This window comes from Bufo bufo, chromosome 5 (assembly GCF_905171765.1).
Source record: "Bufo bufo chromosome 5, aBufBuf1.1, whole genome shotgun sequence".
Taxonomy (NCBI): Eukaryota; Metazoa; Chordata; class Amphibia; order Anura; family Bufonidae; genus Bufo; species Bufo bufo.
Window position 1 is genome coordinate 426,705,967 of NC_053393.1, and position 72,089 is coordinate 426,778,055.

General features: G+C 44.1%; 1 protein-coding gene and 1 long non-coding RNA gene across 2 annotated transcripts; one reads left to right on the forward strand and one right to left on the reverse strand.

Annotated features, from left to right (window-relative positions):
• Positions 1-7,448: 7,448 nt before the first annotated feature.
• Positions 7,449-22,852, forward strand: LOC121002548. Its single transcript, XM_040433991.1, has 6 exons — positions 7,449-7,538; positions 7,809-8,142; positions 11,562-11,702; positions 19,655-19,666; positions 19,784-19,800; positions 22,757-22,852. The coding sequence occupies exons 1-6, from the start codon at positions 7,449-7,451 to the stop codon at positions 22,850-22,852; spliced, it is 690 nt and encodes a 229-aa protein (XP_040289925.1).
• A 3,151-nt stretch (positions 22,853-26,003) lies between these two features.
• Positions 26,004-47,109, reverse strand: LOC121001192. The gene is made up of 3 exons (XR_005779000.1): positions 46,989-47,109; positions 26,530-26,661; positions 26,004-26,073 (listed from the first exon to the last, which is right to left on the reverse strand). It is a non-coding gene; the product is annotated as an uncharacterized LOC121001192 (long non-coding RNA).
• Between the last annotated feature and the right edge of the window lie 24,980 nt (positions 47,110-72,089).

Below are 72,089 nucleotides of genomic sequence, written 5' to 3' on the forward strand. Positions count from 1 at the left end.
GCAAAGCGCAAATCGCCCAAAGATGTGGCGAAGTACGTTATGCACTTTATCCCAGGTGAAAGGAGAGGTTTGCAGCAGCTGAGAGTAAAAGGGCCCTAATAGCCCTGTGTGCCTGTCCTGTGAGATGCAATCCCTATGCTAGGTGTACCTGTGTGTGGTACTTCCGGAAACACTCTCCATAGCATAGGGCAGGGTGGTCAGCACAGTCAGGACAGAAATAGCGGGTGTCACGACTTATTCCACTCCTGCTACAGACACGACATCTTTTTCGGGGTGACGGTTGGGTTGAGGTACCAGGAACGACACTGGGGAAATGTCGCTCGTGTAGACGGCTAACTACACTGGGGGATGGGGCCACGGAACCTCCTGGGTAAAGGAGGTTCTCGATGATCTCTTCCTGGAATTTGAGGAAAGATCGTGTTCTCCCAGCCTTACTGTAGAGAACAAAACTATTGTACAGCGCCAATTGAATTAAATATACAGACACCTTCTTATACCAGCGTCTGGTTCTGCGGGAAACTAAATACGGAGACAACATCTGGTCATTGAAGTCCACCCCTCCCATGAGCGCATTATAGTCGTGGACACAGAGGGGCTTTTCAATGACACGGGTTGCTCGCTCAATTTGGATTGTCGTGTCTGCGTGAATGGAGGAGAGCATGTAAACGTCACGCTTGTCTCTCCATTTCACCGCGAGCAGTTCTTCGTTACACAAGGCAGCCCTCTCCCCCCTTGCAAGACGGGTGGTTACAAGCCGTTGGGGGAAGCCCACGCGACTAGTTCGCGCGGTGCCACAGGCGCAAATCCGTTCTAGAAACAAATGCCTAAAGAGGGCCACACTTGTGTAAAAATTGTCCACATAAAGATGGTACCCCTTGCCGAATAAGGGTGACACCAAGTCCCAGACTGTCTTCCCACTGCTCCCCAGGTAGTCAGGGCAACCGACCGGCTCCAGGGTCTGATCTTTTCCCTCATAGACACGAAATTTGTGGGTATAGCCTGTGGCCCTTTCACAGAGCTTATACAATTTGACCCCATACCGGGCACGCTTGCTTGGGATGTACTGTTTGAAGCCAAGGCGCCCGGTAAAATGTATTAGGGACTCGTCTACGCAGATGTTTTGCTCGGGGGTATACAAATCTGCAAATTTCTGGTTGAAATGGTCTATGAGGGGCCGAATTTTGTGGAGCCGGTCAAAAGCTGGGTGGCCTCTGGGACGGGAGGTGGTGTTGTCGCTAAAATGCAGGAAACGGAGGATGGCCTCAAATCGTGCCCTGGACATAGCAGCAGAGAACATGGGCATGTGATGAATCGGGTGCGTTGACCAATATGACCGCAATTCATGCTTTTTTGTCAGGCCCATGTTGAGGAGAAGGCCCAAAAAAATTTTAATTTCGGAAACTTGGACTGGTTTCCACCGGAAAGGCTGGGCATAAAAGCTTCCCGGGTTGGCGGATATAAATTGTGTGGCATACTGGTTGGTCTCTGCCACGACTAAGTCCAAGAGCTCCGCAGTCAAGAACAGCTCAAAAAATCCCAGGGCCGAACCGATTTGAGCCGTCTCAACCCGAACTCCAGACTGGGCGGTGAAAGGGGGAACTACAGGTGCGGCTGAAGTTGGTGACTGCCAATCAGGGTTTGCCAGCACCTCAGGGATTCTAGGGGCTCTACGGGCCTGTCTTTGCGGTGGCTGCGACGGGGTAACTAGTGCACGTGCCACCGTACCAGCTTCAACTGCCCTTCTGGTGCTCGCCACGTCACCATGTTGTACGGCAGTGCTGGTACTAGGTCCAGGGAGGGCTGCGCTGCTGGTGTATGCCTCACCACGTGATCCGGCAGCGACAGCCCCACTCTGCTGCTCTTAAAGCGGATCCTGCATAACCTGTGGTCTAGCGACATGGGGCCGGGTACGCCTGGTGCTGCCAGGGACCTCCACCTCCTCGTCCGAACTTTGGGTCAGAGAGCCACTGCTTTCCACAGGTTCATATTCTGACCCGCTAGATTCGTCAGATGAGGGTTCCCATTCCTCATCCGACTGGGTCAGAATCCTGTAGGCCTCTTCAGAAGAATACCCCCTGTTTGACATTTTGGACTACTAAATTTAGGGGTATTCCCTGAGACTACCCAAGAAAAAAAGCAAACCTGTCTTACAAAGGGGAGGCTAGCGAAGTACCGGAGGCCGCTGCGGTTGATAAAAAATATCAAAACTGATTTTTTTATCGCCGCAGTGCGTGTAAAATGAATGTGCAGTGATCAAAAAATATATTTTTTTTGTCACTGCGGTGGGGCGGGCGTGGGTGAACGCACGTGTGGGCGACCGATCAGGCCTGATCGGGCAAACACTGCGTTTTGGGTGGAGGGCGAACTAAAGTGACACTAATACTATTATAGATCTGACCGTGATCAGTTTTGATCACTTACAGATACTATAAAAGTACAAATGCTGATTAGCGATACGCTATTCAGCGACTAAAAGTGACTGCGGTGCGGTGGGGTGGGCGCTAACTGACGCTAACTACCTAACCAAGGGGCCTAAACTATCCCTAAAACCTAACAGCCAATACTAGTGAAAAAAAAAAAGTGACAGTTTACACTGATCACTTTTTTTCCTTTCACTGGTGATTGACAGGGGCGATCAAAGGGGTGATCAAAGGGTTAATTGGGGTGCAGGGGGGTGATCTGGGGCTAAGGTGTAGTGTTGGTGCTACTCACAGTTCAGTCTGCTCCTGTGCTGGATCCAACCGACGAAAAGGACCAGCACAGGAGCAGAGAAGCCATATAACAGATCATATTTACTAATATGATCTGTTATATGGCTTGTGATTGGATTTTTTAAAAATCGCCAGCCTGCCAGCCAATGATCGTTGCTGGCAGGCTGGTGACGAACTTGTTCTTTAACTTTTGCCGGCCCGCGATGCGCATGCGCGGGCCGGCTTGGAGCGAAATCTCGCGTCTCGCGAGATGACGCGTATATATGCGTGACTGTGCGCAGCGCTGCCACCTCCGGAACGCGAATCTGCGTTAGGCGGTCCGGAGGTGGTTTTAACATCCTAAAAAAAAGAAAATGTAATTTACAAACCTGAAGTAGACATATGGGAAATGTAAAGTAATAACTGTTTTAGGAGGTATCACTATCTGTTTTAGGCCTCTTTCATACGACCGTATTGCTTTTTCAGTGTTTTGCAGGCCGTTTTTTTCGGATCCGTTGTTCTGGTTTTTGTTTCCGTTGTGTTTCCGTTTCGGTTCTGTTTTTCCGTTCCGTTTTTCCATATGGCATATACAGTATACAGTAATTACATAGAAAAAATTGGGCTGGGCATAACATTTTCAATAGATTGTTCCGTAAACAACGGAACGGATTTGGAAGACATATGGAGGCATTTCCGTATGTGTTCCGTTTTTTTTTGCGGACCCATTGACTTGAATGTAGCCACGGAACATGATTTGCGGGCAATAATAGGACATGTTCTATTTTTCAACGGAACGGAAAAACGGAAATACGGAAACGGAATGCATACGGAGTACTTTCTGTTTTTTTGCGGAACCATTGAAATGAATAGTTCCATATACGAACCGTATACGGAACGCAAAAAACGGCCCATAAACGGAAAAAAAAAATGGTCGTGTGAAAGAGGCCTTAAAAGCAGAGAAATTGAATGCAAATTTTTCCAAATTTTTTGTAAATTCGGTATTTTGTTTATAAATTTAAATGAAAGATTTTGACTCAAATTCACCACTGTCATGAAGTACAATAGGTGACTAGAAAAAAATCTCCGAATGGCTTGGATAAGTAAAAGCGTTTTAAAGTTATCACCACATAAAGTGACACATGTCAGATTTGTAAAAAAATGGCCTGGTCCTTAAAGTGAAAAATGGCAGGGTCCTGAAGGGGTTAATGTCAACTGAACATAACATACACAATTTTGTACTTATCTTTCAAACCCCCGACCATTCTTACATTAACTGTTCCATAGTTCGCTGCTTGCAGTATCTGACTGGCCCAGTGGAGGACCAATCCTCTGTCCTCCAGTGGGTCCAGGCACTGACCAATTCAATGGTTGTTCCCTGGGGGTGGCTGCATCCTGCAACTTGCATCTCACTGGGAACAGTGTTGGCAAGACCCAGGAGTTGCTGCCACACTGCATCACCGCCTGTACTGTCTACATCAGGGGTGCACAACCTGCGGCCCCCAGAGCCAAGGTTTGAGGCCCCCGTCCTCCTGGACAGAAACACAGCTAATCAAGTGATCAGCTGTGTTTCTACCCGCAGTGCCGTACGATGGAACATTATAGCTCCTGCAGTGTAGTATGAGCAGGACGGGTCCCCGGCTGTCAGAGACACCACGAGACCCGAGGAGAAGGCAGAAGAAGTGTGTCAGCACTTCTGCCTTCTCCTCACACAGGTGAGCGGCGTGCTGTGCAGTTTAACCTGGCTATCACGTGATCGCAGGGTGTCAGGGGCAGAGGACTGCAGCGCCTCACCAGGTCTAACCTGTACAAAGCCCCCCCATCCGCCCCACCCAGCAGTCTGGTTTTCCCTGTAACTGGGGTGACTTTGGATGCTCCAGTTACAGTGGAAATAGTGCAAAAAGTTTAAAAAAAAAATTGAAAACATAAAAAAAACAAATGAAAAGGAAAAAAAATGTGCAAGATAACAAAAAAAAGTCAGTGTCCCCCAGAGGTCTTTTAAAGATCTCTTGGGGGATATACAGTGCTGTAAAAATATATAAAATAAAAAAAAAGGAAATTTTTGCAAAAAGATGTTAAAGGATAACTGTCATTTTTTATTTTTTTTGGAGTATTGGATTGTGGTGATTAATATCTCCTTGGTGGCCCTATTTAAACTTTTCAGTGTGTATTCAATTACCCCTTAATTCCACAGTTTTGTTCCCTGTACGGCCTACTTTTACCTGTGATTAAAATCAGGTTGCTATGCATGGTCCTCTATCTGTTGAAGGAGAGGACACAGAAGCAGGCAGCCTGCAAGGTCAGATTACAGACAGCCAGGGACTGTAGGTAAAGGATTAAAGCCAGGTCCTCCCCAGCAGCTGATAACATCGCACTTCTCCCTGTCCCTGCGCTTGGCAGACGCTCCCTCACTCAGCAGAGCTGAAGGATGTAGAGCCGAATCAGCGCAGGGAAGGGAGATCTGCCATCTGCTCAGTGTATAAATGAAAGCAACATGTGGTAAGAGGACCCCTCAGTGCTGCAGGAGATTAACCCTTTAGGGGGAGGCTCTGGTTAGTGACACTTTTGGGGGGCTATTGTTACTGGCTAGTGAGGGCAGGCGGGATTAGCCTCAGGGTGAGGGCAGTGGCGGCCATCTCAACTGAATAGTGAAATTACATTTTTATGTAGACTGGTTGCTAAGGGCTGAATCTTATTAAATATGGGGTAAGTCAGTCTAATAGTAACTGATTCTGAAATATCATGTTATTAGTAACTACATATATGGAAATTGAAATTAGGGTCTAAATGTGACAGTTATCCTTTAAATAAATGAATAAATAAAATACAAATAAAAAAAAAAACTAAAAAGAAAAAATTGTTCACTGTCATATTATGTCAAAAATATATTTTAAAAATAAATAATAGTGATGATAAAAATAAAAAAAAATACAAAATAAATAAAATACAAAAAAAGGAAAATGTGCAAAGTAAAAAGTCAGTGTCCGTCCAAAAAATAAAAAAAGTTCAAAGTGTTTGAACCATGTGCGCTAAATCACAAAAAAGTGACTGGTCATTAAGGCCTTTTCAGGCCTGGTCATTAAAGGGTTAACCAATAAGTGCTTTCCCGGCTAGTAAGGCCTCATACACACGACCGTACCCTTTCTTTCGGTCAGCAGGACACCAGCCATGTGTGTTCTGCATTTTGCAGAACGAAGTAACGGATGCGGACAGCACATGGAGTGCTGTCCGCATCTTTTGCAGCCCCGTTAAAGTGAATAATAAAAAAAATGTGGCTCAGATGCGGACTAAAACAATGGCCGTGTGCGTGAGCCTTCAGGGAAAATGCTTACTGGGTATTGCAGGGCACCTACAGTATATCTGGGGGTGCAGGAGGCGGTAATAACCAATGAGCGCCGTCCTCTGCAGTGAAGTAAAGCGCTTATTTGTGAATAGGTCACTGTGCCACTCTGTGGTCTGCTCATGCTGCTGCCACCTCACCACTCTGTGGTCTCCTTATTCTGCTGCTACATCACCACTCTATGGTCTCCTTATGCTGATGCCACCTGACCACTCTGTGGTCTCCTCATGCTGCTGCCACATCACCACTATGTCACTGGGCCACTCTGTGGTCTCGTCATACTGCTGCCACCTCACCACTTTGTGGTCTCCTCATGCTGCTGCCACATCTCCACTATGTTATTAGGCCACTCTATAGTCTCCTCATGCTGCTGAACCCTCACCACTCTGTGGTCTTTTCATGCTGCTGGCACCTCACCCCTATGTCACTGGGCCACTCTTTGGTCTCCTCATGCTGCTGCCACCTCACCACTCTGTTGTCTCCTCATGCTGCTGCCACCTCCTCACCACTATGTTACCGGGCCACTCTGTGGTCTCCTCAAGCTGCTGCCAAATCACCACTCTGTGGTCTCCTCATACTGCTGCCACCTCACCACTCTATGGTCTACTCATGTTGCTGCCACCTCACCACTCTATGGTCTCCTCATTCTGCGGCCACATCACCACTATGTCCCTGGGCCACTCTGTGGTCTCCTCATGCTGCTGCCACCTCACCACTATGTCACTGGGCCGCTCTGTGGTTTCCTCATGCTGCTACCACCTCACCACTCTGTGGTCTCCTCATGCTGCTGCCACCTCACCACTCTGTGGTCACCTCATGCTGCTGCTACCTCACTTTGTTACTGGGCCACTCTGTGGTCTCCTCATGCTGCTGCCACCTCACCACTATGTCACTGGGCCACTCTGTGGTCTTCTCCTGCTCCTTCCACCTCACCTCTCTGTTGTCTTCTCATGCTGCTGCCACCTCACCACTCTGTCACTGGGCCACTCTGTGGTGTCCTCATGCAGCTTCCAGCTCAAAACTCTGTCATTGGGCCACTTTATGGACTTCTCATGCTGATCCCACCCTCCCCACTCCATGACTGGGCCACTATTTTGCCTTTTTGCCCTGGTTGACATCATTTATTTGACCCTTCTTCTGATCTGTCAGAAGGTAGGAAAAATGAGACGCACAACGGATCCTGTCTATGTAGCAGCTGTAAGACCTGTTAGTTAGTCCGGACAGGAGCGCAGCGGTGGGGGAGGACGTCCATGAAGAGGCTTGGCAGTACAGGACTAGGTGAGGAAAGGGTTAATGGTGAGTGGGGGCGGGAGCCGAGGTGAGGCGCGAGTTGCTAGGGCGGCGGGGGGCGTGGCCAGAGGCGAGACTGAGGAAGAAGGCGGAAGCAGGAGCAGTGTTGGCCAGGAGACTGAATCGGCAGCATGTCGGCGCCTGTGATGACAGTGGAGGAGATGTTAGAGAGGCTGAGGAGAGAAGCGGAGGTGCGGGGGCCTGGCTGGCTGCAGGAGCAGGTTGGTGCATGCATGGTTTCACCTGCTCCTGTGGCTACCCCTAATGCTCGGGCTGCCCGGCCGCGGCGGAGTATTCCACCGGCGCGCCTAAGCCCTGAAGTCACCCCCCGGGCCCGGCGCCGAGTAGGGAGCCCCCCTGTGGACCCTCGGCGGCGGAGAGCGGCCGCTCAGCCTTCTGCGAGCCGCTCTCGCCGTGGGAGGAATCCCGATACGCGGCGGGGCCCTGTGAGGAGTGGGACGCCCCTTCCCCCGCTCCCTGCGGCTGTGCAGCTGGATTCGGGACCAGGAACGGTGGACCGGCCCAGTCCCTCCTTCAGCGGGCGGTCCACTCGGCGGTGTGATGAGGTCCGGGTTCCTCGGACTGCGCTGGTGGTGGACGAATACCAGCGCAGGTCCAGAGAAGATTTGAGCAGCGTGGAAGAAGGTCCCCTTGCGGTGGTGGAGGCCGCGGTCTCGTCCCGGTGTCCGGCCAGTGTGGTGCAGAGGGTCGTGCAAGCGGTCCAGGAGGAGCAGCCGTCGACGTCCAGGAGCTATGATGGTGCGGTGTCCGTGCGGCAGGAGTCAGGATCTACGGCAGCGGGAGTCACAGCGCCCGTGGTGCCTGGTGAGATTGCTTGGGGTTCCATGTTAGAGCAGGGTCTCCCGGTTGGTGGGGGGGGACCATGGGGGATTTTAGTAAGGGTTTGGGGCAGTTTTTGGGGGGATTGGCAGGATGGTTGTCAGGTATGGGAGCTGGCGGGGGGTCTCCGTTGCCTGGGTGGGGAGTGGTGCCGGGGTCAGGGGCTGGTGCGCAAGGGGTTGCGGCGGGGTTGGGGTCGGTGTCAGTGGAGACGCAGGCTGGTGGAGAAGGGGAGGGGCAGAGGTTAGATGATAGGGCTCGTGGTGAGGTGTATGTGTGCTTTGAGGGGCCGCTGGGGGCTCATTTGAAGCAAGAAGTGAGGGAAAAGATCTGGAAAGGTGAGTACGTGGAGATATTCTCGCTCCTCCCATTAGAAAGGTTTAATTTGGATAGGGGTAAGAAGGACGAGGGAAAAAAGGAGGAGGAGGAGGAGAAGCGGCGGCACCGTTTGATCCCACGTACCTTTGCTAATTGGCTTCAGGCGTTTGCCATATTAGCAAGTGTCATTGGGGAAAGGGCTCCGGAATGTTGTTCGGTGCTTTTTTGCTACCAGGACGCTATTGGGGAGGCTTATAGGGTTTATGGTGGGATGGGTTGGCTCAGGTACGATGAGCAGGTCCGGCAGCGTAAGGCGGTGAGGCCTGATATCCGGTGGGATCATAAGGATATTGGGTTGTGGTTGAGGGTGACGGCGCCTCCTAGGGCTGGGCAGTCCTTTCGGGGGGAGTCCGGGGGATCATCCCCGGGGGCGTTGGCAGCGGCATCGGCAAAAGGGTTGTGTTTCCTTTTCAACGAAGGAAATTGCAGATTTGGGGCCAAGTGCAAATTTAAGCACGAGCACACGGGGTGTGGGGGAGCCCATGGAGCTAACCGTTGTTTCAAAGGGGGAAGGAATAGGGGGGGGTGATGGTTCTGGAAAAGGGACGGACGCCGGTGCGGGTGGAAGAGATGCAGGTGTTCCTAGATAGATACCCTGATCGGGTTGCGGCTGGTTTGTTGGGGGATGGTTTTAGGTTTGGTTTTCGGATTCCATCGGTGGTTACGGCGGGGCCTATGGTTCCTAAGAATCTTAGGTCTGCGCTTGTTCACGCGGAAGTAGTAACCGAGAAATTGAGGAAGGAGGTGGAGTTGGGGCGGATGGCGGGTCCATTCAAGGAGCCGCCGATTGGGGGGTTGAGGGTGTCTCCGCTGGGGCTGGTGCCGAAGAAAGAGCCGAACAAGTTTCGGCTCATTCATCACTTGTCTTACCCGAAAGGTGCGTCGGTCAATGATGGTATAGATCCTGAACTTTGTTCGGTGGTCTACACTTCATTTGATGCGGCTGTAAAATGGGTGAGGCGGTTGGGGCGTTTCGCTTGCTTCCGGTGCATGTAGAGAGCATGAGATTGTTGGGTTGTTGTTGGGATGGGGAATATTTTGTGGATAGGTGCTTGCCGATGGGCTGCTCTCTTTCGTGTGCGTATTTTGAGACCTTTAGCTCATTTTTGGAATGGGTAGTGGTGGAAGTTTCAGGTTGTTCATCCGTTATCCATTATTTAGACGATTTTTTATGTTTAGGGCCGGCGAATTCTCGGGTTTGTTCTTTGTTGCTGCATACAGTGCAGTCGGTTTTTGCGCGCTTTGGGGTACCGTTGGCGCAGGAGAAGACGTTGGGTCCGGTGACGGAATTGTGTTTTTTGGGGATTGTTATAGATACGGAACTGATGGAGTGTAGGCTTCCGCAGGATAAGTTGGTGGATTTACGTCAGGAGATTGATAGGGCCATTGGGAGGGAGAAGATTAGGTTGCGGGAGTTGCAGTCATTGTTAGGTAAATTGAATTTTGCGTGTCAAATTATGCCTATGGGTAGAATTTTTTGTAGAAGATTGGCCGCGGCTACGGCGGGGGTATCGGCGCCGTATCATTTTATCAGGTTACGTAAAGAGTTAAAAGGGGATTTGAGGGTGTGGGCGGAGTTTTTGGGTCAGTACAATGGTAGGTCTTTGGTGATGGCGGAGTTGTGTGATAGCGTGGATTTTGAGTTATATACAGACGCGTCAGGAGGGGTGGGTTTTGGGGCCTATTGCCAGGGACAATGGTGTGCAGGCGTGTGGCCAGAGTCGTGGGTAAGTCGTGGGTGGGTGAAAAACATGGCCTTGTTAGAACTCTTTCCCATTGTAATGGCGGTGGTGTTGTGGGGCGAGAAATTTGAAAACAGGAAGGTGCGCTTTCATTGTGACAATTTGGGGGTGGTTCAGGCTATCAACAGTTTGTCCGCATCTTCCCCGCCGGTGGTGAGGCTGTTACAGTTTTTGGTATTGCGATGCTTGTCGATTAACGTGTGGTTGGTGGCGGAACATGTGGCTGGAGTGGCTAATTCAGTGGCGGATTCTCTTTCTCGTTTACAGTGGGAGCGGTTCCGGCTTCTTGCGCCAGAAGCGGAGGTGGAGGGTCTGGAGTGTCCGTCGTGGCTGTGGGCGATCCTGGAGGAGAAGTGATGGGTTTGTTGAGGGATTCATTGAGTCCGGGTACTTGGAGGGAGTATGGTAAGGCGTGGACGACCTGGGAGGCGTGGAATGGGTCTTGGGGTGCTGGTGGAGTGGATGGTGATGTGCGGTTATTGATGTTGTTGGGGCAGTTGAAGAGCGAGGGGTGGTCGGTGTCAAAGGTGACTCATCTTATTTCAGGTATAGCGTTTGGTTTTAAATGGCGGGGGTTACCTGATTTGACTAAGAGTTTTTTGGTGCGGCAGGTTTTGAAGGGTTGGCGTAGGGGTGCAGGCAGGGTGCCGGACTGTCGTAGGCCGGTGTCTTTTGAGCTGTTGGTGCAAATAGGTGATAAGTTGAGTGGCGTTTGTAGTTCAGGGTGGGAGCTAGGGCTGTTTAAGGCTGCGTTTGCTTTGGCATTTTTTGGGGCTTTCCGGTTGGGGGAGTTGGTGTGTGATAGTGTTAGGAGAGCGGGGGGCCTTAGGAGTGAGGATATTGAGTTGGTGGGGGATAGGTTGCATGTCCGGATTCGCAGGTCAAAAACGGATCAGGAAGGTAGGGGGCAGCGTTTTACGTTGTTTACAGTGCCGGGGTGTAGTATGTGCCCGGTGAGGTGTGCGGGATCGTATGGCGCGGGTCTGCAGAGGAACGAGGTCCTGTTTTTGAGGCATGAGGATGGTTCCTTTTTGTCTAGGTTCCAGTTTCTGGCGGTCTTTAAAAAATGTTTAAAGGTTTTGGGGGTGCCGGTCAAAGACTATTCTGGGCATTCATTCAGAATTGGGGCGGCAACGGAGGCAGCCAGGTTGGGCGCCAGTGAGGAGGTGATTAGGAGGATTGGGCGTTGGGAGTCGGTTCGTTTTAAATCGTATGTGCGGCCTGCATTGTTGTAGAGTGAGGATGTAGGTAGGTGATGTTTATTTTGTTCTTTTGTGTTCACAGGTCGAATGATGGCGGCGTTGGTGTGGATTTTGGGGCACTCCTATGTGTTCTGGGGTGCGATTAGAGCGGATGTGAGGCCGAGTGGGCGGCAGTTGGGTGTGAGTCCGGAGTTGGCTACGGTTATGTGGTTAGGCGTCAGAGGTATGTTGTGGGGCGGAGTGTTGCGGGAAGTGCATCATTTCGTTCGTTTGGATCGTCCTCCTAATGTGTTGGTTTTGCATGTGGGGGGGAATGATTTAGGAAAGCGTCCGTTTAGGGAATTGGTTCGGGATGTCAAGTTTGACTTACTCAGGATTTGGGCGTTGTTTCCGGGGGTGATTATTGTCTGGTCTGACATTGTGCCGCGGAAGGCGTGGAGAGGTGCGAGGTCAGTGGAGAGCCTTAACAAGGCTAGGATAAAGGTAAACAGAGCGGTGGGCCGTTTTATGGCGAGGAATGGTGGTGTGGTGGTGCGGCATGAGGTATTGGAGAAGGGTGAGGGTGCGTTTTGGAGGGCAGATGGAGTGCACCTGAATGCGGTAGGTACGGATTTGTGGGCTCTGGGGCTCCAGAGTGGAGTGGAGATAGCTTTGCGTATGTGGAGGGACGCGCAGGGTTGAGGTGGTCAAGCTGCGCGTTCTTGGAGGCGGGGGAGGTCCTTGAAGTGGTGGAATATGGTGGTACCTGAGGATGGGAGGGCCCCGCGGGAGGCGCTGGACTCTCATTGAGGAGCTGGTAGGAACTAATTACGCGTCCATCAGTTGCTGCCTCCGAGCTGGGTTCAACGGCTGGGGGCAAGATGGAGACGCAGGTGTTCCAGTGTTTATAAAGTTATTGGGGCTTCTAGGACCTCCCTCGTCATGGGTTAACTCATGTTATATTTATGTTGTATTTATTTAATAAACGGCTGCTGTGGCCGATTAAATCCAAGCAGTGGTGTGGTGTGTTTATTTATGTGGGTTAGGGAAGGGGTGGGGTTTAGGGATGGGTAGGCTTATAGGACTGAACGAATAGCCAATGCCTTCTTCATGACATGGTCCCTGTTTTGCATCAGAATTGGCTTATGATTTGGTAGCCAAAAGCAGGATTGGGTACAAAACACAGAATACATGCAAATATTCCATTCACGTGTCATCTCTGTTTTGGATCCACTCCTGTTTTTTTTGTTGGGCTTTAGCAATACTGATGGATTACTGACCAAATGCTGACCGAGTGAAGGCCTATGATCAACAGACAGGATCAGTTTTTGGGAGTTATTGTTCTGACGGATTAGAAGAAGGGCAAAATAATCAGTGACGTCAACGCAAACTTACTGCTGACACCCTCTCCACTCTGTCAGGGAGCTCTACTTGAATAAGCATTTAATAGAACAGGTTCTGTAGACATCTATGTGGAATCAGCTGACGATGGTGTAAAAGGACTGCGCTCTTTCATGCTATAGTAGGATCCTGGGCCTCTGCACGGTTCTTTATACCCAAAAAAATGGCTGTCGCCAGCCGAATTGTGCACCGCACGGCCACAAAATCACAAACTCCTATAAATGCACAGGACGCCTGCGGTGATGTTCATACAAAAATATTTTATTAAACATATATGCAAATAATACAAGACAATGAATACAAAAAATTGATTAAAACGCAGAAGGGACATGCGGACAAATGTGGATGAAAATACCCCCCATGGCCAGTATATAAATTAATTCATGATTGTAACAAATTGCCACTGTCCGTGTGGAACACCGAAAATCATAACCAGCATACTATAGATTATAAACAATCACGTCAAAAGTACATAGACATGGATGTATCCATGACCATGTCAGTGAACGGATCAACAAAAAACTCCAAACTGGGTCACCTCAGTAAATACCACATAATAACCCTGATAGACAATAAAATCAGGGAGTCTGAGGAGACCCTGGAGCATATAGTATGCGGCAAAGTTAGGGCACCGGTGGCCACACAGACAGAATTACAGGCATATAAAGTACAACATAGTGCAGTGACCAACCTGGCAGGGGGGAGCAACCCGACGACCGTTTCGCTCTCTGGCTTCTTAACAGGGTTTAATACATTTTTTGTATTCATTGTCTTGTATTATTTGCATATATGTTTAATAAAATATTTTTGTATGAACATCACCGCTGGCGTACGGTTCTTTATACCTGGCGCTAACATTGACCTGTAAGGCTTAGCTCACACTTGAGTTATTTGTTCAGTTTTGGCCCCATAACTGCCCAAATAAGTGAAGTGTGCAGTGATTCTAAGAGCGACGCCTGTCATCTGCATGTCATACTGACTCACAGTATTGTTTCACTACCACAGCAGACTTCCTATGCGTGTTACTGGAAGGCACAGTGTTCTACACCACTATACAAGCTCTCTGCAGCCAGGAAATAGCCGTTTTTTTATGTGATTCGCCACAAATAAATTCGGATCGAATCTAATCTTTTTGGAAAATTCAGCGAACCAACCGAATCACATTTTTGAGAAATTCACTCATCTTTAATTGTATTTAAAGAGCCATAAAATTTTTCTTTTTCTTTTGATAAAGCTGTATGAGGGCATGTTTATTAGTGGAACGAGTTGTAGTTTTCATTGGTGCCATTTCAGAATACATACAACCTATTGAACTATTTGTATTGCATTTTTGGGAGGAGGGATATACAAAAAAACCATCCTATTTTTAATGTTGACAATGTTCACTGTATAGGATAAAAAAAATTGATAATTTTATTGTATTTATCGCTGTGGATGCAGAGATAACAATTATGTATAGGTTAATTATTTTTATTATGTAAATAAACATGTTTGAAAGCTAAAACAAATGCATTTTAAAAATTTTTCCAAACAATTTCTTTAACATGCTATCCACTGATCTTTATATATAACACTGCAATTCTTCTGTACTGCACTGCATTATGTTAGTTGCTGTAAAACAGACATGAATGAATATACATTCATACATAGCAGGTCTGGAGGCCATTGTTAGGCCCCCAGCTGCCATAGCAACCCCTCATCACCCGCAATCACATTATCAATAGAGTGAGAAACCACCTTCTAACCACTTGCATGCCGTGGTCAACACTGACTGTGGCATCTAAGGGGTTAAACTGCTAGGATCATTGTTATTTCTAATCCTTGCAATGAGAGCAGGGTGCCAGCAGTATAATACAGATGGCACCCACAAGTGATTGCACAGGCACAGCTCCTGTGACTGCACCAACACTGCGTTGTAATATTATGTCACTGAGCGTTAACCTGCAGCTTGCAGCAATGTATGCAGCGTACTCAAGTTGTGTGTAGAAATGTGTTCCTGGGTGTAGTAGTGCAATAGACACTAACCTGAGACGGCTGACTCTCTGCATAAGCAGGTGATGGTAGGAAAATGTTCGTGACGCCAGTGCCAATTAAACGGTGGCACGCCGTTTGCTGATAGCAGGAATAACTGAGGAACCACGTGATGTTAAAACAAAACTCCAACTTTAGTAGTTTCCATATAGAGACATTAACGGAAGCACAGTTCCTTTGCATACAGTTAATTTTTAAATACGGTCGATGCAGGCAATACAGATTAAGCAAGGTGACTTCAGAGTGTGAAACACAGGACTTGCAGTACAGGAGCTTGCACTCTATTCCTGACTGATCCTGAGACATAGAAAATCTTCTCCAAGGCCCAATACCTTAACTCTGGCGTATATCCTTGGTTCTCTCTTTATAAAGTACCTCCTCTGTTATCTTGAGTACCTCTTGCTTTTCTGCGCTTTGCCTCTGTCTCCCTCTCAGCTTCCTCAGGCTCTTTAACTGAGGTATTCCTGTTTCGGCATATGGGAATTCAGGAGGGGAACCTTCTACTAGAATCTGGAACCCGGTTACAGGGACTGCAAAACCCTCTCCTGGACCGCAGGCTTCAGGCCTGGACTTGTCTCTGACATGGTCTAGTCTCCAGACTCAACTCCAGACTCAACTCCAGACTCAACTCCAGACTCAACTCCAGACTCAACTGCCCTTCCTTTCCCTGTCTGGGCCTTATATAAACTAGGGCTCCCTAGCTCCCTCTAGTGACTAAGAGCTGGGATGACACCCCTAGCAGGCCTGTACATGCAAGTTTCACAGTAACAGGGAAATACATAGCATTACATTATATGACAATTTATAAAGATGACATATACCAACTTCCCCATAATTAAGGAGGGACGACAGCACACCAAGTGACACTTTTGTAGTGACGGGCATTACAGTCCCCGTACACTACATGTACACACTCAGATTGGGTCACTGTCACTAGTGGGGTACCACAGGGGTCAGTATTGGGTCCTATTCTCTTCATAATATTCTCATTTTTTTTTATTTTTTTTTGCCTTCCTCTGTATCTACTTGCAGGATAACAGGCTGAACTGATTGGACAGATGTCTTTTTTCAGCCTTACAAACTGAATGTTATCTACCATTAGGCTACTTTCACACTAGCGTTCGGAGCGGATCCGTCTGATGTTTCATCAGACGGATCCGCTCCGATAATGCAGACGTTTGCATCCGTTCAGAACGGATGCGTCTGCATTATAACTTAGAAAAATCTCTAAGTGTGAATGTAGCCTGAGCGGATCCGTTCAGACTTTACATTGAAAGTCAATGGGGAACGGATCCGCTTGAAGATTGAGCCATATAGTGTCATCTTCAAGCGGATCCGTCCCCATTGACTTCCATTATAAGTCTGGACGGATCCGCTCGCCTCCGCACGGCCAGGCGGACACCCGAACGCTGCAAGCAGCGTTCAGGTGTCCGCCTGCTGAGCGGAGGCTGAACGCTGGCAGACTGATGCATTCTCAGTGGATCCGCCTCCACTGAGAATGCATTGGGGCCAGACGGATGCGTTCGGGGCCGCTCGTGAGCCCCTTCAAACGGAGCTCACGAGCGGACACCCGAACGCTAGTGTGAAAGTAGCCTTACAGTGCTAGGCTAAAAAGAGGTTAAATGGAGTTCCAGAAAAATCTCATTAAAGAGCATCAGTCACCTTTTCAGTTGCAATCATAGTTAGGGTCCATTCACACGTCCGTTTTTTCTTTCCTGATCTGTTCCGTTTTTTCTGGAACAGATCTGGACCAGATCTGGACCCATTCATTTTCAATGGGTCCTGGAAAAAAACGGACAGCACAATGTGTGCTGTCTGTTTCTGTTGTTCCGTTCCGCATGTCCGTTTAAATATAAAACATGTCCTATTCTTTTCCTGAAAAATGAGATCCTGGTACAATACAAAGTCAATGGATCCGCAAAAAACGGAAGACATTCGGATGTCATTACGTATGTCATCCGTTTTATACGGAATCCGTTTCTGGAAATTACATTTAATTTTTTATTTATTTTTTTAAAAGAAATCCAAACAACTTTATTTGCTTATTGAAATTTATACATGTTTCCGTTTTTTGCGGATCCGCAAAAAACGGATGACATACAGATGACATACGGAAACATTTTCAGGAACAACGGATCCGCAAAAAACGGACCGAAAATCGGATTATAGAAAAATACTGACGTGTGAATGTAGCCTTATATTACAATATATTCTTATATGGGGTATAAATTAAATGATAAGGCAGGTTTAATAAATATTTAGAAAGTGTAAACTTAGACTAGATATTAATTAGATATATCAAATGGTTATAAATTTATATTTGGGTCAGCAGCCCAGGGCCCCACATACAAAAGCCTGCAGTGTATTGCCAGTCTTCATAAGCAGGCTGTATTACGGACCAAACATAATACTGAAGGGAGAGGGAGGGGTGAATGAGGAAGGGTCAGGTGACCTCTGGACGTCAGGTCACGTTCTGACGCAGGGGTCATTTTCACAGACTATTCCCCACAATGTAAAGTTGAGTGTCTGTTGGCTGTAACTAAATACAGCCTCTAGTGTTGGAGAGCGAATCAGGAAGAATCCAGGAGACCTGTCTTCTGCTCCCCCCAGAAGTTCTCCCTGAATAAAAAACATGAAAGAAAAAAATAAGCTCTGACCTCCTGGGATGGGGCAGCAAGGTCATGGCCCCCTTCACCTAAACAGGCTTCATGACAGAAGATAACAAGAGTGTGTGTGTACATATATACAGTATATTGTAAGGGATCGCTCTCTCTCAGGGGTCGGCAATGAGAGACTTCTCATCAAACAGGGGATTTTCAAGCTCAAGCAGTGCTTTGTCACACAGCACATCACATTTCCAAGTTTGGCCTCACTCAGCACCATGAAGTCGCAGCTTCACCTCACAATGTGTTACATCAACACAAAACAATAAATGCTTGCCCGGCTAGGCACTCACTATACAGAGGTCTCCCTAACTCACCTCTAAAGACGCAGTTCACATTGTGGTATTCAGCTTTGGTCCGACTCTCTTCTCCAGGTGTCGCTGGATCCCCCCAAACTCAGGCTTACTCAGCCTTGTGGCCCCCAGCCCTCCTGGCTGGAGCCACACAGACCCTCTCAGGGTCTGTTCCCTGGGGCCTAACTCCTCCTTTCACACACTGAGGATTGCTTTATCCCCAAGTGATTATCGCACCTGGCCTCACCTCAGGTCAGGTGATTGTGGGGAAAACGCAGCAAATCAATACATACATCTCCTCTAATAGGTATGAGGCCTGTCACTGCCTCTATATATATATATATTTGAAACCAGCAGTTTACATACACTATATAAAAAGACAAATATGCATGTTTTTCTCAATATCTGACATGAAATCAGAATAAACCTTTTCTCTTTTTGGTCAATTAGGATTACCATAATTATTATTATTTGCTAAATGCCAGAATAATGAGAGAGAGAATGTTTTAAGGCATTTTTATTACTTTCTGCAATGTCAAAAGTTTACAATGCCTTTAAACAATTCTGGACTGCCCATAGGATTGATGATGTCATGTGTTTGGAAGCTTCTGTTAGGTTTGTTGGCAACATCTGAGTTAATTAGAGACACACCTGTGGATGCATTTAAATGCCCATCTGAAACACACTGCTTCTTTGTGTAGTATCATGGGAAAGTCTAAAGAAATCAGCCAAGATATCAGGAAGAGAATTGTGGACTTGCACAAGTCTGGCTCAACTTTGGGGGCAATTTCAAGGTACCTGAAGGTGCCTCGTTCATCTGTACAAACTAATATATTCAAGTACAAACAAGATGGGAATGTCCAGCCATCATACCGCTCAGGAAGGAGACGGGTTCTGTGTCCCAGAGATGAACGTGTTTTGGTCCTACATGTGCATATCAACCCAAGAACAAAAGCAAAAGACTTTTGTGAAGATGATGGTGGAAGCTGGTAAGATTGTGTCAATATCCACAGTAAAATGAGTACTATATCAACATGGGCTGAAATGCCACTCTGCCAGGAAGAAGCCATTACTCCAAAATAAACATAAAAAAACGGATTAATGTTTTCAAATGCACACAGGAACAAAAACCTAGGCTACTTTCATATCTGCGTTTATAGGATCTCAATAGCGGAAGAAAATGCTTCAGTTTTGTCCCCATTCATTGTCAATGGGGACAAAACTGAACGGAACGAAACGGAATGCACCAAAATGCATTCCATTGCGTTTGGTGGCGTCCTGCAAGCAGCATTTTTCTGTCCGAGATGTGGTGCAGAGCAAGACGGATCCGTCCCGACACACAACGTAAGTCAATGGGGAAGGATCTGTTTTCATTGCTACAATAGAAAACGGATCCGTCCCCCATTGACTTTCAATGGTGTTCAAGACGGATCCGTTATGGCTATAGAAGACCTAATACAACCGGATCATGATGGATGCATGCGGTTGTATTATTGTAACGGAAGCGTTTTTGCAGATTCATGACGGATCTGAAAAAAAACGCTAATGTGAAAGTAGCCTTATGTGTACAGCCCCGGGCCCAGGGTACACTTAATCCACCCCTGGTGACATGATAGACGGTCAGTCAGTCATCAACATGTAGAGGAAACTGTTTTGTTTTTTAAGAGATCTGGTGAGGGACAGAGCCTCTAATGAATATACATGAAGCCAAATCATCAGCTGTCGTTTCTATTAAGATACACAGATGAAATTTAAGACGATCATGGAGTTTTCTATATTAACATAATATTAATGTCTTTTGATGGTAGCTGGTGCCCGTGGTGAGTCTGCACCAATGTCTTTTGGCGTCGCTGTAGTAATGCTCTTACTCCTGCAATTTAACACCCAGAGGCAAAGATAGAAACGGTTTATAAAAATTTCTGTTTACTCTTTTCCAGCGTATATAGCACTCACTGTAAGCTATGTAGTTAATAGAGGAAGCAGTAATGCTTCTTTCTTTACTGCACCCAAGAATCATGTGTCTCTGGTGTCTCTGGGCATGGCAGAGCTGCTGGGTCTTTTCAGATCCAGATCAGTTCTGCCAGTGAAAAGTTTCACTATGTGCAGCCAGTCAATCAGCAGGTAGCCATCACCTGTGATGTCACAGCCCTATAAAGCCCTCATCCCATGCGCTCTCTGGCATTGTCCAGTGAGCTGAGCATAGGGAGAGACGTCACAAGCGCTCATATGCGAGGGACAGTGTTTTTGCAATAATCTAGCAGCCATGTTTGATCCATCTACCGTGTTCGGCCATCTGGTCTTAACCCTAATAATTTTATAAGCAAAGTAACACTAGGTTTATATTAGGGAAGGATCCCGGAGTTTATAGAGGAATCCACATGGGGTTTTGGTCATCCCTGTTGTGAATCCCTCAATTTTATTGCTTTGAGCTGTGTAACATCTCTGGTACCATCACACAGGAAGACAGCGTCTTCTGTATACACGCCGGGGGGAGCCGGAGCAGACCCGGATGACCATGGCAGCTGAAGGGTTAAAAGTACACGACCGACATTACCGCTGGTCGCGGACATTAGTGCCAGGTGTCTGCGCTTTAAAACAGCAGACACACGGTGGCCATGGCACCCGCTCCATTTTAAAACGCCCGGCTGCCAACACAAATTTACTGTCGGCGGCTGGGAAAGGGTTAAAGGATAACTGTCATTTATTTTATTTTATTTGCTAGTTTATTAGAGCTAGGCATGTATACCTGAGTTAGTCTGTCAATGATTACCAAAAGATCTGTAATTACCTCATTAATGTCTCCTGTCCCTTTCCACTGCTCCCTTAAAAGACCGTTGCTATGTCTCATCTGTCTCCGGCTAGGAAGACAGAGGGGCGGTCCTTCACACTGCATGCCTGCATTAGGCTTCAGAGTGAGGAGGCGTGTCTCTCAGTAATCCAATCTGATTGGCTGGCAGGAAGCTGATGGCTACAGCAAGTTTGTATGTGACCTGAGGGAATGCAGTTTTGGCCTCAAAGAACTGGCAGAGGAGCCATCTTGAGAAGATCGTCATAATGTAGGATTCAAAACAGATGTAACTAAGGGGAAAACTCAAGGAAAACAGTGGTAAGTGAAGAAACTAAAGATTGCTTTATGCATAATGCTGCTGCAGTAGTAAAATATGCTAAAATAGATTTTTTGAAGAAAATATTACAGTTATCCTTTTAACTTCCAAGCCTTCGCACTGAGATTGGGCCACCAAGTGGAAAGAATATGATTAGACAGAGTGGCCTGGGAACACTTGATTTATAGTGATTCATGACAAATTAATTCGGATGGAACTGACTTTCTTGGTGAAATTCGGCGAGTCAGCCGAATCAAATTTTTCAAAACTTTACTCATCTCTAATTAAGGCCTCTTCAGACCACGTAACGGATTAAAAAATGACAGTCACCCAAATAGAATATAAGCCTTCACACTGAGATTGGGCCTCCAAGTGGGAAGAATATGATTAGACAGAGTGGCCTGGGAATACTTGATTTATAGTGATTTGTGACTAATTAATTTGGATGGAACTGACTTTCTTGGTGAAATTCGTCAAGTCAGCCGAATCAAATTTTTAAAAACTTTACTCCTCTCTAATTAAGGCCTCTTCAGACCAGGTAACGGATTAAAAAATGACAGTCACCTAAACAGAATATAACATATTATTGTAAAATCAGAGGCTTTTCAGTGAGATAAACATATTTTGATAGAGGGCCCGTTTTTAAAAAGAAGCTGAGGTGTATCGGTCTACTTTTTTTTTATTCAACCCATTTCCTAAAATAGAGTCTATGTTCTATCAGAAGGTATAATAGCAGTAATAGTACTGAAATCAGAATTCCAGTGTATTGATTCCTCTGTCTCTTAACTCTCATAAGTCTTTTCGATGTTGCAGAATTTTTAAACAAGAGACTCCAGTGTTTTCTCGCTTCCCTATTTCTGTTCTTTTTTTCATCCATTCATGCAGTTTTGTAGCAGTGCATACAAGGCATAGTAAATACTCAATTTGTATTTCAAAGGTATAGTCGTGCTTTCATTTGACCAGTACAGTCCAGAGTAGTCAATGAGATATAATAATTCAGCACTCGGATAGCTCCCTCGTAGCCTCAGTAGTTTCCTAGCTGATGTGTCCTGCTTATTGTAAGATACGATGCACAAAATGGCACTTGAATTGTGGAATCTATGATGTGCATTCATTCTTAGAGTTATCTACAAAAACAGGCCACTTGTATAGTATAGCTGAAATAAGTGTCCTTTTATGGTTCTCAAAGTGTTTAATTTCCCGGCTTACAGGAATACAGAGTTTAGAGTGATGGAGCACTATTTTTTACTGTATATGCATCACACCAAGTTCTTAATTTATGGCAATCACAACCATTACTGCTTAATTGGAACTCTGACTCATACACTGACTCAGATATAAAAGCTCATTAGCAATGTCACTGTTGTATTTCAACAGATCTTCCTACCAGATGATGCTGAACAAGAGACTATTCTTATATTAAAGCTTCCAAAATGAACTAATATAAGACATTTTGAATAGAAGAAACCTGCTGTAGAAACAATGGTTTATTCTAGTCCCCCTATTACGGTATTTCACGGGATTGTGCGTGGAAATTCAGCGTGCTTGATCCTTCTGTCCCATAACATCATCTGTCACTGGATAGTCAGCAGCTCCCCATACACATTAGATTGTCGGACAAAACAGCAGGTTCATTGGAAAATACTCTGATGTGTATGAGGGCTTTATATCCTAGTATCTACATGCTGTGCTTAGCTAGAGTTCACAATACGTTAGTTTATATACTGTATGTAATTAGTCAGTCTTTGTTTTTGCATGCCATCATTTGTTTTGCCAGCATTGCCTCTTTTTCTCTTGCTCTCTTAGAAATTACTGTTTCTCCTTGTGGAGATCAAGCTGAAAGGAAGACTTCAGAACAATGCTGCATTGGAAAAAAAGCAAAATAGCTCTCCTCAGTATTGAAGAAAATGGTCTCTCTAGTGCCACAAACAGGTAGCTACACTCAGGTGTCCCAACTATGAGAAGAAAATGTACCTTCCAAGAGATACTACAAGAGCATATCACATAATCAACCAGAACTATACTCTGTACTCAAGAGCAGCAACTCTGAGACTGTTTACAAATAGATGCCTCTGGTTTCGCCATGTTTTAAGACACAATAAAGGGTCTTACATTGACTTACTTGTAGCTACCTATAGATGGAGCTAGAAAGATAATTCTTTCTGGGGTAGAGCTTGCAGCATCCCACTGTTACAACAGTGGTCCACTCCTTCTAGGGTTAAATATGTGCACAAGGAGTTAACTCCTGTTAACTCCTGCACAAGGAGTTAACAGGCTATAGGAACCCTTGCTAGGTGAGGTTGTTCCAGCATCCCCATAGTAAAGTAGTACAGAGAGAGACAGTAAAGTGAGCAGAAGCAAAAAAAAAAAACAGCCCTGGAAAAGAACCCACCAGAGAGGAGCAAAAACCGTAGAGAGAAAGCTTTAAGACCAGCTTAAGTGGAGAAAAGGGAGAAAAAATATTGGCATATTGAAGCATCCCAGTGTTAAGGGGAGGTGCAAAAACAAAATATTTTTTGTCTAAGAGGTTTATGGACTTCACAGCTAAGTTGTCCAGGAGAAGAAAGGCTTTGGGAGCCTGGACGTGCTTTAGAGGCAGACCGGAGATCTGCTAGAACCATGTTTAGCACCTCAAAATTCATCTCCACCATGGGCACCTCACCTAACACCAGGTATGAACCACAAAACCAGAGTTTTCACTGAAGGCAAGAAAAGGTGCGCCATTCGAACCACTGCATGGCCCCAGGGAGCACCAGTGTGAGAACCACCAACCTGAGTAATTACTATGAGCATTATTGCTACCACTGCTCCTGTCCTCCACTCTTCTCCACCTGCTGCAAGCTATTTTGCATAGAATCTCGCTTAGAATTGATTTACATTCCCCGCTCAGGCTATTGTGCTCATTTTTGAATGCTTCTAATTTATATTACCAAGTTGTTTTTTTTGTCTAATTTTCTGTTCTGCTTAAAAACCATTAATAAAAACAGAATTAAAAAAATACCATGGCCAGCAATGAGAATCATGTCTAACAACCATACACTGCAACATTTGTAGGTAGTGGCTTTGTGTTGAAATCCTTTTGTGACCAGATATTTCCAGATATAGTCATATGTCCCCTTTAAAGGAAGTCAAGCTATGTATAAATCAGTCTCTTGAGATCTGTATACTACAGAAGGCGTCTCCATTGACATACAGGAAAGAATTGGCAGCATGCACTGTTCTCTTGTCTAGCATTATCCATTTCCTGTGGTCTAAGTGGAAATGTTTACTGTAAAATCAGTCAATAGTTCTTTCTGTACTACTAAGTTTAATATCATAATGCATCTAGGAAAACCATACCACTTGTCTGGAGCTTGAGCTTATTATCAGATCTGTTACAGAATGGGCAATAAACCAGTCAAAGTCTTAAATCTCATAGGCAAGATGATCTAGATAGGAAGATTTTGGAAATATGTTTTCAGAGATATGGTTCGGCAACAGTTATGGTCTGGAAACAGTTGAATTAAAAACCCAGCAGAAGTAAATTGGGCAAAAGATCACAATCCACATCTATTCTACTAGCGGTAAATGTGTGTCATCTTTTTATTTTCCGTCATTTAATTTCTCATATGAATGGTCTAATGAAATTTGTAGCTCCTGAAATTGTAAAGGCGACCCCATTGGAGTGTTACCCCTCCAGCTGTTACTGTGGTGAGACCATGCAACCTCCACATTTATCAGGACATATATTTTATGTGCTTTTGTTTCTGGTTTCAGTAATATTCCACCTGTCTGCAGATATTTGCACTGTGCCCTACTTGACATTGTGTTGTAATGGTAGTTGGTTCATGTCTTATATAAAGTGTATTGTCTGTTCAGTGATTCTGAGCAAAGATTAAAAGCTTCTCATCTAGAGATTTAGTTCCTGCATTGCCAGGTGCCTAGTAATAAAGAATCTTCAGTTTAAGCCAAGTTTTGTGCCAGATCTTCACCTTTTGTGCTTTGCTGTCAAGAAGGAGATGTAGACTGTGAACATAAATTTGTTGAAATTCTGAATTGAGGTTTCTGGACTACATTCACTTTGGAGCCTCAGTGGAATAAGCAGTAGTAATTGGATCAGGCAGATAATTATAACATTGCAAAGAGCTAATGATCCATCTAATGGGGCATAAGGATAACAGTTTACAGGATCAGTTTATAAAATATGTGGGTTGATGGAATCTACAACTGCACATGTAATTGGTCGACAAAGAAATGAAGCATCTCTGTCTCATATTCTCCATACCCAGATTGGCATCTGCATTCCTTCGTAAAACCAAGAAGAGCTTAGAAACAGCAACTCAATGCTGGTTGAAGGGATTTAACTCAGATCCAATGAAGACACCAGTGATGCAAATTATGACACAGTATTTCAGATATCAACAACCCTTCATCAGGCGTGTGATAATGTGGGATGATGGTATGAACATGGACTCAGGTTCAAAACGGGAGGCAGAAGACATTGTAAGTTCCTCTCACTGGTCGGTTCCATTGCTGTCTCCATGGCACTAGGAATTCATGATGAAGAAATGTTCATACAGTAATTTTCATCAGTGGTGTTATCATTGGATCTAAATAAAATCGCCTCAGTCATCCTTGATGTGCTGTTCCTTTGCTCATCGTGGTTGTACAGAGATGAGCAAATCAATTCTAAACTATTCAAATTTATTGTTAATTTCCCAAAAACTTCAGTTTCAATGAATCTAAAGTGTATGTGATTTGTCCCCTCACAGATCAATAAAAATGGTGTCTGCCATTTTTATATATCAAAATAACATAAGATAAACTTTATTAATCCCTAAAATAGGGAAATTGTTAAATGTTGTTACAGCAGCATGCAGTCAAACATACAAAGACAATTACCATTACACAATAATCATACACATAAGACATAAAACTACTACTATATACATAAAATAATAACAAATAAAAAAGTCTAAATAAATATACAGAAAAGATAAGATCAAGGAAGACTATCATAGGTCCCCATCCAGACAGGCTTGCCTATAATACCTTGCAGTCAGCTTCATCCATGAGGAACTATAGCCTTGTTTTTCTGGGCTTGGACATTGGAGGGATAGCATGTCTGTTAGAAGAGAAGAGACCTTAAAACAAAGAATTCAAATAGTTTAGAGTCAGAGAGGTTATTTCACAATAAAAGCAAGATATCAGCTAGTTAGATTTATAATTATTTCACACAGAGATGAGCAAATCAATTCTAAACTAATCAAATTTGTTGTTAATTTCCCCAAAACTTCAATGAATGCAAAGTGTTTGCGATTTGTCCCGCACAAATCAATCAAAATGGCATCTGACGTTTTACATATCAAAATAAAGATAAACTTTATTAATCCTTAAAATAGAGAAACTGCAATGCCGTTACAGTAGCATAGCCTACAGTCAAACATAGAAAGACAGTTACAGTTACAATAATCGTACACACAAAACCATAATACATATATAAAACAAACATTTTATAAAAATAGAGTAAAATACAGGAAAGATGAGAAGACGAGGAGGAGGATCACAGGACCCTATCCGCACAGGCTTGCCTATAATACCTTGCAGTCAGCCTCAGCCAATACTGAGGAACTATTGCTCTGATGTCAGTGGATGTGTTGTAGGCACAATATCAGATCCCAGCCAGGAAATGCATTGTTTTTTGGGGTTTGTACAGTGGACAGATAACATGTCTGTTGGAAGAAAGAGACCTTAAAACACAGAATTCAGATAGTTTATGGTCAGAGAGGTTATTTCACAATTAAGACAAGACAATAGCTAGTTAGATTTATACTTCTTTCACAGAGAGATAGGTTTTAGAAACAGGAATCAATGTGTCATATTGTGTCACTTATTCAGGCTTCCTCAGTGCGGCTAGTTTTGTCACTGTTTGTGGTATTGTGCACTTACTTTTTTATAATTGTGAATCACCACAATTTCATCACATAAATCTTTCACAATACTAATCCTGGTGTTAATTGTGTGCCACCTAAAATATTGGTGTGTGTCACAGTTACCCAACATATATTGTAGTTGTTCAATTAACCTTTTAAATGAAAAATATTTAAAAGTTTATTTAAAAAAAATTCTGTTGTACCTGGACTATACCCTTTCTTGAACAAATATGCTGATCCATCCATCTGGGTCAGCCGATTGGACCAGTGGTATACTGTTGTCTGCTGTGAGAACGGGTGTGGAGAACAGTACCTGGCATAAGCAAATGAGGATTTTTACACACCTCTGGCTGATGACACTATATATCTGCCATGCTGACAGTGCAGCTGGCTATTTATCACCAGCCTAGTGATGCCACATCTACTGTCTGCCTGTCCATAATACTGCTACTGCTGCCATTGCTGCAGCTAAAATGACTACTAACCCTGCTTCTACTACTGCTACCCCATACAAAGCAGTACATCGCCTGACTTGCCTATCATATTCCATATTGTGCTGCTGTTGCTACTATTACTTCTAGCCCTAACACAGCCACACATCTCCTGCCTAGTGCATCATGTTCTATACTCAGGGCTGCATCTGCCATAAGTCGAGATGAGCATCCCGCCTCAGGCGGTGGATGACCTGCCTCTGAAGGGGCAGCAGTTTACAGCAGGGAACATGAGCCTATAGCTCCGGTCCCTGCCGTTCAACCTCATGGGCTGCAGGACATTAGGTCTAAAGAATGTGAGGCAGTAGAAAGGCGCAGGAAGTCAGAATGACATCACTGCGACCTCCTGCACCAGATCTCAGGCTACACGATGACTTGGTCATGAAAACCTGGGTCAGGATGTTCCCCCCATAAACTGTCGCCCCCTCAGTATGCAACATGATGCACTAGGCGGGAACTGTAGAGGGCATTATAATACAGGGGGCACTATAGGGAGCATTATAATACAAGCGAGAGCACTACAGGGGGCATTATACATATGGTAACTACAGAGAGGTGCATTATACATACTGGCACTACATGGGGCATTACAAGGGTCATTTTAATGTCAGTGGGCATTGCACCATGGCTTTATAAATTCTGGGATTATGACATGAGACATTATAAATACTTGGAGCTACTACAGGGGACATTATAACTATTGGGGCCACCATAGGGGGCATTATAGCTACTGGGAACACTATAGGGGTGCCTTATGGATTGGCCCTATTACTATTGGGGGCTCTCAAGGAGGACCTTTATAGATGGAGCTTGGAACATGCACACAATAACTGTGTTCCTTTGAACGACTTTGCTTCAACAAAAATTGTGTATTGTCATTGTTGTTCTTAGTTGGACCTGTTCTTCAAGATATATGATATCTATCTATCTATCTATCTATCTATCTATCTATCTATCTATCTATCTATCTATCTATCTATCTATCTATCTTTCTGCCCCTCAGTCTGCCTATCTCTCTTTAGAATTAGTCAATTTAACAAAATACTAAATCATTATCCTATTTTTAGTATTTTCTAGTATATATATATTTTCTCCTATTGATATGCAGTACACTTCCAAAATGCAAAAAAAAAAACAATAAAAGGTAATATGGTAGCAGACGTTACAACTGAATTAGTAGCATTTTCTAAAACAAAATGAAAGCTGGAGAAACTTGTAACAATGCAAATGGTATTGTACATTGCTTTCATGTAATGTTTTTCGAGATTAAAAAATATAATGATTTCCAAAATGGGCCACACAGATCTATACTCCATATTCTGATTGTTGTCATGACAACCCTACATACTGACAAGCCACAGAATCTTTATTGCTTTCCTGCTGAAGTCAAAATTCATTGAAAGAAGTCGGCACGCTTAAAGGGCACAGAGATCTAGATGGTGTAATGAAAATGGCTGTGTGTAAGTCATTTTTACAATTTTAGGCATTCTTATGTTTATATTTTATGTGGATATCCATTGTATGTGGTATTTTATGGTTTTATCCAGTGGTATATATCCAATATCTGTTTCACAGTTACTCAATATATGATCATTAGTCATGTTACTAGAACTGAAAATCCTCACCGGAAACATATGTTTATTGAATATGGGGCTGCAAGTGGCTTATCTTTTTATGGTTAGAAAAATAACCATTTCCACTTTTCATTTTTCTTGATATGTATTGCATGTGTGAAATATATGTAATCCCTCAATCATATTCTCTCATTTATCTTTCTAGAATATTGTTACATTTACAATAAAAGTTATCATAACCTAGGTCTACAAGCTGGGGTTGTTTGATAATGCTAATGGCTAGTTTAATACTACATAGCATATAAGAGATATTATCATATACAAAATCATTAGACTTATGGTCATAGACACCAGATCTGGAGATGAGTGAAACATTTCCAGATTTTTGTGGTAAAATAGGACTATTAAGGGATGCAACTGAGCTCTTAACAAGATTTGCCTCTAATGCTACCAGATGTAAGGCAGCCATCCTATAAGTCAATGTTCAACCGTTCAAATAGGCCTTGAGACATGACTCGGATATTGAATAAGCCAGCACCTCATCTGCAGACAGCTGTTTCAGGGTGATTGCCCCTCATCAGTGCAGAGCAGAGAGTACTTGCTTAACTGGGTGATAGGCCTGTCAGGATTTGGGGGGTACTAACTCTCCTTAGGGAAAGAGTGACTTAAATCGGCATGAGGAGACTTATAGGCCATACATGCTCCTCTGGAATTCTGGGAAGAAAGGGATGCAAATGAGCTCTTAACAAGCTTTGCCTCTAATGCCACCATATGTAAGGCAGCTATCCTATAAGTCAGTGTGTAGTGTCCCACTACGTATGAGTAGGCACTACACAAGGGTCAATTGGGTCACGTTGTTCTCCACCTCCTGTGGAACATGGTCATTGTATTTTATATTGCATTTTAATGTGAATTGTCATGTAATTTATTTTATCTCCTGTGTACCAGGCCTGTTAGGGGTGTAGTTCCTCCTCATAGACAGTAGAGGGAGCTAGGGAACCCCTAGTATAAATAGTTAGGCCCAGACAGGAAAGAGTCAGTCAGAGAGAGAGTGTTCAGGAGCCAAGAGTCACCTTAGCCAGAGAGTAGCTGAGGAGCAGCTTCTGACATGCAGCTAGATAGCCCAGGCTTCTAGTTTGCCACCAGGAGAAGAGTCTTCCTCCTGAGAAACCAAGTTCCTATAGAAGTACAGTGCAGAGCCAAGCTTGTTCCAGCCAAACAGAGAGCTGAAGGGCAGAAGGATATATTTAAAGCAAGGAGACATATACGAGAGGAAGTTTTCCCTAAACAAGGATAAAGCCAGCAATAGGGCATACGGGGCCTTGGAGAAAGACAGACAGGATTCTGAGGAAAAGTGCAGCCTGATCTGTAAGTGTTTAACCCTCTGAGTATCTTGCAAAGAACATTGCCTGCCATTTGATGTAAAGCCTGTCACCATCTTTTACATGTGGAACTGACCAAAGACTGTAAATAGTTAACCTGTTCAGTAAAAGGAAGTTTTGGTTCACTGCAACGTGTGTTCCTCACTTATTACTGCAAGAAATCGGTGTGCGACCGTTACCTGCACTGGCGTCACGAACTTTAAGGGATCTTGCCACAGGCACACTAAACCTACAACACCTAGGGCACCTCACCTACCACCTGGCCTGGTCCCTATACACAGAGAGTGCCCCAGAGGATCCATGTGCCAACCTCTCTATCACTGCTGTATGCTTGCCCAGGGTCTTCTATAAACTGTGAGTACCAAGAGCAACCCTCGTTTCTGCCTATTAACCGTGACCTCACATTCGCTCACCCTGCAGGGCTGCGTACTGCAAGTGTTTGACCCTTTAAATAGGCCTTGAGACATAGGCCTATTAAATAAGCCAGCACCTTATCTGCAGACACCTCTGCTCTGCACTGATGAGGGTCAATCACCCCGAAACAGCTGTCTGCAGATGCGGTGCAGGCTTATTTAATATCCAAGTCCATCAGGCACATGGTTTTCAGCATTGGGCAATACGCACTGCACCAGTTAGTAAAAATAGCACAATTTGCCATTTATACATAGCAATCCATTTTGAAGGGTTGTGTTTTTCCATCTGTGACATGAAAAGCCATAGAAATCATTTGTTTAGATTCACTGCTTCCTCCGGAGGATGTTCTAACAGTTCGTTGATTCAGTTACCTTAAAAGGCACCATTTTTGAGTGTTTCACATACTATACTGGGAATATTGTGGCTTTTGTAAGTGGGTGTGGTTCATTTGTACACCAGTACTGCCACCCCTCAACCAGGCCAAAAGCAATCTATGTGAAAACCGCGTGGAGAGCTGACAGACTTAGTGGGCCTATCACTATTAACAACCCGACGTAGCAACTATTTGGTGTGTTGTTGTTTTTTTTTGCCCTTATTGGTGTTATGGGCCTGGTGTTTTTCTTTGCAGTTCTAATTTGATGGCTTGGTTTTTAGTTGAACTAAGTTATATATTGGGCTATTCAATTATAGACCACAAAATAATGAAATACATCCTGCAAAATAAAACTTCACACAGCTATGTCAACAGGAAGAAGATATGGTTTTCAAAATGTGGTAAGGAAAAAATATGCTATGTGCTGAATGTTAACGTTAGAGTGCTAAAATTAGTATCATTAAAGGAGTTTTCCAGTTTTAAACCCAATTTTAAATGGGGTCATGACATTATTGCATCTAAAGAAAAAACATGCTCACCTGCCCCTGCAGCCAGCCAGTACCACAGGGGCAACACGTGAGGTGCACGGTGGACCGATGAGGGGCCAAATAATAACACACAGTTCATCAGTTTACTCACGGTTAGCAGAAAGCCTCCCTGGGCTGGCACACAGTGTTGAGGTGGACAGCACGAAATCCTCCAGGGCACGCACTGTGGTAGGAAGCATCAGCCAAGATGGTGGTTGAGGTGCCCTTGATGTTAGGGGTGCTTGTTGCGGCTGAGTCCCTTGATGGTTTTTGTCATGATGCCAGTACCGTTAATGGTGGAACAACCAATAGTAGTAATAATGAGCTAGACAGTGGTAAGATACAACTCACAACTTTTACTGATGTTGGTTCCAGTTGCAGTAGGTACATCAAACAAAGTGCAGTCTTTTGTTAGTACTACAGTTAATCTGTGAATCCACTGTTTATAGGCTTTCTTGGGCTCTGATTCAGGCTGTGGTTATGGAGTACCTTACTTCAGTTGGTATGCTCAGTCCTATACCTTGTATTTTCCCTCCAAGATGAATATTGCGACAGGTAGCTAATCTATTTCCCAGAATTATGGTGTGGCTGCCAGAAGCTATAATGTCCTCCACCATGCGCAAAGGTGTCTGTGGCCCTAAATAGCGGCTGTTATCACCGATGAATCTTTCTGATGCTTGGGTCTGTTCCAGGGAGGCAAACTCTCTCCTACTGGTCAGGGATGCAAGTATATAGTCCGGCCACAGAAGGAAAACGCTCTTCTGCACCTCACACCCTGGTACTACCACATAGCGAAGTTGGCTCCACTTACTAATCTGTGGTGTGAAGTCTTCACTCTGCATAATCTCTCCCACTACTTTTATCTCACTAGGCCTGACCTAGGTATTTATATCACCTGTATACTATCCCCATCTAGTGGTGGGATGTATAAATTACACCAGACCAGCCTATGAACAGGGATACAACAGGTGTTGTAGTACAAAATAACATGCAGTATGATAATGCAATTTTAAGCTATTTTGCAGTTCCCACGTGTCCTGAGTGGGACGCTGCACCCCTTGCAACTCCGTTCCAGCGACAGCGACTGATTTAGTGCTACTTCCAGTCCCCAGCATGTAAACTTCTAGACAGGGTCACGTTTTGCCATGACAGCTATTCATTGGCCTCAGTAGTCAGGTGTGACCAAGTAGCACTCATGGTGCTTGGGAAAACATCACCACTGAAGTCACTGAATGGCTGCAGTTGTACACATGACTTGGGGACCAGTAGGAGTGCTAAAAGGGCCCAAGGTGCTGGAATGGAGTAGTGAGAATCAGGTGAATATTTCTATTTCTTTAGGTTCAACATCACCATGATCAGCATTATGGGGTTTAAAGCCAAAACGCTCTTTAAGGGGCCATTCACACAGCTGGTTTTACAGCAGAATTTAGGCGTGGACAACCACACTGAAATTTTGACTGAAAACCTTCCGGATACGCAGAGAAGGGACATGTCCTTTCTTGCTGTGGCCGTGGCTTTGAGTTGCCACTCCCTGATGCTCTGTGCTGAGTCCCATTGAGATGTATAGGAGGCAGAAAGTAGGCAGCCGCCAGCAGGTTTTCAGCTGAATTTCCGGTCGGCTGTCTGTACCAAAGTCCCACTGTAAAACCCGCCGTGTGAACATCATCTAAGGGATTAGGCTAGAAAATAATGGCCGCTCAGGGTAATTGTAATATACAGAGACATATTGGTCTTTGAGCAATGCTTTTGTTTTTATTGTAAAGCGCATTATATTACTAAACTAAGGAATATTCCAGTTTAACACCTCAGTATATATATATATATATATATATATACACTGCTCAAAAAAATAAAGGGAACACTTAAACAACACAATGTAACTCCAAGTCAATCACACTTCTGTGAAATCAAACTGTCCACTTAGGAAGCAACACTGAGTGACAATCAATTTCACATGCTGTTGTGCAAATGGGATAGACAACAGGTGGAAATTATAGGCAATTAGCAAGACACCCCCAATAAAGGAGTGGTTCTGCAGGTGGTGACCACAGATCACTTCTCAGTTCCTATGCGTCCTGGCTGATGTTTTGGTCACTTTTGAATGCTGGTGGTGCTTTCACTCTAGTGGTAGCATGAGACAGAGTCTACAACCCACACAAGTGGCTCAGGTAGTGCAGCTTATCCAGGATGGCACATCAATGCGAGCTGTGGCAAGAAGGTTTGCTGTGTCTGTCAGCGTAGTGTCCAGAGCATGGAGGCGCTACCAGGAGACAGGCCAGTACATCAGGAGACGTGGAGGAGGCCAACAACCCAGCAGCAGGACCACTACCTCCGCCTTTGTGCAAGGAGGAACAGGAGGAGCACTGCCAGAGCCCTGCAAAATGACCTCCAGCAGGCCACAAATGTGCATGTGTCTGCTCAAACGGTCAGAAACAGACTCCATGAGGGTGATATGAGGGCCCGACGTCCACAGGTGGGGGTTGTGCTTACAGCCCAACACCGTGCAGGACGTTTGGCATTTGCCAGAGAACACCAAGATTGGCAAATTCGCCACTGGTGCCCTGTGCTCTTCACAGATGAAAGCAGGTTCACACTGAGCACATGTGACAGACGTGACAGAGTCTGGAGACGCCGTGGAGAACGTTCTGCTGCCTGCAACATCCTCCAGCATGACCGGTTTGGCATTGGGTCAGTAATGGTGTGGGGTGGCATTTCTTTGGAGGGCCGCACAGCCCTCCATGTGCTCGCCAGAGGTAGCCTGACTGCCATTAGGTACCGAGATGAGATCCTCAGACCCCTTGTGAGACCATATGCTGGTACGGTTGGCCCTGGGTTCCTCCTAATGCAAGACAATGCTAGACCTCATGTGGCTGGAGTGTGTCAGCAGTTCCTGCAAGACGAAGGCATTGATGCTATGGACTGGCCCGCCCGTTCCCCAGACCTGAATCCAATTGAGCACATCTGGGACATCATGTCTCGCTCTATCCACCAACGTCACGTTGCACCACAGACTGTCCAGGAGCTGGCAGATGCTTTAGTCCAGGTCTGGGAGGAGATCCCTCAGGAGACCGTCCGCCACCTCATCAGGAGCATGCACAGGCATTGTAGGGAGGTGATACAGGCACGTGGAGGCCACACACACTACTGAGCCTCATTTTGACTTGTTTTAAGGACATTACATCAAAGTTGGATCAGCCTGTAGTGTGTTTTTCCACTTTAATTTTGAGTGTGACTCCAAATCCAGACCTCCATGGGTTGAAAATTTGATTTCCATTTTTTTTATTTTTGTGTGATTTTGTTGTCATCACATTCAACTATGTAAAGAACAAAGTATTTCAGAAGAATATTTAATTAACTCAGATCTAGGATGTGTTATTTTTGTGTTCCCTTTATTTTTTTGAGCAGTGTATATACACTCACCTAAAGAATTATTAGGAACACCTGTTCTATTTCTCATTAATGCGATTATCTAGTCAGCCAATCCCATGGCAGTTGCTTCAATGCATTTAGGGGTGTAGTCCTGGTCAAGACAATCTCCTGAACTCCAAACTGAATGTCAGAATGGGAAAGAAAGGTGATTAAAGCAATTTTGAGCGTGGCATGGTTGTTGGTGCCAGACGGGCCGGTCTGAGTATTTCACAATCTGCTCAGTTACTGGGATTTTCACGCACAACCATTTCTAGGGTTTACAAAGAATGGTGTGAAAAGGGAAAAACATCCAGTATGTGGCAGTCCTGTGGGCAAAAATGCATTGTGGATGCTAGAGGTCAGAGGAGAATGGGCCGACTGATTCAAGCTGATAGAAGAGCAATGTTGACTGAAATAACCACTCGTTACAACCGAGGTATGCAGCAAAGCATTTGTGAAGCCACAACACGCACAACCTTGAGGTGGATGGGCTACAACAGCAGAAGACCCCACCGAGTACAACTCATCTCCACTACAAATAGGAAAAAGAGGCTACAATTTGCACGAGCTCACCAAATTTGGACTGTTGAAGACTGGAAAAATGTTGCCTGGTCTGATGAGTCTCGATTTCTGTTGAGACATTCAAATGGTAGAGTCCGAATTTGGCGTAAACAGAATGAGAACATGTATCCATCCTCTGATGGCTACTTCCAGCAGGATAATGCACCATGTCACAAAGCTCGAATCATTTCAAATTGGTTTCTTGAACATGACAATGAGTTCACTGTACTAAAATGGCCCCCACAGTCAACAGATCTCAACCCAATAGAGCATCTTTGGGATGTGGTGGAACGGGAGCTTCGTGCCCTGGATGTGCATCCCTCAAATCTCCATCAACTGCAAGATGCTATCCTATCAATATGGGCCAACATTTCTAAAGAATGCTATCAGCACCTTGTTGAATCAATGCCACGTAGAATTAAAGCAGTTCTGAAGGCAAAAGGGGGTCCAACACCGTATTAGTATGGTGTTCCTAATAATTCTTTAGGTGAGTGTATATATATATATATATATATATATATATATATATAAAATAAAGAATGACACCGCGGCACATCCGTTTGATGAAAAAAAGTGTGACCCTTTTTTCACCCATGCGACGTTTCGGTCCGCTTGCTGGGACCATTTTCAAGCATTGCTTGAAAATGGTCCCAGCAAGCGGACCGAAACGTTGCATGGGTGAATAAAGGGTCACACTTTTTTTCATCAAACGGATGTGCCGCGGTGTCATTCTTTATTATATATATATATATATATAATAAAGAATGACACCGCGGCACATCCGCTTGATGAAAAAAAGTGTGACCCTTTATTCACCCATGCGACGTTTCGGTCCGCTTGCTGGGACCATTTTCAAGCATTGCTTGAAAATGGTCCCAGCAAGCGAACCGAAACATCGCATGGGTGAATAAAGGGTCACACTTTTTTTCATCAAACGGATGTGCCGCGGTGTCATTCTTTATTCTACATTACACACCTTGGTAAGGTGCTTTTACCGCTGGCACCCAAACATTCAGTACTGAGGAGTGCTGCCTTGAACTTTCATCTCTATGTCACAACCAGACAGTTGAGAAGCTCTGACAGGAGCTTTCCAGATCCTCCTCCTTGAGTTTCTTTGTTTTGGTTAAATTCCTCATCTCGTTAGTCTATCTCAGCTGTCATGCAGTTGGACTGATTGCTGCCCTTTAAGTTCCTCCCCAGAATGCAGTAGTGTGCGGCTTATACAACTTCCTGGAGTGTGTGTGCATGCTGTTCCTAGTTCTCAGTCCACAGTCCCCAGTCGTCTGCAAGATAAGTTCTGTTTATGTATTTATCATTTTCTGTTTTCTGGATCCAGGTGACCCTGACTCCCTCCGTGTCTGTGTAGGGAGCCGGTGGTCGTGTCCCCTCACTATTGTAGGGTCATCAGGTGTAAGATAGTCGAGGTACGTGGATATGCGCCCATCCACCTTTGGGGTGGTCGCATAGGCTGAGCAATAAGGGAGAGCGGCAGGTCTCTTGCAGGGGTCTCCCTTTTGTTCCTTAGTTGTGGATCCAGTGAGTCATTGTTCATATTGTATTGTCTTGTTTCCTGTACACCATCCGTGACATTATAAGCCGCCAAAACCGTCTCAAGCATGGATCCGGTTTCACTTTTGGCTGAGCGCTTCCAGGGTCTTTCATTGGAGGTAGCTGATCTCCGTAAGACTTTTTCTCAGTTTCAAGTGGCCGGTTCAGCTTGCGTTCATGGAGTTTGTTCTGAGCCTAAGATCTCGCTCCCGGATACGTTCTCCGGGGGTAGTGAGTATTTTGTGCGTTTTAGAGAGGCTTGCAAACTCCATTTTCGCCTTCTTCCCCATTCCTCTGGTGATGAAGAACGGAGGGTGGGGATCATTATATCGCTGCTCAGGGGTAACGCTCAATCCTGGGCCTTTTCGCTGCCGGAGGGGGCACGGCCCCTCCGTTCAGTGGATGAATTCTTTTTAGCCCTGGGTCAGATATATGATGATCCGGATCGTATTGCTCTGGCTGAGTCTAGACTACGTCTGTTATGCCAGGGTAAACAATCCGCAGAGTTATACTGCTCAGAATTTCGGAGATGGGCAGCTGATACTGGTTGGAATGATGCTGCACTCCGAAGTCAATTTTGCCATGGTCTTTCAGAGAGATTGAAAGATACATTTGCCTTTCATGAGAGACCTACCTCCTTGGATTCTGCTATGTCTCAGGCCGTTCATATTGACAGGCGTCTTAGAGAGAGAGGAGAGATCTCTCCTTCCTGTCATACTCAGTCCCGGGACAGTGCAGCGGTCTCTTTCTGTGCGCAGGGGTCTCAGTCGCTGTCAGTCCCTTCTGAGCAGGAGCCCATGCAGTTGGGGTTGATTGCCTCTGACAATAGAAAATTCAGCCCGCATGGGGGGGTTTGTTTTTGTTGTGGAGGTATAAATCATTTGGCAAATGTTTGTCCCTCTAAGAGAGTAAGGCAGTTTTCTGGGAGTAATAAAGAAACAAAAAGGAAAAAATCTTTTAAAAATGTTCCGTCTGTTACTATTGGCAGGGTTGAGGCGGAAATTGAAGGTTTTCCGTTTGCTTGTAGTTCCCGTTTTGTCCTGCCTGCTAGGGTGGCGCTAGAGAGCAAAAGCATTTTTTGTGAGATTTTTGTGGATAGTGGAGCAGCTGTCAATCTCATTGATAATTAATTTGCAATAACTCATGGTTTCTAGGTATGCACTTTGGGAAAGGATATTTCTGTTTTTGCTATTGATTCCGCTCCACTTTCTCAGAAATCATTAAAGGGCATAGTTCACAATATCCGTTTAATTGTGAGTGATGCTCATGTTGAGGATGTGTCATGTTTCGTCCTTAGCGGTTTGCCTACTCCTCTAGTGTTGGGGCTACCCTGGCTCACTAAACATAACCCCACCATTGATTGGCAAGCGAGGCAAATAAATGGTTGGAGTGACTTTTGCAGAGAGAATTGCCTCATGACATCTGTTTCTGAGGTTTCTACTAAGACTGTACCACCTTTCCTCTCTGAATTTTCGGATGTCTTCTCTGAGAGTGGAGTTCAGGATTTGCCCCCTCACAGGGAGTACGATTGCCCTATTAATCTCATCCCAGGCGCCAAGCTGCCTAAATCTCGTTTATACAATCTTTCCCAACCTGAGAGGGTCGCTATGCGTGCTTATATCTCTGAGAGTCTGAGAAAAGGACACATACGACCCTCGAAGTCACCTGTTGCCGCTGGTTTTTTCTTTGTTAAGAAAAAAGATGGTTCTTTAAGACCTTGTCTGGATTTCAGGGAGCTGAACAGTATCACTATTCGTGACCCTTATCCGCTTCCTCTGATCCCGGACCTGTTTAACCAGGTTGTTGGGGCTAAAGTCTTTTCCAAATTAGACCTAAGAGGGGCATACAACCTGGTCAGGGTCAGAGAAGGAGACGAATGGAAGACGGCTTTCAATACCCCTGAGGGCCATTTTGAGAATTTGGTTATGCCCTTTGGTTTGATGAATGCCCCAGCCGTTTTTCAGCATTTCGTGAACAGCATTTTTTATCATTTAATGGGAAAATTTGTATTAGTGTATTTGGATGACATTTAGATTTTTTCTCCTGATTTCAAGACTCATAAGGAACATTTACGTCAGGTCTTGCTCATTCTGCGGGAGAATAAATTATACGCGAAACTGGAAAAATGTGTGTTTGCGGTTCCAGAAATTCAATTTCTGGGGTTTCTTCTCTCCGCTTCTGGTTTTCGCATGGACCCCGAGAAGGTCCGCGCTGTGCTTGAGTGGGAGCTTCCTGAGAATCAGAAGGCGCTGATGCGTTTTTTGGGCTTTGCCAATTATTACAGGAAATTTATTTTGAATTATTCCTCTGTTGTTAAACCACTCACTGATATGACCAGAAAGGGGGTAGATTTTTCTTCCTGGTCGGTAGAGGCGCGTAAGGCCTTTTCTAATATCAAGGAGAGTTTTGCTTCCGCTCCCATCCTGGTACAACCTGATATTTCGCTACCCTTCATAGGTGAGGTTGATGCTTCTGAGGTAGGGGTGGGTGCGGTCTTGTCTCAGGGTTCCTCTCCTGTCAAATGGCAACCGTGTGCCTTTTTCTCAAAGAAACTCTCCTCCGCAGAGAGAAATTATGATGTGGGAGATAGGGAATTGTTGGCCATCAAGTTGGCTTTTGAAGAATGGCGCCATTGGCTAGAGGGAGCCAGACACCCTATTACTGTGTTTACTGACCATAAAAATCTGGCCTACTTGGAGTCAGCCAAGCGTCTGAACCCGAGACAGGCCAGATGGTCTTTGTTCTTTCCATAGTTTAATTTTGTTGTCACGTTCCGCCCTGAGGTTAAGAATGTGAAGGCAGATGCCCTGTCACGTTGTTTTCCGGGAGGTGGGAATTTTGAAGACCCGGGTCCCATTTTGGATGAAGGTGTGGTGGTCTCTGCTCTTTTTCCTGAATTGGAGGCAGAGGTGCAGGCAGCCCAGTCAGAGGCTCCTGATCTTTGTCCTCCTGGGAGGTTGTTTGTGCCTCTCGCTTTGAGACACAAGATTTTTAAGGAACACCACGATACGGTCCTTGCTGGGCACCCGGGGGCAAGAGCCACACTGGATCTCATCGCTCGGAGATTCTGGTGGCCTGCGCTTCGTAAGTCGGTTGAGGGTTTTGTGGCAGCTTGCGAGACTTGCGCTCGTGCCAAAGTCCCTCATTCACGGCCATCAGGTCCTCTCCTTCCCTTACCCATTCCTTCCCGTCCTTGGACACATCTGTCCATGGACTTCATAACGGACTTGCCTCGTTCCTCGGGGAAGACTGTGATTCTGGTGGTGGTGGACCGTTTTAGCAAAATGGTGCATTTCATCCCTTTTCCTGGTTTGCCCAATGCTAAGACGCTGGCGCAGGCATTTATTGACCACATTGTCAAATTGCATGGTATTCCTTCAGACATAGTCTCTGATAGGGGCACGCAGTTTGTTTCCAGATTCTGGAAGGCTTTCTGTTCTCGCTTGGGGGTTCGGTTGTCATTCTCTTCTGCTTTCCACCCGCAGTCGAATGGCCAGACAGAGCGCGTCAATCAGAATCTGGAGACATATCTGCGCTGTTTTGTGGCAGAGAATCAGGAGGATTGGTGTTCTTTTTTGTCCCTTGCTGAGTTTGCTTTAAATAACCGTCGTCAGGAGTCCTCTGATAAGTCACCATTTTTTGGTGCATATGGGTTTCATCCGCAGTTTGGGACTTTCTCGGGAGAGGGGTCTTCTGGTTTACCTGATGAGGACAGATTCTCCTCGTCTTTGTCATCTATTTGGCAAAAGATTCAGGATAATCTAAAGAGCATGAGTGAGAGATATAAGCGTGTGGCAGATAAGAGACGTGTGCCTGGTCCGGACCTGAATGTTGGTGATCTGGTGTGGTTGTCTACCAAGAATATCAAATTGAAGGTTCCCTCCTGGAAGTTGGGTCCTAGGTTTATTGGGCCTTACAAGATCCTGTCTGTCATCAATCCTGTTGCCTACCGTCTTGATCTGCCTCAGACTTGGAAGATCGATAATGTTTTTCATAAGTCCTTATTGAAACCTTATGTTCAACCTATTGTACCCTCGCTTTTGCCTCCTCCTCCGATTATGGTTGATGGAAATCTTGAATTTCAGGTCTCTAGGATTGTGGATTCTCGTCTTGTCCGCGGTTCCCTCCAGTACCTCGTTCATTGGGAGGGTTATGGTCCTGAGGAGAGGATGTGGGTCCCAGTGATGGACATTAAGGCCACTCGTCTCATCAGGGCTTTCCATAGGTCCCATCCTGAGAAGGTGGGCCCTGAGTGTCCAGAGTCCACTCGTAGAGGGAGGGCTACTGTCACAACCAGACAGTTGAGAAGCTCTGACAGGAGCTTTCCAGATCCTCCTCCTTGAGTTTCTTTGTTTTGGTTAAGTTCCTCATCTCGTTAGTCTATCTCAGCTGTCATGCAGTTGGACTGATTGCTGCCCTTTAAGTTCCTCCCCAGAATGCAGTAGTGTGCGGCTTATACAACTTCCTGGAGTGTGTGTGCATGCTGTTCCTAGTTCTCAGTCCACAGTCCCCAGTCGTCTGCAAGATAAGTTCTGTTTATGTATTTATCATTTTCTGTTTTCTGGATCCAGGTGACCCTGACTCCCTCCGTGTCTGTGTAGGGAGCCGGTGGTCGTGTCCCCTCACTATTGTAGGGTCATCAGGTGTAAGATAGTCGAGGTACATGGATATGCGCCCATCCACCTTTGGGGTGGTCGCATAGGCTGAGCAATAAGGGAGAGCGGCAGGTCTCTTGCAGGGGTCTCCCTTTTGTTCCTTAGTTGTGGATCCAGTGAGTCATTGTTCATATTGTATTGTCTTCTTTCCTGTACACCATCCGTGACATTATAAGCCGCCAAAACCGTCTCAAGCATGGATCCGGTTTCACTTTTGGCTGAGCGCTTCCAGGGTCTTTCATTGGAGGTAGCTGATCTCCGTAAGACTTTTTCTCAGTTTCAAGTGGCCGGTTCAGCTTGCGTTCATGGAGTTTGTTCTGAGCCTAAGATCTCGCTCCCGGATACGTTCTCCGGGGGTAGTGAGTATTTTGTGCGTTTTAGAGAGGCTTGCAAACTCCATTTTCGCCTTCTTCCCCATTCCTCTGGTGATGAAGAATGGAGGGTGGGGATCATTATATCGCTGCTCAGGGGTAACGCTCAATCCTGGGCCTTTTCGCTGCCGGAGGGGGCACGGCCCCTCCGTTCAGTGGATGAATTCTTTTTAGCCCTGGGTCAGATATATGATGATCCGGATCGTATTGCTCTGGCTGAGTCTAGACTACGTCTGTTATGCCAGGGTAAACAATCCGCAGAGATATACTGCTCAGAATTTCGGAGATGGGCAGCTGATACTGGTTGGAATGATGCTGCACTCCGAAGTCAATTTTGCCATGGTCTTTCAGAGAGATTGAAAGATACATTTGCCTTTCATGAGAGACCTACCTCCTTGGATTCTGCTATGTCTCAGGCCGTTCGTATTGACAGGCGTCTTAGAGAGAGAGGAGAGATCTCTCCTTCCTGTCATACTCAGTCCCGGGACAGTGCAGCGGTCTCTTTCTGTGCGCAGGGGTCTCAGTCGCTGTCAGTCCCTTCTGAGCAGGAGCCCATGCATGTGGGGTTGATTGCCTCTGACAATAGAAAATTCAGCCCGCATGGGAGGGTTTGTTTTTGTTGTGGAGGTATAAATCATTTGGCAAATGTTTGTCCCTCTAAGAGAGTCAGGCAGTTTTCTGGGAGTAATAAAGAAACAAAAAGGAAAAAATCTTTTAAAAATGTTCCGTCTGTTACTATTGGCAGGGTTGAGGCGGAAATTGAAGGTTTTCCGTTTGCTTGTAGTTCCCGTTTTGTCCTGCCTGCTAGGGTGGCGCTAGAGAGCAAAAGCATTTTTTGTGAGATTTTTGTGGATAGTGGAGCAGCTGTCAATCTCATTGATAATCAATTTGCAATAACTCATGGTTTCCAGGTATGCACTTTGGGAAAGGATATTTCTGTTTTTGCTATTGATTCCGCTCCACTTTCTCAGAAATCATTAAAGGGCATAGTTCACAATATCCGTTTAATTGTGAGTGATGCTCATGTTGAGGATGTGTCATGTTTCGTCCTTAGCGGTTTGCCTACTCCTCTAGTGTTGGGGCTACCCTGGCTCACTAAACATAACCCCACCATTGATTGGCAAGCGAGGCAAATAAATGGTTGGAGTGACTTTTGCAGAGAGAATTGCCTCATGACATCTGTTTCTGAGGTTTCTACTAAGACTGTACCACCTTTCCTCTCTGAATTTTCGGATGTCTTCTCTGAGAGTGGAGTTCAGGATTTGCCCCCGCACAGGGAGTACGATTGCCCTATTAATCTCATCCCAGGCGCCAAGCTGCCTAAATCTCGTTTATACAATCTTTCCCAACCTGAGAGGGTCGCTATGCGTGCTTATATCTCTGAGAGTCTGAGAAAAGGACACATACGACCCTCGAAGTCACCTGTTGCCGCTGGTTTTTTCTTTGTTAAGAAAAAAGATGGTTCTTTAAGACCTTGTCTGGATTTCAGGGAGCTGAACAGTATCACTATTCGTGACCCTTATCCGCTTCCTCTGATCCCGGACCTGTTTAACCAGGTTGTTGGGGCTAAAGTCTTTTCCAAATTAGACCTAAGAGGGGCATACAACCTGGTCAGGGTCAGAGAAGGAGACGAATGGAAGACGGCTTTCAATACCCCTGAGGGCCATTTTGAGAATTTGGTTATGCCCTTTGGTTTGATGAATGCCCCAGCCGTTTTTCAGCATTTCGTGAACAGCATTTTTTATCATTTAATGGGAAAATTTGTATTAGTGTATTTGGATGACATTTAGATTTTTTCTCCTGATTTCAAGACTCATAAGGAACATTTACGTCAGGTCTTGCTCATTCTGCGGGAGAATAAATTATACGCGAAACTGGAAAAATGTGTGTTTGCGGTTCCAGAAATTCAATTTCTGGGGTTTCTTCTCTCCGCTTCTGGTTTTCGCATGGACCCCGAGAAGGTCCGCGCTGTGCTTGAGTGGGAGCTTCCTGAGAATCAGAAGGCGCTGATGCGTTTTTTGGGCTTTGCCAATTATTACAGGAAATTTATTTTGAATTATTCCTCTGTTGTTAAACCACTCACTGATATGACCAGAAAGGGCTGAGCAATAAGGGAGAGCGGCAGGTCTCTTGCAGGGGTCTCCCTTTTGTTCCTTAGTTGTGGATCCAGTGAGTCATTGTTCATATTGTATTGTCTTGTTTCCTGTACACCATCCGTGACACTCATATATATATATATATATATATATATATGTAGCATAGCAAACCCCAGGGGAAATACGTGAGGCTACAGTGGACCGATGGGTGTAATAGTTAATTTACTCACAGTTATCAGATGCCTCCCTGGGCTGGCGTACAGTGGATGGGAAGACAGCATGAAATCCTCCGGGGCACTCTCTGTTGCAGGGAACACGAGCCAGATGTTGGTTGAGGTGTCCTTGATGGTAATTAGTGTTTAAGGTGCTTTGGTGGCTGGGCCCCTGGTTCGTGACGCCAGAACCGTTAGGTGCAAATGTTGAGTGTTGTAGTAATGATGATATAGAATAAGGAGACTAGTGCTTATAACGAACTCCCAGTACTTTAATGAAGCTGATCCACAGTTCATCAATATATGCATAAGTAATTTACATTAAGGCAGCTTTTACAGGGATTCACATTAGTTCCTAGAAGTTGCATAAGGCATAGTCCTCTATGACAATCAGTCATTCTCTCTATTATTTCTCCAGGTAGGAGGGATGAACTATCTCTGCTGTACTGTATAATCCTATACTTCTGTATCCTCTTCTAGGAATGCTATATTCTTACAAATGGCCTTTTTGTATTTAATTATGGTGGGTAGTTTGTAGCTTACAATCTCTCCACCTGATGAAAAAGAGGGTGTAGTCTGGTAAACGACAATTACCTTCCTTTGTCAATATTCTCATTCCCTCTCTGAGTTGCCTGGTTCTGTAATCTTTTTCATTCTATGTGCTGGTACATGGAACTAAGTATGGAATTTGAAGAACTCTCCAAAATGGCTGCGGAGGTCAGACATCGCACACACTGACCTTCTTGCTCCATCTGCACTGTGCACTGTGTTAAGGGCGGAGTTAACCCTGGGAGGCCTGTTAGAACCTCCCCCTCCCTAAACAAGACAACATGATACACCATTACTGCGTGGTGTTGTGAAATGCGGAAGAAGCTTTTCTATAGCAGAACAAGTCACATGGCATTGATTATCTGTCTTCAGAGTAATTCATTTGCTATTGTGCAGCATGACAAAGTGTTCAAAGCTGCTTTAGAGGTAAAATATAAACCTTTCATAATATGGAATGATTGGTATCTGCTTATGACCAGGTCAAATAATTTCTACCTCTTTAACACGTCTCTAAAAATAAAATAAATTCTCTCTATCTGTATATGTAACATCCTGAAGTATGTCACTAAAACTTCTGTATCCCTGCTACAATAATGTCAAGTGTTAATGTATTGTCAACTAGTGTAATATAACTGTGCATTGCCATTTCTATGTCTGTATTTTATATATTTTCTGTAATTTTCCATGTACACCAGCAGGTGGCAGCAATATGTATACAGACCATAGCTAGATAGCTCCTAGGCTGGAATAGACCATTCCAGGCTAGCTTCCCCCTATCTGAGGAGGAGTGGAATGTTCCCACATCCTACTTCAGGAGGAGGAAAGAAAGTTCTAGGCAGTGTACCAGCCACCCCCTGTTGGGGTAGGCTGTGTGAATAGGAGCTCCCAGAAGCAGGGACACCAACCAGGGATCCAAGCCTCTGCTGAGGCCCAAGATCAACCTTCCCAGCCTGAGTCCCTTACCTCAGCTGGTAGACCAAGGAAGCAGCCAACTTCAGAACTATCAGATCTCCAGGACGCCACCATCATTCCCTGCGAGCAGTCTTGTAAGTACAGATTCCAAAAACAAGGAGAAGATAAGTACCTCCACAGCTAGTCAGGCCCACATCAAGCAGACCATAGACAGAGCAGAAGATAGATACCTGCCAGATTCTTAAAGGCGTATGTACCAGATACAGAATATATATATAATTCCTGCCACATATTGCCAATACCTGCTGGGATCCTAGACTACTGCTGTAAATTGCATGGATCTAAAGCTGCATATAATAACATCAAGTAAAGACAAATTGGACCCTATTTTCTGTGTGGAATTCCATCATTCCTCCATTACTCCTATTGACAGCACTCAATTTTGTTGCATGTGAGCCAGGATACAGGAGTCCAGCCGTACCACAGGTAGGAGACACCGTTGACACAATACAGAGACAATATCCCCCTCTGGCATTCCTTACCTAGTACGTGTGCTCATACCATCTTAAAGGGCCCTGCTACAGTACCTGCGCAAGCTGCAACTGACGGCATGAACTTATACACACCTAAATCTGACCCACTGCATAGCAGCCCCAACTGACCCAGTGTCCTGCTCATTGCATCTACATACTGTATATAATATAAACTATGTAGACTAAAGTATTGGGACACCTACTGTACACATTCGACCTACAGAAGTTCCTATTCTAAATTTATAGGCATTAATATGGAGTTGGTCCATATTGGAATTTTTGCCCATTTATCCTGAAGAACATTTGTGAGGTCAGACACTGATGTTGGACAAAAGGGCATGAATCATAATCTCTGTTCTAATTCTTCATCCCAAAGGTGTTTGATGGGGTTGACGTTAGTGATCTGTGTGGGCCAGTAAATTTCTTCTAAACCAAGCTCCATCCAACTATGGCTTTTTGGACCTTGCTTTGTTTACTGGGGCAGACTTATGCTGGACCAGAAAAGGTGTCACGTACTTACCTGTCTGTGATCCGGAGCGTGTCTGGCTGCAATATGGCAGCGGCACAGACGTCTCTCAGTTGTTACGACAACTATCCCCGCTGACATTCTCTGTGCCGGCATCACATGTCTCCTGAAAAGGGCTAATAAACAGGCAGCAGCTGGCCACAGGTGCCTGTGATTGGTGTTTTATGCCTCACTAGCTAGCTGTGTGTCTGCTACTCTGGATCAATGACCTTTACCTGCTGACTCTGACATTGCTTCTGACGTGACCTCCTGGTATTGACTCTGCTAGTTTTCGGCCTTGCCTTTGCCTGCTGACTTTATCTCTGATGTTTCCTCCTGGTTTCACTTTGCTGTGTATGTACATATGATTATGGATCCCAATCCAGTCCTGGTTTTGCCTGTGTGGTTTCAACCTCTTTCTGTCTTACTAATCTTTGCCCATATGGTTTAGGACCCTACCCTTAGCTAAGAAGAGACTGTCATCCAGTTGTGGGCCATCACTTAGGGTGGATCGTGCAAATAGGTAGGGGCAAAGGTGCGGGTGGACTACAGAGCTGAACTGTTCCCTACCCTTTCATGACAAAAGGGCCTTCACAAAATGTTCCCATAAAGTTGAAAGCAATGGTCCAAAATGTCTTGGCATGCTGTTTCCATTCACAGGAACTAAGGGAGCCCTGTGAATTTACCATGGGTGCTTGGAGGACATAGCCCTCTCCCTCTTTCTAACATCTCAGATGCCGTGGTTGCTTATGACCACGACATCTGAGGGGTTAAATTACTAGGATCAACTGCATTCACCATGTATGGAGTGAGCTCAGCACATAAGCCTGCCCCCCAGAGACTATGTACAGTTAGGTCGTGGTGTGTGTAAGAGTTAAACACCTGAATTCAATGATTAAAAGGTATGTCCATATAGTGTGTCACTGGTGCTGAGTTCTCAGTGGGGAGTGGACCTGATTGGGCAGTGTCAGAGTAACCCTTGCAGTGCCATATCAGTGTCAGTGACTCCCTCCTGACAGTACGTATATGGCCTCAGGAATATATTAGACATTGAAACTAATGGCATCAATTGCTTGGATATAGGGGGAGGCTAGCAAAAAATCACCAGCAGAATCTGGAGCAGCGGCTATGCCCAGGTTGCTGCCGTTACTGGAGAATGTGCCCGGTCTTCTCTAACACTGGAGTTTTATTACCATATTATACCAGGCACAAATATTAACTATAATGTACCTTCCTATATTGCAACTGATAGACTTACTAAGAAAAATAACATCAACAAGGGTGATCCTGGAGTTCCACAGTTGCCTGTATTGGGGAATGTCTTTCCTTAGTAAAAAAAAAAGTCCTTAAAGCCGATCAGAGGATGTCTTGCTGGCTGCTGCTAAGATCCCAAGTGACAAGAAGCTGGTAGCATGTGTATTACCCTCCAGCACCACCACAGGGGAAAGAAAAAATTACATGGTGCTCATTAAATTAAATGGATTCTCTCTATAATGACTTAACGATGACTAGATGTTTTGCCTGCATTGTTTTTTTTATATATCAGGCCCATTATTGTATTAGATAACCAATCAGAAATTACAATTGGCAGTTAAAGGGGTTGTCCAGGATTTTCAGATTGATGACCTAACCTCAGGATAGGTCATTCATATGAGATTGGAGGAGGTCTGACTCCTGACACCCTGACGATCAGCTGAAGCCAAAGTTCCGGTGAGCGCTGTGGCCTCCACCCACCTTACCAAGCACAGCCGTTATCACTTACATGAGACTGAGTTGCGCCTAGGCCACGTGACCAATGAAAGTGATATGACATGGTCTAGGAAGCTGCTTATTGGCCGCGTGCCAGGAGTCAGACTCCCGCCAATCTCATATTGAAGATGTATCCTGAGGATAGACTATCAATATAAAAATCCCAGAAAACCCCTTTAAATGGGAGCCTATCTTTCAATAAAGGCCCCACACCCACATAACTTTCTACTTCCATTTTTCTGTGTAATTGTGAAATGCAAGATCGTTACGTGAATTAAATAATTGTTGTTAATTGATAATTGATGTTAATGATAGGTTTTACACTATTTGCCATGTAATTCAGGTTACTGAATGTGATAAGTAATAGGAAAGATAGGAAGAGACTGCCTGGAAATGGAAGATTTAGATAAAGCCTATGTAGTTGGGGGATATCCAAACAATTTTTTTTAATTTGCAGATTGAATATACCTCTTGTACTTGCCATTTGTCAAATAATGTAGCTAGACCAGAGGCAAGCCAATTCCGATATTATCATTTCTGCTCAAGAAGGAAGAAATTTAATCTGCGTAGCACTCAAGTCTGGTTTCCACAGCTGAAATTACATATTCTGCTCTGTGCATCCTAACTCCTAAACGTATTGTCCTTCCGTGTCAGAGAGATATATAACTGATCAGGACAATAAAGACCTCTGTGAGGAAGAATTAAGTCACAGGACAGAAATATTATAATAAGACTTGTATACCACTCCATGTCTGGAGAGAGCATGTCATAAGATGTCCTAAACAGCATGTATTGTCATCTGCAAAGGGTAAAATGTATCATCTCACAAGGGAAAGAACCAAGCAGAGACAAAAATAGAGAATGCAACGCCAGGACTCAGTTCTCATAGATTAAAATGAATTATTTGTCTAGACAGAAAACTATTAAAAACGTTTTTCCTTTTTTTTTTTCCTTGACTCCTGGCTCCATTCTGACTCCTTCTCAAAATAACCTTGTCGGAGAATATTGTTCTATTAGGAAAAAAAATAGACCTATAGCTAAAGTACATTCACCGTTCTATTGTATAGATAAGGAATTTAATAAATGGGTAACAAGGGCGGACTGACCATAGAGGCAGCATCAGTGGAGAAGACTCCAGGTCATACTGGACCTATTGTTCTTTCACATAGGAAGAACCAACTGAAGGGTCACACAAGATAAGAGAACCAGCCTGAGGGTCACACAAAAGATAAGAGAACCAGCCCAATGGTCACACTGCCATTATTAAAATAAATGAAACGCTAAGCAACATGGTACTAAAAAGGGAGAGGTAGTGGTACAAACCAGCAGCAGTAGAAATGGGTTTACATTTTGATTATCTGTGCCAGTCAGAAGCCTACTAACCCCTTGTTCATCCATGTAAATACTGTTGTGGAAAAATTATTGTTCGCCGTACGGTGGCCATCTATCCTATGGAGATGCGCAGATTCATATGCATTCGCGTTCGCATCTGCGCAGAGACTTTCGCACGATGGTCTGGTCGTCCCGACCTGTAGCTGATTTGTGCCCGGCCTGGTATTACTGCAGGATACCAGTGTCATGGCGCCGGCTGAGGAGGGAGGGATGAGGACCGCCGAGCGAGGGTTTCTTCATCCACGAGGATAAGCGCGGCAACGGAAAGGGCGCGAATAAGTGTGGGAACATAAGTTTGCGCGATCATTCACATCTTCGCCAGCCAATCACTTCATACCATAACCTGTCTCCCTATTGGTCATGATTGTAAGACCGCCTTCCAGCCAATCACTTCATACCATAACCTGTCTCCTCATTGGTCATGATTGTAAGACCGCCTCCCATCTTCTGGTATAAATAAACCGCGCCCAGCCGTTGGAAGCAGGCACATTATTGGAACCTACTTTAGAGCGTCTCTGTGATGTTATTTTGGAGGAATTGCGCACACATCGACGCACACTACACCAAGGATTTTCTGATTGTACTTCTGGCGGTCGTTTTTGGTTGTGAGAACGAGACAAAGGAGCACACTGCGACATCAGTACTTACCTGCTGTTTGGGCGAGACTTTACTTAATTTGAAAGAGATTATAAGTATCTAATGAACTTTCTTTTCCCTCACTGTAGGTGTTGTATTATCAATACACATGGGCATATCTTACTGAATCAAAGGGGCAAGTATACAATTTATCTAGCTCCATCTTAATTACCCTACATGTTTATATCCAATGTCTTATTCTTTGTTGTTTTTCCCTTTATAACCCCCTGATGAACCCAGTGTTTTGGGGGAAACGCGTTGGCATATGGGAATGTCTAACTGACATTAGTTCTTTATTTGGGACATCATATAGGGTATCGATAGGGCGTGTCTAGGGTAGCCACGAGGACAGGGAGCCCCTACCATCTGGGGGTATCTCTGGGCTGAGGGATATATAGGGAGAGTCAGGGATAGTTAATCCCATTACCCACTTATCCAGTAGACCTATTCCTATTACACACGATGATATACAATTCTGACATATTTTGGTTATTTATTTACTTTTTTTGAAGTACGTTATTTTAAGGATTATCAATGAAGTGTGTTTTTTTAGGGCTCACGCCTTTTGAATTTGGGAATTTCGAGATTTGCGTGACTAGGATTGGGTATTGCGAATATCTTTTCCTCTTTTATATAATTTCTTTTATAACTTAAGAGCTAGAAAAATTGGTGGGGTGTTATTAGGCTTACAACTGAGGACAACAGTTACAAAAAAAAGTGCTTCTTCTTAAAGTATAAAAAAAACGTAAATTTCCAAAAAGAAAGTTGTCTGGTACATAAAGTCACAATCTAAATAATGTAATATACATACGACATCCCCCTTTCAAGACTACTGTAGTAGTACATATACATATATGTAGTATTTGCATATTTGCATATACTGTACATTTTTTCACATATATGAACTAAGTGTAATGTAATTTCAACATTATACAATTTTTAGAAAAACAGAATAGAACCCGCGCTGACTAAGTATCAAATTATAACTCCGCGGTGCATGATTAGTATTAGCACATGTGGGTTGGAGATATACACTGACTAAAGTTGTCATATGCTGCAGAGATACCGGTGTTTCAATGTCTCAACAAGAAAAGTCCAATAAAAAAAAGAGCATATATAAAAAAGCCAGCAGTTACTTACTGGTCGGCGTGCTTGATGGTAAATATATTCATGCTGCTGGATTCATAACGGTTCATACGGTACTTCTCTTGCAATTGTTCACTTTAAATTCTTTCAGTGTCTCTGCTGGCGCTGTCTTCTGCTTTCCTCGTGGCACGCGCGTAGCTCCGGCCGGTAGCTCACTTGGAAGCAATGTTTGGTTGTTGTCCTGGAAACCTAACGTGTGATGTCACACCTGAAGCTACGGAAGCTTCTCTGGTCCACAAGGAGGTATTGTGGACCAGAGAAGCTTCTGTAGCTTCAGGTGTGACGTCACACGTTAGGTGTGAATCCAGCAGCATGAATATATTTACCATCGAGCACGCCGACCAGTAAGTAACTGCTGGCTTTTTTATATATGCTCTTTTTTTTATTGGACTTTTCCTGTTACAAATTTTTAGGAGACATTAAAACACCGGTATCTCTGCAGTATATGACAACTTTAGTCAGTGTATATCTCCAACCCACATGTGCTAATACTATTCATGCACCGCGGAGTTATAATTTGATACTTAGTCAGCGCGGGTTCTATTCTGTTTTTCTAATAGTTTGTTCTATCTATTGTTTTTTTTTTTGGCAATTATCCCCTCACCAGAACCCAGCAGCGACACGCCCTACTGTAATCCGTTTACAGTACGGTTGATTTCCCCTCCCCCCATTTAGACGGCAGCTCTAGTATCTTTACCATTTTTACTCATCATTATACCATTTTTGTTTTGTATTTTTATTGATGCATCCATCTTTTATTTCTTCACTGCATATTTATAGTAACACAAATATACTTAGGGCACAAATTTTTATATTATATGTATATTTTGGGATTATCATAAATATGTGTATCTTTATATGTATTTTTATCTTTATTAGTTGCATCTGTACTTTATTGGTATGATACTGTATTCCTCCCATTATTATAATTATGTTTATGCTATTATTGTACGAATTAACCTGATATACACACGTTGGGGTAGTGACTGTCTTGAGATGTACATGTATTATGGGTATGTGATATAGCTAATTACAGCTTTTATGTCAGATTTTCTTAGTGGTTTTATTCAGTGTTTCCATTTATCTGTTACCATACAGTATCCTCTAGTTTGGTTTCTATTTCACAGATGGTAAACATATATTAATACACCACTTAGTAATTATTCTTGATTACGTTAAATTGTTGCCGTGATCCATTCCCACCTCGATTATTGTAACTCATTCATAATGCCCCCCCCCCTCACCAGACTTTTCCATCTCTAATCCATCCTGAATGCAGCACCCAGGCTCGTCTAACCACTACTCCGATGCCTCTGCCCTGTGCCAGTCATTGCACTGGTTGCCCATACAGAAAAGGATCCAATTTAAACTGCTCATTCTTACCCACACAGCTCTCCACAGTGCTGCACCCCCCTACATCTCTTCCCTTATTTCTGTCTACCACCCTACCCCTGCTCTCCGTTCAGCTAATGACTTATGACTGACATCCACCGTAATCCAAACCTCTCACTCCCAGCTCCAAGACTTCTCCCGTGCTGCACTAGTTCTCTGGAATGCCCTACCCCAAGCAATTGCAAGCCCTCATTCCTCTGTTTGTACTTGAACCCCCTGATAGTAAAGCGCTGCAGAATATGTTGGCGCTATATAAACAAAGATTATTATTATTATTAGTAGTAGTATACATCTGGACATTCGTCACTTTATTCACCCACGATTTATAATATATGTACTATATGATTTCTTGGGGCTGCCACCCAATTATTTCTTTGGTGAGATTGATGTTTAATGATTTTATTATTTATATGTATCAATAAAGAATTTTGTATTTTTTTCAGCAGTTTGGGCTGTACTGACTCTTTTTTCTGTTTATTGGCCTTTTTGTCTATCATTCAAAATGGAGAATATCTACAAGAGTGTCTTAGAATTACAGAAAGTGTCCATGCATTACAAAGGTGATGCTTTGGACAATGGGCAATGTGTTTATTTATTACTATTGCAGCAATACTACAAGGGAACTGAACACTTGCTGCCGGGGTCCCCCACAAATAACAATTCATTGCTGGCATTTCCAGCAACATGATAGCCCGTGATCTGTGTATTGTGGGAGGAAACGTCCAACTAAAAGAGAAAAGACAATTTGTTTAAGGTTTGAAAAATTTATAACTTACCACCTATCCACAGGAAAGTGTCTGATTGGTGGGTTTCACACTAGAGAATTTTTTGAAGGAGTTCCAAGAGATGCTTAGCACTTGTTGGCCCTTTTGCCTTCACTCTGCGGTCCAGCTCACCCCAAACCATCTCGATTGGGTTCAGGTCCGGTGACTGTGGAGGCCAGGTCATCTGGCGCAGCACCCCATCACTCTCCTTCATGGTCAAATAGCCCTTACTTTCAAAGTTTTCCCAATTTTTCGGCTGACTGACTGACCTTCATTTCTTAAAGTAATGATGGCCACTCATTTTTCTTTACTTAGCTGCTTTTTTCTTGCCATAATACAAATTCTAACAGTCTATTCAGTAGGACTATCAGCTGTGTATCCACCTGACTTCTCCTCAACGCAACTGATGGTCCCGACCCCATTTAGAAGGCAAGAAATCCCACTTATTAAACCTGACAGGGCACACCTGTGAAGTGAAAACCATTTCAGGGGACTACCTCTTGAAGCTCATCAAGAGAATGCCAAGAGTGTGCAAAGCAGTAATCAAAGCAAAAGGTGGCTACTTTGAAGAACCTAGAATATGACATATTTTCAGTTGTTTCACACTTGTTTGTTATGTATATAATTCCACATGTGTTAATTCATAGTTTTGATGCCTTCAGTGTGAATCTACCATTTTCATAGTCATGAAAATAAAGAAAGCTCTTTGAATGAGAAGGTGTGTCCAAACTTTTGGTCTGTACTGTATGTAAGGACTTGTTTTATCTGTCTTAGTTATCTGCTTATTTTTCTTAAATCTAATTTTCTCTTATCTTGGATGACATTTTGGGGCTTTGGAACCGATTTCTCAAGTTACAATGGTTTCAACATACAATGGCCGTCCTGGAACCAATTAATATTGTAACTTGAGGGACCACTGTAAGACCTTTAGGCCTCCTATACATAGTAGATGATCTAAGACTTTTCAGGGAAGTTGAACTGTTAAAATGTCTGGTCACTATTACTCCCTCATTCTTCACAGAAATTAAAGTAGTTGTCTTATCAAGACAACTGCTGTTTTATTTAAATGGGTTTTCCAAAGTATAATATTGATGACCTATCCTTAATATCTGATACTTGGGAGTCCAATGCCTGGAACTCCAATCACTGAGCTGTTTGAAGAGGTTGTGGCATACTCTGTGGCTTCTTTCTAGGGCAGCAACATCATATTCATTTGTCACATGACCTCCTCAAGATAAAATAGAATATATTATGCATTATGTTTTCATATTCTTGGGATATTCTGCTGTTTACCACTACGGAAAGTGATGGTGTAGCCTATCATAGATTGTTTAGCCACATTTCAAGGTAATGGGTCTGGCCTGCAATACCAAGCACAGCCACTATACAATATAGGGCGCTGTGCTTGGAAGCTGCAAGGAGGCTGCCGCACTCACCAAAGCACCGTGGCCCCTTCAAACAGCTGAACGGCTGGGGAGTCGGACCTCTGATGATCTCAAATTATTGACCTATCCTAAGGACACAGGAGGAATCCATCTTGGCCATTTAAATGAATCAGTGATTATACAGGGTGGGTCATTTATATGGATACACCTTAATAAAATGGGAATGGTTGGTGATATTAACTTCCTGTTTGTGGCACATTAGTATATGTGAGGGGGGAAACTTTTCAAGATGGGTGGTGACCATGGTGGCCATTTTGAAGTCGGCCATTTTGAATCCAACTTTTGTTTTTTCAATAGGAAGAGGGTCATGTGACACATCAAATTAATTGGGAATTTCACAAGAAAAACAATGGTGTGCTTGGTTTTAACGTAACTTTATTCTTTCATGAGTTATTTACAAGTTTCTCTTTGTTTACAGCCATTGACATGTCACCGAGGTTAACACGTGAGGAGCGGATAGAAATTGTGTTGATGTCTGGTGAACGCAGTAACCGAGTCATTGCAGCAGATTTCAATGCAAGACACCCTACGAGACCACCCATCTCCCATGCTACAGTTAGCAAACTGCTTGCTAAGTTTCGTGAAACTGGTTCAGTGTTGGATTTGCCAAAATGTGGACGCATGAAATCTGTCTCTAATGAAGAAACATCAGTGGCTGTCCTAGCTTCATTCAGCAAGATCCCACAGCGTAGCACTCGCCGCATGTCATTTGAGAGTGGCATTAGTCGAACATCCCTTCGGCGGATATTAGCTACTCACAAATGGCACCCTTACAAACTCCGGCTACTGCAGCATCTCAACGAGGATGACCCAGATCGGCGCACTGAATTTGCAGAATGGGCAAAACAAAAATTGGAACAGGACCCTCAGTTTACGCAGAAGATTTTGTTCAGTGATGAGGCAAACTTTTATGTGAATGGTGAAGTTAACAAACAAAACCACCGCTATTGGTCTGACACTAACCCACATTGGATAGATCCCTCCAAGACTGTTGGAACAAAAAAAATTGATGGTATGGTGTGGTATATGGGGTACAAAGATAGTGGGGCCATTCTTCATCAATGGAAACCTCAAGGCCACTGGATATGCGAAATTGCTACATGATGATGTGTTTCCCTCTTTATGCACTGAAGCTGGAACATTCCCTGAGTTTTTCCAGCAACATGGTGCACCACCACATTATGGGTGTTAGGTCCGAGCATTCCTAGATGAACAGTTTCCTGGAAAGTGGATTGGTCGTCGTGGGCCAGTTGAATGGCCCCCAAGGTCTCCCGATCTGGCCCCCTTAGACTTTTATCTTTGGGGTCATCTGAAGGCAATTGTCTATGCTGTGAAGATACGAGATTTGCAGCACCTGAAACTACGGATACTGGAAGCCTGTGCTAGCATTTCTCCTGCGGTGTTGCTATCAGTGTGTGAAGAGTGGGAGAAGAGGGTTGCATTGACAATCCAACACAATGGGCAGCACATTGAACACATTTTATAAGTGGTCAGAAACTTGTAAATAACTCATGAAAGAATAAAGTTACGTTAAAACCAAGCACACCATTGTTTTTCTTGTGAAATTCCCAATAAGTTTGATGTGTCTCATGACCCTCTTCCAATTGAAAAAAACAAAAGTTGGATTCAAAATGACCGACTTCAAAATGGCCACCATGGTCACCACCCATCTTGAAAAGTTTCCCCCCTCACATATACTAATGTGCCACAAACAGGAAGTTAATATCACCAACCATTCCCATTTTATTAAGGTGTATCCATATAAATGGCCCACCCTGTATAATATATGGACTGGCCAGGTCTTACATAGTGAGAGAGCCTCTGTTTGCAGTTCTCTGCCTTGGATTACAGAGGGGACCCTCTCCAAGAATGTTTGTTCATAGACCCTCATAATCTATCTATCTATTCATCTATCTATCTTTCTATCCATTAATCATTATAAAATGGCACGAACATATTTACGTTAGGCTTAATGAGATATATTTAAACTCACATTTTGCATACAATCTACAACACGAATGTCAGTTACACTTTTTCTTATGTACAGCAGCACTGAGCTGAATTTTACATACACATTTGTAAAAAATTTCTACAAATATTCCAGAGCTTTGTATTTTACTGTTAGATGAAGACGTTTACAGGTGGAATACTAAATAAAACGTAGTACTAGCACTACCACCTCCACAGAGCAGAAATGAGTAAGAAGCCTTTAGCCAAAACCATTGGAGTTGGAAAAGGAGGATAAGAGTCGTGAAATATTTATCAACTCTATGCATTTTGCAAACCATAATCTTTTATTCTTGCTTTTAAAAGGTAAGATCTCCAACCTCCTGAGTGGTGGAGGGGAGAGAAGCAGCAAAAAAAAAAAAAAGGCTTGAATGCATAATGTAAGGATTACAGTTAATTAGCCAACGCTAGAAGAAAACCCAGAGCTGGAGCAGGTAGAGAGATAATGAGTGTATGGGATTAAAGGGAAATTCACTTCCTGTTATGTTGTAGCTTGTGCAATTGCATTAATAATGATAAGAACCTAAAGACATTGTTTTGTTAAAATTTACATAATGACTGAGAGGAGAGATGTTTTTTTCTAGTATTATGGTAAAATAAGGATTCAGGGAGTACTTGATGTATTTTTTGCCATAACATGGCTGAACGACTGTTGTACTTTTTTTTATTTTTTTACCTTTTTTTAAAAAAAACACAAGTCACAATCACAGTATGTATAAAGTCATACCCATACAAGTGAACTCTAAGTATGAATATCATTTGTAAATGTAAGGACATTCACAGAGCAGTTAAAAACAACCATTTTTTACCGGCCATCACATAACTGTTTTAAGAAAAATGGCAGTCTATGGGGTTATTCACATGGTCGGCTTTTTGACGGCCTGTGAATAAGGACCTTTTCCTATTTTGTTATAAATAACCCGGGACCATTCTAAATAGGATTTATTGACCACAACTGTCTGGACACGGTCCTTCAGCCAGTTTTTAATACAATTACAAACTAACTGGTCTATAATTACCTGTGTAGGACCTTGATCCTTTTTTAAATATGGGCACCACATTTGCCTTGCGCCAATCACTTGGCCCTGTACCAGTACCTAGAGAATCTTTAAAAATTATAAACAGGGGCACAGCAATGACTGAACTGAGCTCTTTAAGAACTCTTGGGTGTAAACCATCTGGACCCGGAGCCTTGTTCACATTTACCCTATTAACCTTCTCTTGGACCATATCTACAGTTAGCCAAGTGAGTATATTACTGGATGCACTAACATCCCCAGCACCACAGATATCAGCTCTTTTCTCTTCTTTTGTATATACAGAGCTAAAAAAAAACATTTAGTAACTCTGCCTTTTCCTTATCTTCAGTGACTACTCCCCCTTTACCATTATATAGTGGACCTACCTTCTGAGACCTAGGTTTTTTTTAGCATTTATATATTTAAAGCTCTCCCATTTATCCTCAATATTATTATGTGACAGTAGCTGCTCCCAGTCAATGCCCTGAAATGCTGCCCTCAACCCAGGGAAATCAGTCTTTTTAAAATTCAGTGAGTTTGCTTCTTATAGTGTAGGGGGAATATAATTACATTGTGGTCACTATTACCTAGTGTTTCTCGAACAGTAACATTTCCAACAAGCTCTGCATCATTAGAAATTACCAGATCCAACAGAGCATTGCCCCTAGTGGGAGCTTCTACAAACTGGCCCATAAAGTGGTCCTGCAGCAAGTTGAGGAATTTTCTCCCCTTTGTGGTTGAGGCCAAATCATGACCCCAGTCAATGTCTGGGGTCTCATGTACTACAGCTGGATGGGAGGAGCAGTGTGTCTTTACTTACATGGTATCTTATATGGAGATCACAACCGAGGATTTAGGAACCAACATACAGCTCAACACTTGCACATGAAACTATAAAAACCTCTGATATTTATTGGTCTTTTGAGCATTTCCATTGTAATTTTCTACATTTTTCTTCCAAGGGTGGAGTTCAATTATCACCAAACTATTAGCATCTAAATATCAGCTTCAGAAATATAAGCATTTGAGTAGAGAATAGTGAATTGAGTCGAAATTCTGAAACAGATTTTACTGATTCAGTTTGATAGAATCAATGAGAGACAGAGAGGGAAAGAGAGACAGAGAGAGTAGAGAGAGAGAGACGGTTGAGTCTGTTGAATTAGACCAGATCCATTCAATGCCATACGTACAGAACGTTTCTCACCGACCGAAGAACAGCTCCATACATGAAGCACCCAATGTAAAATTGTGAGACGTAGGGGGGGAGAACTTATCAAAACTGGTATTTCCTACACCGCTGCAGAAGATGCGCCTAATTTATTAAAAAAACACAGGCTTCTTAATAAATTAGGTTGGTCTCTGCTCTCAGTGCGCCAGAAAGTAAAATTTACGCCAGCTGTGAGCTGGTATCGATTACAGCTATGCATTATGCCGCCTGGGGTAAATTTTATAGTAAATCTGTCCATATATATTTAGCAGTTCACAAAACATGAATCCGCAATAACTACGAATGATGTCCACGTGGCGTCCATGTTGCTTCTGAATTTTTTTACGGATCCATTTAACAATGTCTATCCTTGTCCACAAAATGGACAATAATAGGACGTGTTCTATATTTTTTGCGGGGCTACGGAACGGACAAACAGATGCGGACAGTACATGGAGTGGTGTCCGCATTTTTTGCAGATCCATTGAAATGAATGGGTCTGCCTCGTATCCACAAAAAATGTGAATCGGATGCGGACCAAAAATAGTGTGCCTAGTATATAACGTATAGTACTGTATATAACTGTCCCTATATACTGTAGGACAGCTTCTCCCTGCATTGACAATAGCGTGCACTTACTGCTCGCTGACATGTATCTCCCAGCAGCTGGTTAATTACACAGCATGCCAGGAATACAGCACAATCTCTGACTGACAGCACTGGCCATGCTCATCAGTGAGAAAGAGCAAGAAAAATAAATATATATTTATACCTCCCAACCTTCCCGGATCCAGAGGAACAGTCCCTGATGTCAGTGGCTGTCCTGCAGTCCCTGTGCGGGGGAGGTATGTCCCGCTTTCTGGCAGCTGTTCCTGCTTCCATAGGAAGCATAGATAGCTGCCTATAATGTTGAAGCAAGAGCCGTCCATCGGTCTGGGCAGTGGGCGGGGCAGGGGCCAGGAGCTCTGTGTGTCCTGCTGTTGGTGTTGCTGCTGCTGGGGAACGAGGTGAGTATGTGGAGTTTTTTTTACTGCCTGTGAAGGGGATACTTTACTGGGCATATTACTGTGAGGGGGCATATATCTGGGCATAACTACTGTGAGGGGGCACATAACTGGGCATAACTACTGTGAAGGGGCACATAATTAGGCATTACTACTGTGAGGGGGCACATAACTGGGCATAACCACTGTGAGAGGGCACATAACTGGGCATAACTACTGTAAGGGGCACCTATCTGGCCATAAGTACTGTGAGGGGAACATATCTGAGCATTGCTACTGTGAGGGGCACATATGTGGGCTTAGCTACTGTGAGGGGGCACATATCTGGGTATAACTACTGTGAGGGGCACATATGTGGGCATAACTACTGTGAGGGGGCACATATCTGGGTATAACTACTGTGAGGGGCATATATGTGGGCATAACTACTGTGAGGGGCACATATCTGGGTATAACTACTGTGAGGGGCACATATCTGAACATCGCTACTGTGAGGGGGCATGGCCTAGTGCGGAAAATAATTGCTGCAGAGCGCGTCGCACATATTGTCCCTCTTCCTTCTTTTCAAAAGTTGGGAGGTATGTATATTTAGGCTACATGTATTTATCTACCGTCCCCAGTCTGTGAGAGAGCAGTGAAGGCAGACTCCCAGCAGCCACCAGGCCGTCTTCCTAGCCAGTACTGCACTGTACTGTATCAGGAAGACAGATGTGCCTTAGTAACGCTCATTAAGAGAGTGCTGCTAAGAGACATTTCTGGAAACAAAATAAAATAACAGTTATACTTTAACGGCCGTCCTATGTTTCCTGTCTTCTATGTGAATTAAATTAATACATGCTAATCTTCCACTAAATTCAGCCTCCGAGCTCTGCCCTGCTTTTCTAAATACAAATTATTACATATTTTAATGTGACAGATTTACCATACTTTAAATATCACCAGCCTGTTAGATGACTGATTACAGATGACCTATCATTGCTTCTGACATGTCTGTTTTGTAAATAATTTAATTTCACATTAAATGATAATTCAGGAACATCTATTCTTACGACTCTATTATTCCTGCTAGAAATTTGTGAAGAAAGGTCCATCTGGGTGTTACTAGCTAGGGAGTGAGCCACTGGCAGCACTGATTGGACAGTGTCAGACTGTGCAGGGACACCCCATCCCCCCAAATAGTAACACCCAGTTATACCTTTATTCATAAATACTAGATGGGTGGCACAAAATACAGTTATAGGAATAGATTTGTTATTGTGTAGGGAATACAAGTGCTTACTAAAACAGACATGTCAGGAGAGGGGACATAAACTCTTTAAACAAAATCAACCAAATAAAAAACTGCTGTCTTGTTTTGATAATTTATGAATAAAAAAATAATGTAAATAAAAAACTTTATAATCCCCATTCTGTAGCCTGCTCTGCTATGTCCATAATCTATTCATTGCGAAAGCTGTAAAGCAGCCACGTGTAGCAAAAAAATAAAAAGAAGGTAAATGATTAAACCCTTTGATGTTGTAAGCTGACCAGACCTCCCCTTTAACCAATTAGCCTGATATAAATCACTGCGTTTCCTAGCCATGGCGTGGAATTTCAGCTCACGCTGAAGCTCTGAGAACAGCCATCGCTATGAAAAACGGCCATTTAAACCCTTGAGATGGACAAATCATTACATCTACTTACTGCATTACTACAGTGTACCCAGCTGCTAATAAATATAAAATGGGTGAAATTAATGCGCGGTAATGTAATAATATCCAGTGTCAGAACTATTTCCAGGGAGGCTCATGAGGAGCTGAACATTTCGCTCTCCGGTCTTTGTCCCCATAACATAGGGCGCGACTTTCTCTGCGATAGCCGTAACCGTTCTGAGCCACTGATCCCCAATATAGCCGCTCACATCAATTCAGCATCTTCCTGAAAATGTACTTTTAAGCACCTTAATTGCATTTCAGAGATAACCCTGCAGGCAAAGTGACAGGAAGAGAAACCCTACAGAGCAGTTTGGCGGTCAGCCTCTTTGTTTTAAATCAATCAAACATCTGTGACTAATGCAGCTCTGGGCAGCTCCTCAGGAAGCATTAGCCCTATTAGTCTGCGCTGGCAGGAACACCGAATAATATATTTATGGACAGAGCACATGTGCACTGCTGATGGAGACTGAGCAGTGGTCAGCACATTTACCTCCTCACCAGCTCACAGCGGGGGTTATTTTACACATACACCCCACTTCTATAGGCTGGGACGCTGCGTCTACCATCAGGCGGTGATTTTCCATGGTTACAAGTAGGACTCTCTCATAGCTGCACTCATCATATCGCCCCGGGATTGCTGCTCTGACTGCTAAAAGACATTGTTTGGATGGAATGGAAGAATATAGGACCAGTGGCGGGGACAATTTTTATAGGTTAATGTGTATAAAAACAGAAGATTAGGCAGTGAAGAAGGACTGCAGGACACTGTGTAGTGTATCAGTCATAAAAGATCTATGGGGAACAAGAGAACATAGGGGGTCATTTATTAAGACTGGCGTTTTAGAGGCGCTGGCTTCTCCATAACTTTGGCGTATCCATCGCCAGTTCTAAATGTAAGACAGCTTCCTAACTGCCCTTCCACGCCACACCCACAATTTTAGTCGCAGATGGTGGGGCAACTAACCGTTTGCGCTGCTATCTGTGCCCGAAATACGCCTAATATATACATATTTCAGTATAATAAACTACCCCCATAGAGTATAAATCTTAAATACAGTGAAAATTCTCCAGTAGTCTGCTATTTTGAGAAGACTGCCGCTGATCTAGATTTATCTTTGATAGATTTTCAATCCCTCATATCCCAAGCTACTGCACCTGTCGGGAAGAACTGTACATGTACTGCACTGCCTACTACCTGTACTGCATTGTATCTGTACTACCTGTACTGTGCTGTACCTGTACTACATGTACTGAACTGTGCTATACCTGTACTATATGTACTGTGCTGTGCTGTACCTGTATTACATGTACTATGCCATGCTGTATCTCTTCTATATGTACTGTATTTGTACTACCTGTACTGAACTGTGCTGTACTTGTACTACGTGTACTGTACTGTGCTATTCCTGTACTATATGTACTGTACTGTGCTATACCTGTACTATATGTACTGTACTGTGCTATACCTGTACTATATGTACTGAACTGTGCTGTACCTGTACTACATGTACTGTACTATACCTGTACTATATGTACTGTACCTGTATTACATGTACTATGCCATGCTGTATCTCTTCTATATGTACTGTATTTGTACTACCTGTACTGAACTGTGCTGTACTTGTACTATGTGTACTGTACTGTGCTATACCTGTACTATATGTACTGTACTGTACTATACCTGTACTATATGTACTGTACTGTGCTATACCTGTACTACGTCTACTGTACTATACCTGTACTACGTCTACTGTACTGTGCTGTACCTGTACTACGTGTACTATACTGTGCTGTACCTGTACTACGTGTACTGTACTGTGCTATACCTGTACTATATGTACTGTACTGTGCTATACCTGTACTACGTCTACTGTACTATACCTGTACTACGTCTACTGTACTGTGCTGTACCTGTACTACGTGTACTATACTGTGCTGTACCTGTACTACGTGTACTGTACTGTGCTATACCTGTACTATATGTACTGTACTGTGCTGTACCTGTACTACGTGTACTGTACCTGTACTACCTGTACTGTACTGTACCTGTACTATATGTACTGAACTGTGCTGTACCTGTACTACGTGTACTGTACTGTGCTATACCTGTACTATATGTACTGTACTGTGGTACTGTACCTGTACTACGTGTACTGTACTGTGCTATACCTGTACTATATGTACTGTACTGTACCTGTATTACATGTACTATGCCATGCTGTATCTCTTCTATATGTACTGTATTTGTACTACCTGTACTGAACTGTGCTGTACCTGTACTACATGTACTGTATCTGTACTATACCTGTACTATATGTACTGTACTGTGCTGTACCTGTACTACGTGTACTGTACTGTGCTATACCTGTACTATATGTACTGTACTGTGCTATACCTGTACTATATGTACTGAACTGTGCTGTACCTGTACTACATGTACTGTACTATACCTGTACTATATGTACTGTACCTGTATTACATGTACTATGCCATGCTGTATCTCTTCTATATGTACTGTATTTGTACTACCTGTACTGAACTGTGCTGTACTTGTACTATGTGTACTGTACTGTGCTATACCTGTACTATATGTACTGTACTGTGCTATACCTGTACTACGTCTACTGTACTGTGCTATACCTGTACTATATGTACTGTACTGTGCTATACCTGTACTACGTCTACTGTACTGTGCTGTACCTGTACTACGTGTACTATACTGTGCTGTACCTGTACTACGTGTACTATACTGTGCTGTACCTGTACTACGTGTACTGTACTGTGCTATACCTGTACTATATGTACTGTGCTGTACCTGTACTACGTGTACTGTACTGTGCTGTACCTGTACTACATGTATTGTACTGCTCTCGATGTGCTACTCTTACTGTTCTGCTCTCTACCTCTACAACACATACTGTACTGCTACCTAATACATGTTTACTGTATTGTTCTTTACATGTATTCATACAGCACACTGTACTACTTTCAACCTGTACTACCTGTACCAATCTCTGACCAGTGGTGTAGAAATAATGGTCACACCAGTCAGAATTGCGACCAAGTCCCTTAGGGGCGCCGCTCACAAATCTATGCAGCTGTAGCAGTGATATTCACTTCTATGTCCAGGCAGTCGTCCACCAGTCAAATCTGTCCATAGACGTGAAGAAAGAGGGACAATGCTGTGGGGCTTCCACCCTTGCGTCTGCTTAGTCCCTGCTGCAGCCTGCTGTGGTAGATTCACAGCAGAACCATTAGGCTGTTAGGATACCGGGGTTCAGTGGTGTACCTTCAATAAAGGAAGACCACAGGACTGCTATAGGACCCTAGGGGAGGGTGGTCCCAGGACTGACTTCTCTCCATCATGGTGAAAACACCGCACTTTAACCACAGGACAAGTGGTGCATTTGCACTAGGCCCCTTCTATCCTGTCATGTGACAATGATGTGACACAACAGAGCAGAGATCAGTACAGACAGGGCTGGGAGTATGAGGGCCTATGTCAGACATAACAGTACGACAGGTCCATCCCTGCACCAGACTATCAGCACAGCAGGAGGTCAGGGTGGAGCAGAGTGATGAAGGGAGGGGGTGCACTCTGCCTCCGCTGGCCCAGAAAACACAGGGGAGGAGGAAGATAAGCAATAACACAAGTGACAGTCCCTGACAGAGAGTGAAGGAGTGTTAGGGTACTATCACTGGCTGCTCTGTCTCTGCTCCAGCCTTCTCCAACCAGGGTTAATAACGTGCACATGATGATGCATTATTAACCCTTGTTGAGCTGAGAAAGGCTATCTGCACATGTTGCAGATTACATGTGTTTTTTTCCACACAGATTTTCATGTAGAAAAAACACAGCATAATACAGTATCAGAAAAGTGAATGAGATTTAAAGGGGTTATCCAAGATTTTTTACTTTTATTTCATCTCATAACTACTGTGTAGGGGCACTAACAGGGTATAACTACTGTGTAGGGGCACTAACAGGGTATAACTACTGTGTAGGGGCACTATCAGTGTATAACTACTGTGTAGGGGCACTAACAGGCTATTACTACTGTGTAGGGGCACTAACAGGGTTTAACTACTGTGTAGGGGCACTAACAGGGTATAACTACTGTGTAGGGGCACTAACAGGGTATAGCTACTGTGTAAGTGCACTAACAGGGTATAACTACTGTGTAGGGGCACTAACAGGGTATAACTACGGTGTAGGGACACTAACAGGGTATAACTACTGTGTAGGGGCACTATCAGTGTATAACTACTGTGTAGGGGCACTAACAGGGTATAGCTACTGTGTAGGGGCACTAACAGGGTATAACTACTGTGTAGGGGCACTAAAAGGGTATAACTACTGTGTAGGGGCACTAACAGGGTATAACTACTGTGTAGGGGCACTAACAGGGTATAACTACTGTGTAGGGGCACTAACAGGCTATTACTACTGTTTAGGGGCACTAACAGGGTATAACTACTGTGTAGGGGCACTAACAGGGTATAACTACTGTGTAGGGGCACTTACAGGGTATAGCTACTGTGTAAGTGCACTAACAGGGTATAACTACTGTGTAGGGGCACTAACAGGGTATAACTACGGTGTAGGGACACTAACAGGGTATAACTACTGTGTAGGGGCACTAACAGGGTATAACTACTGTGTAGGGGCACTAACAGGCTATTACTACTGTGTAGGGGCACTAACAGGGTATAACTACTGTGTAGGGGCACTAACAGGGTATAACTACTGTGTAGGGGCACTAACAGGGTATAGCTACTGTGTAAGTGCACTAACAGGGTATAACTACTGTGTAGGGGCACTAACAGGGTATAACTACTGTGTAAGGGCACTAACAGGGTATAACTACTGTGTAGGGGCACTAACAGGGTATAACTACTGTGTAAGGGCACTAACAGGGTATAACTACGGTGTAGGGACACTAACAGGGTATAACTACCATGTAGGGGCACTAACAGGGTATATCTACTTTGTAGGGGCACTAACAGTATATACTACTCTGAGGGAAACAACCCCTCGTGCCCGCTTGATGTCAACTACGTCGAGCTCACGAGACGCGGTATGGTCCCTGGTTACCAAGGTGTGACGTTACGCCCTCCTGGAGGAGTAGGTAAGGTCAGCTTGGTACAGTTTACACAGACACCTCCTGTCCACACGGGCACAGAGAGAGCCTTTTCACTGCCGCTGTGAAACAGCACTTTCTCAGCCCGAGATTATATAGGGTGAGAAACCAACCCGCGGTAGCTTATAACTAGGCCGAAACACGGACGTGGGGATTCGTGATCGAGATACAAGACAGCACAAGATTAAATTATATATTTAATCGCCTTAAGGCCTCATGCACACGACCATTCCGTTTTTCGCGGTCTGGTATCCGCGTATCCGCAAAAAACTGAAGCCTCCCGTGTGCCTTTCGCAATTTGCGGAACGGAACGGGCGGCCCATTGTAGAAATGCCTATTCTTGTCCGCAAAACGGACAAGAATAGGACATGTTATATTTTTTTTGCTGGGCTACGGAACGGAGCAACGGATGCAGACAGCACATGGAGTGCTGTCCGCATCTTTTGCGGCCCCATTGAAGTTAATGGGTCCGCATCCGAGCTGCAAAAACTGCATTAGGCCTAAGGGTGCACTAGACAGCACAATATACACTAAGAATATATACAGTGGTCTGAGGTTACAAATACAGGTAGTATGGTACAAACAGGATTACACAGAGCACAAGTCAGTTACCAGGTTGATGAATGTTCCTTTGCTGTATTCACATGGAGGGCAGTGATGTCAGCTGGTTTCCAGGTCTCTCCAAACACATTTGCACGATGTGACCCCCTTGCTGGCCCAAGCCTTTTAACCTGTAGCCGGTCCCTCCCCTCCCAGCCTTTGGGAGGGGTTCACCCCCCCTCTGCTGGGCTGGCAGCAAATGACCCACAAAACCCTTTCTGTGAGGAGTTATGTATATCTCCCCTCAGGGGCATTCTAGCATAAAGCCAGGACCATGTGGATGTTTGGCTTTGCCCCAGGATCACAAAAAGATAACCGAATTATGCCTGGGATGGACGGACAATTCACAATTCCTTATGAAATGTCGGTGCTAACATGTCTGTGGGAAAATGATAAATCTGGTCCAGGGCTGAGACCTCCTGCCGGGAGTTTTCCTGCTACATCCTCCTGGTACCTGTCAGCTGGAAGAGGTGTGACTTTATCCACCGGGGACTTCCTTAAAGCCTGGACCCCTGGGGGGTTTTCTCCCTTGCTATCTGACAGCAGATGGCTGGGGGGTGAGAACATATTAAGGGCACTAATAGGATATAACTACTCTGTAGGGGCACTAACAGGGTATAACTACTGTGTAGGGGTACTAACAGGGTATAACTACTGTGTTGGGGCACTAACAGGGTATAACAACTGTGTAAAGGCACTAACAGGATATAAAGGATATAACTACTGTATAGGGGTACTAAAAGGCTATAACTACTGTGTAGGGGCACTAACAGGGTATAACTACTGTGTAGGGGCACTAACCAGATATAACTACTGTGTAGGGGCACTAAGGCAGCATTATAATTCGTGGGGGCACCAATCGGACTGGATGGGATCGGGTCATGTATAGAGGGACATTGGGCAGAGTAGCTTAGCATCAGAAAAATTTGCAGATAGTGTCCCTCCTTGGGCTTTTCAAAAGTTAGGAGGTATGTGTTGGCTATATGTGGTGGTTCTGTATACGTAAGTTCTGCACAATACTACCTCTCTTGTCCTGTATTCTTTATATAATTATATAATTCTCAGTATCTGCTCTTATTCTATATATACGGATATATCATACTGTAACTCCACTTTTCTGATCCCATATACATTACCCCATTTCAGAGCAAAATTAACTAGGGTTAACTAGGGATCCTGTTAGGATTTCCTGCTGCCTGTGGTTCTTGACAGGGAGTGACTCGTTGGGGGGAAGGTGGGATGATCGCATTCTTGAAACGTTTGCACTGGGCCCAGTGCAAAGACGTTATTATAGCTTTCTTTTCACTGTATCAACTCCCATGCACTGAGCTCCCCCTGGTGGTAGCTGCAGGCAGAAAGCTTTATAATATGTTTAGTGACGCTGGATTATTAAGGTATTTATGCCAGACGTCTGGTGTAAATAAATTGAGAAATTTGCTCTACAGGAGGAGCGCCATAGTTTTGACAACCCTTCTCCACTTTTTACAATACAGAAGTCGGAAAAAGAGTGGGAGGCCGAGGATGACTTTTTTTTAATTACAATTTTTTTTCATTAAAATTTCTTCTGTTTGTAAATTCAAGAGAAATCTGGGGTATTGTGCTTTGCATTTCTCATTGCCTGAGAGCATTTGATGCACACGTACTGAGAAATTGGTGGCACAGGGGGGCCCATACTAAGTTTTGCTACAAGGCCCTATTAGATCTGTGTACGCTCCTGTGGGGGTTGATTGGAAACACCAAGATGGGAGCGCCAGGGTATTTGTAGGTGACTATACCACTGTGGTTCTTTCAAACGATTTTCCGCACCTTCAGATTTTGCTGTAGATCCATGCGCTGCGGAATATGTTGGCGCTATATAAATAAAGATTATTATTGTGGGTAAACTGAAGCAAAATCTCCAAAAATAGTTTTTTGTTGCAGATTTTGACTTCCACATTGCAGTTCAATTTATTCACATACATTTTGTATGCATTTGGATGAAATTTGTTAAAATCACATTCACATCTGGTACCGCTGTTAGGCCTCTTTCACACGGGCGTTGCGGGAAAATGTGCGGGTGCGTTGCGGGAACATGCACGATTTTTCCGCGCGAGTGCAAAACATTGTAATGCGTTTTGCACTCGCGTGAGAAAAATCACGCATGTTTGGTACCCAAACCCGAACTTCTTCACAGAAGTTCGGGCTTGGGATCGGTGTTCTGCAGATTGTATTATTTTCCCTTCTAACATGGTTATAAGGGAAAATAATAGCATTCTGAATACAGAATGCTAAGTAAAACTCACCTTAATCCACATGATCGCACAGCCGGCATCTTTTCTGACTTCTTTCTTTGCTCTGTGCAGGAACAGGACCTGTGGTGACGTCACTCCAGTCATCACATGATCCATCACCATGGTAAAAGATCATGTGATGACCGGAGTGACGTCACCATAGGTCCTTTTCCTGTACACAGCAAAGAAGAAGACAGAAGAGATGCCAGCTGCGCGAGCAAGTGGATTAAGGTGAGTTAAAATTTTATTTTTATTTTTTTAACCCCTCCAGCGCTATTGTACTATGCATTCTGTATTAAGAATGCTATTATTTTCCCTTATAACAATGTTATAAGGGAAAATAATAATGATCGGGTCTCCATCCGGATCGTCTCCTAACAACCATGCGTGAAAATCACACCGCATCCGCACTTGCTTGCGGATGCTTGCGATTTTCACGCAGCCCCATTCACTTCTATGGGGCCTGCGTTGCGTGAAAAACGCACAAAATAGAGCATGCTGCGATTTTCACGCAACGCACAAGTGATGCGTGAAAATCACCGCTCATGTGAACAGCCCCATAGAAATTAATGGGTCGGGATTCAGTGCGGGTGCAATGCGTTCAACTCACGCATCGCATCCGCGCGGAATACTCGCCCGTGTGAAAGGGGCCTTAGTGTTCTGCGTGCAGATCCGCAGCAGTTCTATCCTGTGTGACTACTCTTTCCATGTTTCATAATGTAATATCATATTCATTTATAAAATATATTTACTGTTTTGGGTTGGGGGGATGACATTTTTGAGACTTTGGACAACTCAAAAAGTTTCCATAAATGTGCAGTGTTGAGCTACAGTATTGTCCTGGAACAAGCTGTAAATTGGAGAGCCGCTGGAATTGGCTGAGCAGAAATTTCCTGCATTTTCCTGTGTGTCAGGATGGGACCAGGAAGTGGAACCCGGTAAGCAAATCAGTGAGGTGAGTTATTTTTCTTTTTTTTTAACCCATTCTATCTTTTTTCTAAAAAGTATTATTCCACCGGACAACCCCTTAAATTGACATCTAGTGAAAGGTTACGTATGAATATAGATTGTGATGTTCTTGCTTTTACTGCTAATTGAGATCACTGTATTCACCGTGCCCAGCTGACAACAGCTCTTCATTTGCAGGAGCGATCCGGCATTTTGTGTATATAGGCCAATAAACTAAGCATCTTCAGCTACATTACATGATTCTTACTCATCAGATGATTCATCTTGGTGATTCTTAATACCAGTGAATGTGACAAGGTATCTACATATTAACATCTTATATAATTAGTCTTGTTTTATATAGAAAATTGTGCACAATCCTGCACTTATGCTGGTGGCACGTGATTTTTTTTTTTTCTGGTTGGTTATGCTGTATATCAGGGATGGCCAACCTGCGGCTCTCCAGCTGGTGTAAAACTACAATTCCCACCATGCCCTGCTGTAGGCTGATAATTGTAGATAGTCTGGGCATGCTGGGAGTTGTAGTTTTGCCACAGGTTGGCCATCCCTGCTGTATATTAACGCCTTAAAGACCAGGCCTATTTTCATTTTTGCATTTTTTTTTCCTCTCCACATTCCGATAGCCATAACTTTTTTATTTTTCCGTTCACATAGCCATATGAGGGCTTATTTTTTGCCGGA

Bases quoted from the DNA above. Each gene is read 5' to 3' on its own strand.
- LOC121002548 (XM_040433991.1), top strand. From the start codon at position 7,449: ATGTCGGCGCCTGTGATGACAGTGGAGGAGATGTTAGAGAGGCTGAGG. The intron at 7,539-7,808 runs GTTGGTGCATGC...GCGGCTGTGCAG, and splicing joins CTGGCTGGCTGCAGGAGCAG to CTGGATTCGGGACCAGGAAC. The intron at 8,143-11,561 runs GTGAGATTGCTT...TTGTGTTCACAG, and splicing joins CACAGCGCCCGTGGTGCCTG to GTCGAATGATGGCGGCGTTG.